The following is a 56,574-nucleotide window of genomic DNA, read 5'->3' on the forward strand; positions in this document are numbered from 1 at the left end:
ATAAAGTCTATTAACCTTCGATATTTCCTTCAGTTTCCCACACCGGAGAAAAGCTGCTAAATGCAGTGTTACTCACTCTGTTTAAGAGATGAGTCAGGCTTACCAAGACCTGAAGCCCCGACAGTCTCCCTAATCTCATTGTAGTATTTTTGTCTGTTTTTCATTGTGGCTTTTTGCTTGTTTTTGTTTTTGTAGACATGGTTTCTCTGTGTAGCCTTAGCTGTCCTGGACTCACTTTGTAGACCAGGCTGGCCTCGAACTCACAGCGCTCCGCCTGCCTCTGCCTCCCAAGTGCTGGGATTAAAGGCGTGCACCACTACGCCCGACCATTGTGGCATTTTCCCCCTTCTTTCTTTCTTTCTTTCTTTCTTTCTTTTCTCTCTTCTTTCTTTTTTTCTTTTTTCTTTTTTCTGTTTTCCAAGACAGGGTTCCTCTGTGTAACAGCTCTGGCTGTCCTGGACTCCCTTTGTAGACCAGGCTGCCCTGGAACTCACAGAGATCCGTCTGCCTCTGCCTCCCGAGTGCTGGGGTTGCAGGTGTGAGCCACCGTGCCCCACTCCTTGTGGCATTTTTATTTCACACATAACATTGAAAAAACCATTGTGTCCATTTTGTGCCGTGCACTGTGGGCAGATGAGCAACGCATGGGCCTCATGCAGTTTCCTTCAATGCAGTTGCCGGGAACGTCCAAGGTACCTGGGACAGAGAACACACAACTGTCCACTCTGCTGTTGACACACTAAGTGGATCACTTGAGTAAGGTATCCTTCAACCTGATTGTGTCTGTTGATATCTTTGCCACCCGTCCCTCCCGCCCCACCCCCACCCCAATTTAAGCCTAGTAAGCAGAAGATGGGACAGTGCAGAATTTAGGGAGAAAATGTCAAGACAACCAAAGAGTAGTGGAAGGAACAATGCAATTAGGTAGAGGGATGGCAACAAAGCACCCACTGGAGAAAAAAATAACAGCACGGGTGCTAAGAATATGGGATATGATGAACCCAAGTATTAAACCAGGGATGTGTAGCAAGGGCCTGTGGTGGCCAATGCTAAGGCTTCTTTGTTGTCTAGCCCTCAACTTCTCAAGCTGTGAGTTGCGACCTCATATGGGGTCCAGTAACTGAATTTGGGGGTCTGGATAAATTTGGTAACAGTAAAAGGTTGCCGAATTTTCAAAAGGTCAAAAGGTAATAGAATAATCAGATGATAAATCTAAGGAGTTTCCGGTAACATTCACCTGTGCTGCACGGAGTGCCTTCACTAGTCTTGTTTCTGAACACAGACGCGTGCTGCACCGCATGTGCAGGGATGCTACACAAACTGCCTCAAACACTGCTGCTCACACTCAAGGCCGTCATACGTGATGAACCGCAGTGTTTTTAGTATATATAGCTTTCTGCTCTTATAGAAACACAATGGCTTAATCACAGAAAACAAAGACTTTAAATATTTTCCTGTTATTTCTCAGCATGTAACTACTGTATCAGTGCACCACTAAAACTGGTAAATGTTTGGATTGTATCACATTAATTTTAAGAAGTCTAGTTGCTCAGTTTCATTTAAAGATGTTAGATAAATTATGATATGGGATTATGCAGAATTTCTGATACTTCTTGCTCTTTTCACTTTATATTACACATTTATGTAAAGTGGTGTCTTCTGCACTGACAACCATAAAAACAAAAATGTTGATGAGTTATACATAATGTCAAAGGTGTGCTGGGCTTTTAGGTTAACATAAAATATTCAGCCAAAACTTAATTCTTTATGTTAAAGTAAGCACACCTATCTCACTAGTATTTTTGCTTTACTCTTTAGTGACCAGCAAAGCTGTATGTGTAACAGAGGCTTTTAAATGAATTTGTTATCACCAGTAAATGTCTTCTGATTTGTATAGCTATTTTATATACCTATACACCCAAGGTCACTTTCTTGGATGAAAAGATTTAAATGACTGTTCTAGGATAATGGTATCCAATGTGTGGTGTGCTCTGGAAAGCTAAAGAAATCTTGTCTAAACATTTCTACACTTTCATGTACATTTTGTAACTGGTTACACACACACACACACACACACACACACACACACACACACACACACACTTCCATTAAATGAAATTGGGACTTTAAGAGGATGATGGGTTATGAAGAGAGACAACAGAGCACTGCAGTTAATTTAAAGAATCCAGAGTTGAACCCAGGATAAATATGAGTCCAAGTCCTACCCAAGCTACATGAGACCCTTCCCTACCAAAACCAAAGGCTGAGGATGGTAGAGTGCTGGCCTAGCATGCCCTGCAAGACCTGGGCTCAAGTCTAAGTACTCAGTGAATAAACAATACCCAGAAGAAGCTGTCTAGCAGATAGCTGCACATAAAACCAATGATGGGCCAGGCTCCTAGCACTCGGGAGACAGAGGCTGGAGGATCACTGTGAGTTCAAGGCCAACCTGGTCCTCAAAGTGAGTCCAGGGCAGCCAAGGTTACACAGAGAAACTCTGCCTCAAAACAAACAACTGATATGTGTGAAGGGCCTTTGAGAACCATCTGTTGAAAGCATTAACAAAAGTGAGAAACAGAGGTGAGAAAGGGTGGAGCCCCATCTGCGAGAAAAGGATTTCAGCTTTGGTTCAGCAGCATATTCAGCACTGGCTGCTGCTAATTTAAATTCTCAAATGTATGAAATACAGAGACCACGGCTGTTAGGCCTTACTACTAGGAAGCTTCCTGTTCTATTATTTTAGAGACATGGTCTCATATTGCTCAAACTAGTCTTGAACTTGCTATGTAGCTAAGGATGACAGCACACTGGTGCTCCTCTACCTCTGAGGGCTGGGATTATAGGTACGTACTACCATGCCCAGCTCACACGGTGCTGGGGGTCAATTCAGGGCTTTGTGAATTCTATCTAGGCAAGCACTCTACTGACTCAGCTGTGTTGCAGACTCCTACTTACGATGTTTGGTGACTCTTCAATATTTATGATGATGAGAAGGAAGTCTCTCTCTTTAGAGGGAGCCAGTTGAAATTCTGAGCACTTCTCATGGCAGAAAAGTACAGTTTTCCTTATAGAGGCTGCAAGTCAGAACTGCCAGTCTGAGGATCTTGAGGGAAACAGCCGGAACTCCTCTACAGTGTACTCTGTGGTAGTTTAGTTTTGTAAATGCATTTACTTGTGGTACTTCCAATTTATGATGGATTTATCATGACACAATTGCACTAAAAGTGGGAAAGCACCTGTTTTCTACTAGTATCTAAAAGTACGACAATAACCACGTAAGACAAAAGTGTTAATACCCGGAAGTAATTGATTATGAGGCCTTCCCCCAATACCATTTTGAAGTGCAGTTAACTAAGGATTTTAGAAGTGCCCATCATGAAACTTGGAATTTGAAGAAATGAATGATAAAAGGGCTACATCAAAAAGCAGAGCGTCAAGGATAACAGCGTTAGTCAGACATAAGGCAGAGTGTAGAGAAGGTTCTACTAGCTAAAGGGGGCATTGTTTGAACACCGAAAATAAGCATTTTTTAAAGTTTTAATAATTTTTATTATATATGTTTTGCCTTGGTACCATGTGCATTCATTGCCTGCTGAGGCAACAAAGTGTGACACTTCCTGAAACTGTAGCTATAGATAGGTGGGTGGTTATTTAGCTGGGTAACTGTCACATGGATGCCAGCAATCAAGCCCAGGTCTCCTATAAGGGCAGCCAGTGTTCTTAACCATAAGCACTCTCAAGTTTTAACACAAATACAAATACAAATAATAATGATAATAACAAAAACCCAAGTATAGTGATATTCAAAATAGGTTAGAAAAGTGGAAAGTCACTGTCTCTTCTCCCCACACATACAGACAGAGCCAGCTAATAAATGTAGAATCAAGCTGAAATTAGAAAAAGCCCATATTGCAACTGTTGATAACCGATTCAAAGTTTCGTCACCGGCTGTTAAACAGGTGAGATGAGGAAAAGGATGGTATCTCATGGAGGAGAGACTTAATAGATCCACTTTAAACACAGTTAGCATCGCCAACAATAGAACTGACACTACATGCATCCTGACACTTTGTAAATGGGTAACACTAAATCTGATCATGAAAGAGATTTATTTGTATTGTTAAGAAAGATTAGTACCAGAAGGGTGCCAGGCCTGTGGTACAGGCCTGCAATCTTAGCTACTCCAGAGGCTGAGGCAGGCAGACTGAGAATTCAAGATCAGCCAGGCAACTTAGTAAGACCCTATGTCAAAATTTAAAAAAATAAAGAGAGGGCTGAGGTGTAGCTCATAGTACTTGCCTATTATGCTAAGGTCTTGAGTTCAGGCCTTAGCACAACACACACACACACACACACACACGCACGCACGCACACAGAGCAATTTCTCTAGAGGACAGGATGAAAGGAAAAGAGACTAAACCCAATGGATGAGTCTTTTCTATATTCAAAAATATAAAACAAAGACATAAAATGTAAGGACATTTAGGGAACAAGGACCATATATTAGGTATTACTGAATCAGTGCTACACTGCAGGGTGGAATAAGGGTGTGATGACTATGTAAGAGAAAGCCCTCACTCACAGGAAACTTGGTGACTCATGACGATTCAAGTTTACTTTCAACAGACTCAAGGGGGTCAAAAGGGGAAATTTTGTTTTGTTTTGTTTTTTTAGACAGGGTTTCTCTGTGTAGCCTTGGCTGTCTTGGACGGGCTTTTGTAGTGCAAGCTGGCCGTGAACTCACAGGAATCCACCTGCCTCTGTCTCTTTGAGCACTGGCTGGGATTAAAGGTGTGTGCCACCACACATGGCTAAAAAGGGAACATATTAAAATTGTAATTAAAAGGTGATAAACACAATAAAATACAAATATGGTACATTAAAGAGAAATGGATATTTATTCTATTATCTATATTCTCAGCTTTCCTCTAGCACTGAAAAAATTTCAAAATAAAAAGTCAGACATACAAGGTAATCCTTGTATGGCTAATATACTATAGTTGTTTTTATTTAGATAAATATGTTAAATACTAGTAATCTACAACACTCATTTTAAAAACACCCCCCACACTCTTTTCTATCAAAGCTAACACGTGGACCACCATGACTCATGGCCAAGATTAGCACTAGGACTCCTATCCTTTTTCTTCCATCTCAAAATCATGTTGCAATTACCTGTGAAATTAACAACCCAGCAAAACACCTACAAAAAGTAGTCATGTTATCACAGCTTAACATCAGAAAACTATAGCTTTCTGGTTTTAAAATAATTTATTCATAGATGTTTTAATTTCATGTCTCAAAGCATACATTATTTAACCAAGAAGTGTTGGACAGAGATTGTAAAAAGGGAGAAAACATTTAGGATAAGAAACCAGCTCAGTCCCACTAGGATTTGATCCTGCCTCATTAAGTCTTGTAGGATAAATTTCTACCATACGTCTTTTGTGCTTACAAAAAAACATTAACTTCTGAATTTCCAATGCTGTAAATAAATTTTTTTTACAGTTTAGTATGCATTCAATTGACACACAAGGCAACCAAATAAATTCTGTCATCAACATCAGCATAATGTGTAATTCCTGTCACTGCACTAACATTAAACTAAACTTCAAATCACAGAAACATTGTGACTAACATTAAAAAGGCAAGCTGTAAGATACTCAAAGCTTATTAAGGACAAATTGCACATGGTTAAGATGGGACATCGTTTGACAACGGCTGTTGTTGTGCATATGGCTGCTTTTTCTTATAGGAAGGCCAACGGCAAACAGGGCAACAGTGTCGGCCTCCAGCCAACCACATAACAATGCAATTCTGGTGAAACACATGACCACAAGGCAACCCCATGAGCAAACATCCATTTTCAAAATTCTCGAGGCAAACAACACATTCAGTACAGTGCAGCGTACCAGCAGGCCACGCCAACCAGTCCGGCTCCATATCATCATTAATGCTATGTGATCCGTATGACCTCCCCTCCCTTTCACATGGGCTGGTCTGACAGGATTTATTGGCACATGAACAAGCCTCAGCATCGCACTGACTTACTCTTCCTGGAGAACTGTGAACTATGCTTTGTTTATCTTCAAATGCATCCTTACTACTAAAAGTGTCCATGTTGTCACTATCTGAGTCATTTTCAGTGTCTTGAGAACTCTCCGACATTTCTTCCTCAGACTGCACCCCAAGACATTTAAACCGCCACATTGGTAAGTTTTTAATATAATCAGTTGGTATCAGAGGGTGAAGCCAAAGGTCAGGGAACGCTAACCGTTCCAAGAATAAGTCAGGGTCTTCATCCCAATCAGAGTCTACAGGAAAGTTCTGGAAAGAAGCAATCGGGTGGAAGAGGTAGCTGGTGTACCAGTCCCACAGACTTGATAACCATTCTAAATTATTTGCATTAACTTCATCATTGTTGCTGCGCCGTCTCTTCTTCTCAAAGTAATCAATTAGCAAACCATGTCCAAGGTATGTACTGAGAAACAGGGCCGGGTGTGAAGAGTAAAACATCCAGTCTGCTCTTACCCACGACGCCAATGTGGTCGTATTAGAATAGCGCAGCAATCTTAAGCTATATTCATAAAAGCTATCTAAGTAAGGAAGCTGGAGAAAGCCCAACACGGGTAACCAGGAAATAATTAATAGGGAATTGTATGTCCCTAAGGTGCTTATAAGAACCACAAATCGCTTGATGGTTGCTCCTTGTGTAATAAATAAGTCCATCCAAGCCATTAGATTAACTAGAACCAAACTCAAAACAAACAGATCATTTACTTCAGGCTGTAATGAGCGCAGAAATGAATCCATGGCCTGAAGGGATATAAATTCACCTGTGTGGTTTCCGTATCGGTAAATTCCTTCAGGAGTTCTAAGTATGTATGATGGCATGTTGTAAACACCAATATCTGTCATATAACTCTTGTTGTCCCAATTTTCCACATTAACAAAAATAAACTCCACTCTTCCAGTAAATTTTATACTTAATGCGGAGAAGAAAGCTGGCGGTTGGTCAAGGTTTGCAAATAGGTATATTTTTACCCAGTATTGATCACTTTTATTCCATTCTTCTTTTAAATGCTCAACATTATATATAGTTTTGATCCGAGAAGCCGCATGGGCAGTTATCCATTTAAAAATGTGCTCTACTTCAATCTTGTGTCCACTATACTCTTTGAGCATGACTTTTCCTTTAGATGTACTTGTCTGAGGGACAGACATAATGAGTGTGGAACGCACCCAGCCTCTTCTCCTGCAGTACCTGTAAGAGAGTAAACTGAGTAAACAGCTAGGCTGTTGCACAACTTACATTCTAACAGTTAGGGCCTGAAAGGCACCACCGGATAACCTCCAAATAACCAAAGAGAAACCACCACTTGGCAACTGTGACAGAGCAAGCAAGCTTACTGTAGTCTGCTTTGAATTTCTGTTTCTAGGAAAAGAAACAAGTTTGTAGAATGTCTATCTAAAGGCACTCCTCTGAGCCAAGGACTCACAAGCACTTTAGCATCTCCTGTGTGCTTAGCATTAGTGCTAAGATCCAAAGATAATGGGAAACAACTTCTGCTCATATGGAATTTAAAAATCCTGTTATGGATGCAAAACCAGTATCAAAGAAAGATTAAAGAAAGGGAGTAGCATGGGAGTCTGGGGAGGTGAAGAGCTCAAGAAAGGACTGGGAATGAACTAGGTCTTGAAAGATGGTTAGAAATCAGAAGCAGAGACATGCTCCTACGTGCTGAGCTCCTGAGGTGGCACAGAGTGCCTGACAGGCGTCCTGCCTTTCCACTTCTCAGCTAAGCACGCACACAAGGCCTGACACCACAGAACAACAGGCCTACTACACAGCGACCTTTACATAAGCCAGTCAAAAAGAGAGCTACTTCAAGTTCCTGTTAGCTTTCTTTTCTCTTTAATGGAATACTGTGAAAAAATAGGATTTAACACAGGAAACAAAGACAGAAAGTATAGAGACAAAGAGTTTCAGTCCAATTCAGCTTACCAGTGGAGTGAATGAGAAAGGCTTACTTATAATTGCTGCCTGTTTGAGCTATAGAAGAGGTCAGTGATATGACATTTGTCCTCTCTGAAAAACTAGGTGATGAGAAATATTAAAAAACAAAACCAGGCGTTACATGACTATGAATAGATGATAGCTGAAGAATATTCCTTTGTTTTATTTTTTAAACTATCCCAAACCATGTGGACTTTTATGATACACAAAATTTATATTTACTGATAAAGGGTTTTAAAAAAAATCTACCCTGTGGCTATGTTTTGTGACAGACCTGAAAATGGGTACCACGTGATTTCTTATGTTGCTACTCAGAATACTGACCTAAGTCATGGATGCTGTATTTACTTACTAAGCACATTCCTATTTTATTAGGGCTGGATGAGCATGTTACACGCTCACAGGACCAGGGAGAGACGTCTAGTGTGATGTGGCATATGCTTTATAATGGCAGCGTGAATAACTTCTCTCAAGGATACTGTGGTATAATTTCAGCTCAATGCAGATGCTGTATTGTCTCTCACAGAGCAGGCTGTTGAGGACTCTGGGAGGCTACCTCAGTGACTTTGAGTCACAGCTCCTGACTCTCACTCAGAATCTTGCTGTGTTGATTCACTCCCTTAAAAACACAAATTCCATTACATGAAATGGTTTATAAAGGGATATGTCTTAAAAATTAAGTATTTCTGTCCCTTAACAATATATTTATCCAATGAAAAATGATTCAATGCTATGAATCCTGTTTTTACACTTGCCAAAACCGAAGAGTAGACAAAATACATGTAAATGACGGCCTCCTTCAGACCTTCTCTAAGGAGCTTTAATGGCACAATTGCAAGATACTTGTGATGACGCATTTCTACTCATTAAAATTTCTATTTACTTCTATGTGTATTGTGCATGTTTATGTGACTTTATATGCATCACATGTGTGCAGTGCCCTCGGAGTATGTCAGATCCCTGGAGCTGGACAGCTGTAAGCCATGCAGGTGCTGGGAACCGAACCCAGGTCCTTTGTAAAGAGCAGAAAATGTTTTCAATTGCTGAAACAACTGCCCAGCCGCATGTTGCTACTCTTGGTCAGTCTTTTATCTTCTCTCCTATAACTGCTCTGGCTTCTCACTTGTATCATATATCAAATGATAATCTTTATGACAAAAAATAATCTAACTTTGCAAAACAGGCAGTTTTAATACATTCATTTCCTCCTTTTATATTTTCTTTTCAATTCAGAATTTTTTTTTAGTTTTGTGGTTCTAAAAAGAACTTGAGACTACCCAACAAAAGAAAATTCCTTGTTATAACTTTCAAATTAAATTATGTTTTCCAAATTTGGAAAAAATCCTAATGCTTTACAAACACTGGGTTAACTAATATATTTCTTTAAATACTAATCTAAAGGTATCCTCACAAAACAACACTACATGCATACATTGTTTTTAATAATTGTATTTTATCATGCATGCATCAGCATAAAACCTTTTATCATCAATTCAAAAAGAACATTTTAAGGGTCAGAGTAAATTCGCTGATACTATCAAGAAAACATTCCTTAGGGTTTTGTTTTGTACCAGTCACTACACAGGGTGGCTTAGAACCTGAGATTCTCTGACTGGGAACACAGGCATACACGGCTTTGCTCAGCTCATCTGTCAGTTCTTTTGTCTATATAAAAATGTTGGTTTTGGGCCAGACGTGGTGGTGCACACCTTTAATCCCAGCACTCGGGATCACTGTGAGTTGGAGGCCAGCCTGGTCTACAAAGTGAGTCCAAAACATCCAAGGCTATACAGAGAAACCCTGTCTCAAAAAACCAAAAAACCAAAAACCAAAACCAACCAACCAAACAAAAGTTGGTTTTGCACAATACACAGACCTAAAGAAACTAAGTAACAAGGAGGACCTTACGGACCCTACGGACCCTACAGAGGATGCTTAGTTCTCATTCAGAAGGGCAAATAGAATAGACACTGGAAGCTGCTGAGGAGAAGGAATGGGAGGGGAGCCTACCACAGAGGTCCTCTGAAAGACTCCACCCAGCAGGGGGCACAAGCAGATGTGAGACACACAGCCAAACTTTGGGGTGGAGTGCAGGGAGTCTTAAAGAGTTGGGGGATAGAAGGGCCTGGAGGGGACAGAAGCTCCACAAGGGACCAATGGAGCCAACAAATCTGGGCCAGCAGGGTGGTGCAGGAGAGACTGATGCACCAACCACGGACCATGCATGGTGAGGACCTAGACCCTCTGCTCAGATGTAGTAGATAGGCAGCACAGCCTCCTTATGGGTGCCCTAATATGGGGTATAGGGGCTACCTCTGATATTGACTCCGATGTCCACTCATTGACCACCTCCCCCTGGTGGGGCGGCATTGCCAGGCCACAGAGGGGGATGCAGGCAGTCCAGATGAGACTTGATAGGCTGGGGTCAGATGTTAGGGGAGGAAGGCTCCCCATTTCTGAGGACTAGGGGAGGGTGGGAAAGGGGGATGAGGAAGGGAGTATGGGACCAGAGGGAGACAAGGGAGGGGCCTACAATCAGGATGTAAAGTAAATAAATTAAAATTTTAAAACAAAACAAAAAATTGTTGATTTTTTCCCTCCAACATGGTTCACGGCTGCCTATGACCCAAGGGATGATCCTACATCATCTGCCGAACTCCAAAGGCACCTTTACTCACACATGCATATATACTCCTCTATACACATATGACCTAAAATTTTTAATTAAAAAAATGAATTAACAAAGCAAGAATTAATGTGATATTAGACTGCATATTGAAGACAATAACACAACAAACCATCTCATCTAAAAAAATGTGAAGAAAAAGAACAGTGAAGGGTAGAAAAGGTAGAAAGGATATGTTTGATTAAATAAATTGATAAATATGACTTTGACATTAGGAGAAGGACATGGCTACAGACAGTTGTGAAACAAATCGAAAGTGACTAAGCAAATGCAAACTGAAGGTCAGAAAAGTATGAGAGTGGCAGTGTGCCTGTAGCCCTAGCCCCTGACTGAGGAAGGGCTATAATGAGTTCAAAGCCAGTCTGAGCTATAGATGGCAACAGTGATGTCATCTTTAGCCATCTGGAAGAGAATACTGAAAGAAAAGGATGACAGACAATTGTAAGGGATCTCTCTCAGAAAGTCAACAAACACCAGTTTACACAAAACTACACTAAACATAATTAATTTTCTGTTGGGGCAGGCTTCTGGTAGTATTGTCTTTATTAAGCAAAAAAGATTATGGTCAGGGTTCAAACTCAAGAGTTTCCTAGTCCACTTACCTGGGATCACTGGAACAGTTGAAAGTGCCTGTCCGTATTCCAAATCTTGACACTTTTTTAACCATTTTCTCCCAGTGGATTTTACCCACCAAAGGGCTTCTGTCATTTGCTATGACCTGTTTCCCCAAAAGAGAGGAGGGAGGATGAAACTTTAATTACCTAAACCCAACAACTCATATCTATAGCACAAATCATTTTTATACAAAGACATTCTGCTTCCAGCTCTGGTTTAACTGAATCACCTCATAATTACTATACTCTTTTTAAAGTTTAATTTATTAATATTAAGTGTATATGTACATGAGTGCTATCGCACCCTTGTGGAGATCAGAGGACAACTCATGGCAGCTAGTCCTCTCCTTCTCCTGGGTCCTGGGATTGAAGTCAAGTCAGCAGGCGTGTGCAGCATGTGCCTTACCTGCTAGGCCGCCATGCTAGCCCTCACTGCTATTCCTACAGAAGTCACAACTGTGCAACCAGAACAGAAACACAAAGTGCCGCATGCCAAACCCAGTGCTCTAGCAGTAGCACAGAACAGGAGTCAAAAGCCTATGAAAAAGCTAGCCACATTCTTTATGTGACCTATTCGCCATCATTACATTATACAGATAGAAAATGGCTCTAAAGTCAATTTCTCTTTGAAAACAAAAATTTAAAAACCCAAATAAAGCTTCTAAAAATTATCACATGTGGACTTAACAAGTTCAAATTTCATGTTTTCAATGTTCAGTTTCGCAGCCAAGAGACAAACATGTTTTCTATTACACCACGCTTTAACTAAATCAATGCTACACACAGGACTTTTCCCTCAGCAACTTTGAAAGGCTCTAGGAAAGGGAACAGCCATAATGAACTTGACAACCGTAAGTGTCTACTTCAAGTACGTATATACAATTAGATGTGAGAGAAACAGACTATTTTTAAAAGAAAGGAAAATATTCTAAATTGACTTTTAAAATGTTAATAACTTCTGTTTATGTCAGTCAATAGTTAAATATCTCTGAGTAAATGGAAGCAGAGTTCATTGAAGATACCAGTAAAAGTTTTAAAAATAATAAAATACAATTCAATGGAAAGCCAAAAAATGTCAAGGTTTTCATGATGTCATATAATAATTAAGTCCAGCGTACATAGGCCTAAGCTATTTTCATAAATGCCATCTTTACAAACATTATTCAACTTTGTAACACTCTGTGACCTCTAATCTTTCTAGCCGGAAGAACCATTTTTATATTCAAAGAACCTCCAGGAAGTGAAGCTCCAGGCATGTGTGCGAGCTGAGTGCCAGCTGTCAACTCCCTGGGCGAGGCAGACGGTGGTTCAGCTCCCTCATCTATGGCCTTTCTTCTGGGAAGCCTAACAAATGTCAGGGGCATCACAGGCTGGGGACACACGGTCCTGAAACAGGAAGTTTACTTTCTGTGCTACCAGATCAGTCTAGTGCCTCCTACAATATGTGACCAACACTTATGGAGCCATACATGTAACACTATATAACATACTCAATACATGCACGCACACAGAGAAGTAAATACATGGATTTCAGTGCTCTTAATGAAGATACACGGTCTCACTGAGGGAGACATGGTTCACATTTACATTCTTAGATGACTGAGGACACGGTGTTAGGGAGGGAAAGCTGATCCCATCACCTAAAATGCTATTTACCCCTTTCTCTGGTCCAAAAGTATATTGTACAGGTTTACCTGGGGAACCAAGCAGTCGTGCACGGTCGGCTCCCTGCGTCCTGGTCCTTTTTAAGTCCTAATTTTTGTGGTGGTCGTTCAGGATGGGGAACCCAGGACACGAAGGGCACATTTGGCAAGTGCTCCACCACTCAGTTACACACCCAGCCATAAGCAAGGTTTCTTTTCCTTTCTGTTACTTCCCAAAAGTCAATAGTACTTCTCTTGATTATGGAGCCAAGGAACCTGAATGTAATTTTCAGATTTCTCAGGATATTAGTCTCTGTGTAATTACATAATCTACTCTCTTGTTCTTTGTGCTCTCTCTCAGGCCCTGCTCTTTGCACTCTCTTTTTTCTGTCTCTTCTTTTCTCTTTCTTTAAAAGTAACTCAAAAGGTTGGGCATGGTGGCACATGCCTTTAATCCCAGCACTTGGGAGGCAGAGGCAGGCAGATCACTCTGAGTTCGAGGCCAGCCTGGTCTACAAAGCAAGTCTAGGACAGCCAAGGCTACACAGAGAGACCCTGTCTCGAAAAAAAACAAAAACAAAACAAAAACCCATATATATGTAACTCTTTCCCAACATTTTGACTGAAGCTATAAAATAACCCAGACACTTTAGGCCTGTGTTGGCAAATACCATTGCTTCAAGGAGCCACCCTGTGTGCCTCTGTAGATGTGCACATAGCCCTAAGTCTCAGGGCATCCCTGAGAAAAGACCTAACTGTTGATTGTGCAAGTATTCCTGTGTTAGGAATGAGAGAGGGCTGTCGTCAGGCACATCCAAGTTGGCAGGGAAAGCAGAGGTGGGTGAGGAGAGTTGTGAGCATGGTTGAGGAGCTACATGACAATTTCAACCCTGGGGCCTTATTTACTCAGCAATCTGTTGTAGCATCTGCTCTAGAAGAGTTTAAGGATCCCCAACTGAGAGAGCTGCACAAGAGTGAGAAATCATCTAAGTATTTCAGGGAATCATTTATGACTCTGTCACTATAGCTACACAACTAGAAATTGCTTTGTTAAAATCCTATGCAGTTATGTTAGTCAGCTAAAGGCTTTGTATACATCTAACTTTGAAGGAGGCTGAATTAAATGGCCATCATAAAAATGGTAGTGTTTTCACAAAGTAACTCATCTGGCTCAGTTAATAGCAAAACAAAATCTTCTAAGCCATTACTACTGTGGCATATTAGCAGGAGCCTTTCTGATTTAGTTTATGGCTCACAGAGTATGCCTGATCTGGAGTGGCATCCACACTACTGGTCTCATTACATGGGAAAGAGATATTTCTCAGAAATTCAAGAAAGAGACTGCATTCTCTATGGAGAATATTTTCAGATACAAGAAAATCTGGACCAAAGTACATCTTGAATTTCAAGCTTGAAAGAGACCTGTCATCACAGGCTAAATGTGAGGCAATCTTCCCATTCACTGTAGTGCTTAGGTGATCTGAGTGCTGCTAATTAAACATCTGAGCTGAGCTGGACTAAACTATTTCAGCTTTTTGCCCCTCTCTCTTTCTTTGTGTAGCCTTTGCTGCCCTGGGGCTCATCCCATAACCCAGCCTTTCTGGGATTAAAGGTGTCTGTCATATGCCACCAGCACCCAGCTCTACTTCTTATTATAAAGTATCTCTAAAGCTATTTCTTTTTTGTTTGTTTGTTTTGTTTCTTTATATTTTAGCGTTTGTGTAGCCTTGGCTATCCTAGACTCACTCTGTAGACCAGGCTGGCCTTGAACTCACAGAGATAGTCTGTCTCTGCCTCCCTGGGCGCGGGGATTAAAGGCCTGCACCATCATGCCTGGCTTAACGCTATTTCTTTTATAACCCAAAGTTCCTTCTCCAGCAGCCTGTCATCCTGAATGTTTCCTGACTGATAATATAAATGGTATCCTGCTATGCAACCACATACCAGTAGTATTTTAACTAACTAATTTTAAGTGTTTGCCCTGTTACTGCCTCCCTAACATCTGGCTAAATCAAGTATTCTACTCTCACTGGCTTGCTTTTATGGGTAAACTCAAAAAGGTTTTCATCAATATAAAACACAAGGGGCTTACCATATATTTTGCCCTGTAGCTGACCACTAAAGGAATAAAAAATTAGAAGTGACCTAAACAAAACTCTTGTCTTAAGAACAAAGATAAACCAGTTTAAAAGCAGCTGTTAATGCTTCCAGCCAAACAGGAAGTACATTGACATAATACTTTGGTAAATAGTGACCAAAGCTTTCTAGTACTTTAAATTATAAAGTGTTTTTTCACTCCTGTGACTTTAAAATCACAAAATGGCACAGCTACTAGGGAACTGCGCCATCTCTCTGCCGTCACACATGCACTGCGTCATCTCTCTGCCGTCACACATGTACTGCGTCATCTCTCTGCCGTCACACCTGTACTGCGCCATCTCTCTGCCGTCACACATGCACTGCGCCATCTCTCTGCCGTCACACATGCACTGCGCCATCTCTCTGCCGTCACACATGCACTGCGCCATCTCTCTGCCGTCACACATGCACTGCGCCATCTCTCTGCCGTCACACCTGTACTGCGCCATCTCTCTGCCGTCACACATGCACTGCGCCATCTCTCTGCCGTCACACATGCACTGCGCCATCTCTCTGCCGTCACACATGCACTGCGTCATCTCTCTGCCGTCACACATGCACTGCGCCATCTCTCTGCCGTCACACATGCACTGCGCCATCTCTCTGCCATCACACCTGTACTGCGCCATCTCTCTGCTTCTTGATGTGAAGCAGGATGTAACTAGCTGCCCACACCACGGCAGCCATGCTTTCCCCTCCACTATGGACTAGACCCTCAAACTGGGAAGCAGAATAAACCCTTCCTCCCTTAAGCTGCGATCATCAGGTCATAGCAATGCAACAGGAAAGGTAGCTACCACAGTTCTATTCACCACACGTTGCTCAAGTACACAGGAAACACATGGACTCAAGCTTGACAAGCTGAAGACAGAACGGCTAGAATCAACGCAGTGCCGTCTGTGAAAATATTCCTCATGGACATTTTCCATTAAAAGATAGAAAAGAGCATACAAAGTAGTCAGCTTCTTTCAAAATACAGAAAATAGAAGGCTAGCATGACGGCTGACACCTGTTACCCAGGCACTCAGAAAGATGAGGCGTGAAGAGTGATAATAATTCTAGACAAACAACAACAGGAAACAAAAACAGAAATAGAAAAGAACAGTAATTCAAACTGTAGAAAACTGTGTTCCTGAAAAGACTGGACTAATATGACCTAGCTGAGGAATGACAAGCATCCAAGAAACATCTGTTTCTAGCAGATATTTAAAATTTTTTTAGTATAATTTAAAAAACTAACAGCCCAAACTAACAGCCCAAACTAAGTATGAAACTTCAAGGAAGTGCCGGCCAATGTTTAGCTGGTTAGCTCACAGGGCCAAAGGCAGGCTCGCAGGCTTACTTTTCTCAACTCTCTTACAGACACTGTTCTTGCGGACCAGCCTAGCCGCCTGTGAGATGCCAGTCACTGGACACAAAGAATACAAGCCGACAATCAGCGCAAACCAAGTGTGTGCTACTGTGCTCCTTCCTTATGAAGAAACCCATATAAACAAATTCCATTTTCTTAGGAAGTACTTTCAACTTTAACATTTGGCTTAGTCTGTTTATTTTTTTCCCTCAGAACGTTCAACATATTGGTATTATTTTAAATATTGATTAATTTGGTGTTTGATTCTCACAAGTGGAATGTGAGCTGGCTGGACGCAGTGCTGGATATCTTTCTGTTCTATTGTGAAGTCCAAGAACAGGGCCCGTTATAGCCATTTACGCTGAATAAATGGGTTAATTTTATCATATAGTAAGTGAGACATCAAAAACCTATGACAACTGGGGCTGGAAAAATGGCTCAGTGGTTAAGAGTACTGGCTGCTCTTCTTGAGAACCAAGCTTTGATGTCTAGCACCAGCACAGGAACCAACAACCACGCATAACCCCAGCTCCAGAGGATCTGATGTCCTCTGCTGGCCTCGGTGGGCACCAGACATGCACACACATATATGCACCGACATATATGCACCGACATATATGCACAGACATATATGGGGCAAAAAGCCAATCAGACACACACGTCATTTACAGTAGGATTCTAGATGTCAAAGCAGTCCCAGGCCTCTGGCATGGCTCTTCTGCATTTCAGAGGTGTCTATTCCCTGTTTCACCATTCATCGGCAGCAAATCATGTGAGTGATAAGCATTAGGCCATGAGTACACAGCAATGGGACTGTCTACTCAATTCTATCTTGTTAATAAATCTAAAATGATCAAAACCAATAATTCTTCCTTGGCTGGACTATTAGAAACAAGTATTGGGGAAAAATAGAATTAACCATTTCTTTTTTGTTTTGTTTTTTGAGACAAGGTCTCTCTGTGTAGCCTTGCCTGTCCTGGACTCACTTTGTAGACCAGGCTGGCCTTGAACTCACAGCGATCCGCCTGCCTCTGCCTCCCGAGTGCTGGGATTAAAGGCGTGCGCCACCACCGCCCGGCAAATTAACCATTTCTGAAAGCTTTAAAGAGATGACTGATTTTTATTCCTTTCAATACTGGGCATCACATCCAGGGTTTCATGCATGCTAGGCAAATGCTCTACCACTGAACTACATTCTCAACCCTTACGGCTTATCTCAAATCAATGAACTCAGACAGAAGTAAACCAGAACTTGAAGGATAGTCTGTAGACTGAGCCCTCTCAGGCTCCACCTTTGTTATTAACTAGAGGATAGAAAGGCAAACGCAGTAGGTATGGTGCTATGAAGAGGAGGCCAGGGGTTTCTAATGCAATCTCCCAAGGATTACCAAAGCTCCACTTTCAGCACAGTGGATGACAGCATCATTCCGTCTCTTTAAATGCATATATGTTTGAGGCCAGATACAAGAGAACACCCACCTATTCCCAATCATGCTGCAAGCCAATGGCAGCATTAGGCCTCCAATTAAGGTTTCTGAATTCAAAACTTATCTTAAAACCAAATCTTGCAGTTTTTGTTCTCAGAAAGTATTATGAAGCAGCTATTTTAATTTTCAAACCCTAAATCAAAATTTGTCAACAACAAAGTGAAAAGTCAAAAGCACAGAGAAAATGGGAGGATATATGCATGAATTGTCGATGGTTAAATAAAAGTTAGTCTGAAGAAACAACACCCCAAAGGGCCTGGAGTTTGATCCTAGCTCAATAGTGCTGAGTAGTCCCAGAACCTTGAACTCACTCCTTCTCGGTGCTTCTGAAAGGGTTGGTCTGAACAGGTTGCAGCTGTTCACACCCTACATTCTTATTTTTGGCCACATTCAGGCTTCAAGTTTACTTGCTATGTTACTCCAAGTGAATATAGATTTTAAAAACTAAACTTTGTTTTCTCCTAAGCAATATTTAGGATGACATTATATGCTTAATATCACATATTTATTCTAATTATATGGTTAATGTTAATGTGTATCCACTTACCATAAACTACAACGTGAGCCAAGAAAGAAAACTTTTAATGCCCTTTCCAGCTTGAAATTTCTAATATACTAATTAAATCTCACAGTTTTGATATCATAAAAACCATTGCCATAAACAAAATAATGCACGTTCCACAGCTCCTCCAGTGCAGCTGCTAAGCTGGCTACTGTGCTCAGTTGTTGATTCTATGATGCCTGGCATAGCTGCCACCCAAAGCTGCTTCACTAATGCACGTTCTTTTACTCTTACTTTAGTGTCCTTCCCTTGCACACTAAAACTACGTGGACTAAAACTACGTGGACTAGTGAACTAAAACTACGTGGACTAGTGAACTAAAAACTAGAGTTAAAAAACAAACAACAAAAAACTGTAAGCGCAGAGTGGTGGCTCACGCCTGCAATCTGGAAGGCAGAGGCAGGCTGCTGTGAGTTTGCAGCCAGCCTGATCTACAAAGTGAGTCCCAGGACAGCCAAGGCTACACAGAGAAACCCTTTCTCAGCAAACAAACAAACAAACAAACAAAGAGCCCTAAACCCCATAAAAATAGCACACATTGATAAATAAAAAGAAACATGGGTTTCTAGACATTTCTTTTTGCCGATTCTCAAAACAATCAACTCCCCTTTGCCAATCCTTTTCCACTCTACTTTTCAAAGATAGGGTCTCATGCATCCTAGCCTGGCTTTGAACTCGCTACGTAGCTGAGGAAGACACTTTGAACGTCTTGGGGTTCATGTTTACCACACCTGGGTTGGGGCTTCATGCATGGGAGCAGTCTACACACTGAGCTGCATCTCCTGCCCTGACTCTCATTATTACTGGTAACACCAACGAGAACTGAGTTCTTACTCAGCGGCAAATACTATTGTGGCATAATAAGGTTCAAGGATTATCATCCTTTCTACCTGAACAAGCCAGATGCCATCTTTTGTGTCTTCCACAAGCTCATAGAAGTGCATTTCACCACTGAAATTGGTACTAGAAACTGACTCAGATGCCTCTTCTTCCTTGAGAGCAGAATAGAGTTCACCTTCCATCAAGTCACCTGAAGGGGGAAGAAAAAAAAAAACCTTGTAAGATTTCAAAAAGCCCATGTTCCCAACTTCAGTGATGACTAATTCAATCTTATATCATGAATAAGCACACTATTATATTTTTATCCTATGAAAAAGAAGAGCACCTGAATACAAGGGTCCTACATCAGCAAAAGTAAACAAAACAGACAACAATTCATCTCTTATAACAGAACTTATACTCTAGTAGGGTCAACATATAGCTTGTTAGTAAGTTACTGAATTATACCAGTCAAAAGAAACAAAAAATTCCATTAAACTAGTAACCATTTAACTTTACATCAAGTGTGTGCAGGCTTCACATGTTTTTTTTAAACAGCCTGCTTAACATGTTCTGACTTTAGAAGTGGGTTCACAGATATGCCATCAGCCTGCTTGCTTTCATGTGAATGGGAAAGATAGAAAGTCACCTCTCAGAACTAACCTCACATTCATACACACATTTACGATAATACAAACTTGGATCTTGTATCATCAAATATAAAAACTAAGCCATTTATTTCACATTATTTAATTTTTGCTTTCAATATTACATAGTGAGCCAATAACAGTTTCATTCCAAACAGCAAAACCATCTACAACAAACATGTAGGTTTTAGAGTTTAATTTCCAAACCAAGACTGTTGTTGTTATGTTGTACAATGTGTGACTGAATCATACTTTGGATGTATATTCTTTAGGCTATACACGGATTCCTTGGACACTCCATATGACAATTTTAGGCTCAAAAAGCAGCAAAATACATAAAGCTCGGAGGGGGAAAAGTGTGTGATCAAATAACTGTATGATATAGTAACTTTTACTTTAGCTAATCCACTTCCTTCACCCAACAACCAATGGCTGCATAAACCATGCAGCAGACAAGAGCAATACACAGCTGAAAATGCACCCTTATGCAAAGAAGTCCTTCCTTTTACCCGACGGCTGACATGAGTTCTGTAACCCTTGCGCTATAAGCACACAAGTGTTAGACTGCTCTGGTTTGTAATCTTGCCTATCACACTGTATGTCTAGATAGTGCTACGTAAGGAAAAATATTATCTTGTAAAAGGCCTAGCTGACATACTTAAACCGACAAAAAAAGATAATCATCACTTTCATATGCTTCCTGCAGCAACTCAGAATGCCTTGCTCAATTTACATTCCTCTTTCAGGAAGACAGTCTAAACAGAGACACTTAAAAAGTTTACTGCATATCCTCACCCAGTCCTACCCCAAATCAGTGGCTACTGGAAATACATTATTTAAGGCATTAAATATTCTTTCAGCACTATTTCAAGTTTCTTCTTCATCACATTAAGTGAGGCAGGGATGCCTGTGACACATGATATGAAAGGTATACGTTCAAGATTCAAAAATAGAAATTGTAATTCTGCAAGAAAATATGAACTCCAAACAAGGCCGACCATGACACAGAATGTTTACTGAATTTAAAGTATAAAAAGCAAACATTGCACAGTGCATACCTGATCCATACTTAAATACATAATTTACATGTAAATCTTAGGTCCACGAGTCTCTTTGTTATTATTTTAATGATGTTTTACCCTCCAGGTGGCTTGTTTTGACTATAGAGGCAGAGGCTGCTATTTACAGGCCACGGTTTGAAAATTTTCCTCTTCCTACATTTAATCAATTTCAACCGATGCTCCTGAATTCTGGGACAAATGGATCGATTATATATAGAAATATATATAGAAATATATATATAGAAATATATATATATATATATATATATTGTTTTAAAGCTACACTTCCAAACTGTCATTTTCAAAGAACCTTAAGAACACACCAATACATCTAACAATACACCTCACAGCCCCCTTTTCAAAACCAGGATTTACATATTCATAGAAAACGTGGACAAAGAAGACCTGGGCATCTCTCTGGAGCAATCTTCTAAACCTTTCCGGGGACCGCCTCATTCCTGTGGGGGTAAGAGGCGGGACAGTGGAGGCGACCCTCCGCGAGCCTGGCACTTGCCTGACTTCTCCACCAGCTCCCGAACATCCTTCTTCTCAGGCAGCCCGGAGTAGCCCAGCCCTCGACACTCCAGAATGGTCTTCAGCTTCTTGAAGCTCAACGCCACGGGATCCACCAGCTGAGTAGCAAAGATGCCCGTCTCATACCACACGATGGCCTCGAAAAACCTGGCCAGGACGAACAGGACCAGGAAATACAGGAGCAAGAAAAACAGCTTCAGCCACATCTTCGCCCTCTCGGCGTCGCCGGCAGCCGGGACGCCGTGGACGAGGGGAGGAGGGGTGAAGCGCGGGCCGACACCGCGCAGCCTGGCGAGGCGAGGGCAGCTCGGGCGCGCGGCGGCGGCGGTCACCGGCGGGCCATGCCTGCGGGGAGGCACGGCGGCTCCGGGGATGCGTGCGTGGGTGCGTGCGTGCGGCTGGGGGACCCGCGGGGCACCGGCTCTGGCCTTGCGGTCACCGGCTGGGGTAGGGAGGAGGAGGAAGGGGGACGCTCACAGGCACCGCACCCATGGAGCAGCGGACGGCAGGGAGCGGCCGGGAGCCAGCCGGGAGTGCCCGGGGCCGCGGGGCCCGAGCCGGCGGCGGCTGCGACAGGCTGCGGGTCGGCCGAGGGCGGCTGGGGCGGGACGGCGTGGCCGGGGTCGGGAGGGTCCGGCGCGCCCAGCGCGGGGAGGAGCGGCCGCCGCAGCGTCCAGGCTTCAGGCCCCGGCGGCCGCCCAGGCCCGGAGGCGGCTCCAGGTTCCCGCGGGCGGCGCCGCTCAGGCCCGCGGCCCGCGAGGGGGCGTCGCGGCGGCTCCTGCTGAAGAGGCGGCTCCGGAGCGCGAGGCCGGGGAGGGGTGGCGGGGGTGAGGGGGGGGGAAGGAAAAGAAAAAAAAAGCGAATAACGCTAGGCCCTGCCGCGGCTCCTCTCCCGGGCGGCTTCCTGCCAGCTGCGGCCCCGCGGACGCGCCGGGCCAGCCGCGGTCACCGTCCCCGCTGCCCCCAACAGGCCGCGGCCGTCGCCCCCGGAGCAGTGGACCCGTTGCAGCCGCGGCCTCAAGTCAAGACATAACAACTGACGTCGGCATAGGGGCGGGGCCTCCGGGGAGGCGGGGCTAGAAGCTGCCGGAGCCTCCGGGAGAGGGGCTTGCCCGCGAGGCTGGGCGGGCAGAGTTAGTAGTGTTCGCTGGCGTTCCCACCCCTCCTGTCCGCAGATGGTTTAGTCACCGATCTCAGTCCCGGGACTGGACGTTGGACCCTGCGACACTGTGCATGCTTGTGCTGTGAGTGAAAAGAAAGGATCATCGGTTTTTGTTGTTTGTTTGTTTGTTTGTGGTTTTCGTTTTGTTGTGAGACGGAGTCCCCTTGCGACTGGCCTGGAACCACTTTGTGGACCAAGCTGGCGCGGAAATTGTGCCTGCCTTGGCAATCTGGGATTGAAGCCGTGCACCACCACGCCCACCCCGAGTCATCAAGACCTGTGAAAAATCCGAGCCTGTGAACTGGGGATTTTTAAAATATTTTTTTTTTCTTTCCACAGCTGGCTTGAGGTGAAACGGATCCGAAACATCCGAAAACGGACGTTTTTCTACCTTTGCTTCAGAATGCGGTTTTCACACTCTGTTGGAGGAGGTTTGGTCAGAAAGAATGTTAGTGTAAGATCCAGTTGTGGCTAGCTGTTACAGTGTCCTCAGGGTGTTAAAAAAAAAAAAGTAGACAAAGAGGCCCTGAGTTCAGGACAAAAGTTGTTAGGTGCGGATAGGTCCGGGTGCAAAGGTTTGTGTGTTTTAGTCAGCCAGAGGAGCTTATATAAAGTGAGTTTGACAGACAAGCACCTGGCTTCCTGTTTGTTTAACCCTAGCAGGGCCATTTCTGTGTCAGTCTTGAGGGAGAGAGAGCACAGTTGGGATTCGTGAGCTGAACCAGGCTTCCATGAAACCCTCGATCAGAAAAACAAGCAGAAATTCCAGGAGATGTGTTAGCCAGTTTGCAAAAGCAAGAACGACCCTAACCAGAGGTGAAAAGGTTAGAGAGTCAGTGTGACCCTCAATCCAGGAACAAATGAACCGTGGAGAGCGAGGAATGGACCACGAGAACGGGGGCAAAGAACAGCACCCCTTTAAAACGCAGCTCACAAAGGCATCTCGGTGTCCAGCCCGTGGAGGAGTTAGGAGGGACAGGCCCGGGAGCAGGGGTACAGGAATGTGTAAAGCTTCACTTTTCTGTCTTAACTAGTTTCAGTGTGGTTTTGTTTCCAGGGTAGCAGACCATGTAGGAGACTGTATTAAACAGTTCATACTGACGGGCGTGGCTCTGTAATGTCAGCAACCGTGATTTCATGGCAGCACTGTTATATGGTGGCATTGCTATTCAAGTCTAAACACATAAATGATATCCCTTGCCTCAAAGAGAGGCTTTTTAGTAATAACACATTGACACAGAGTTAGCAATAGGAAAAGAACAGGTCAGGAACGTTGGGAGGATGAGCTGAAGATGGTGCCAGCCAGGCCGGAGTTTAAAAACGGAAAAAATAAATCATGTGGGAGGGTCTAGAAAAAAAGAGAGAGAAATAAAAAAAAAAACAATTTTGACTTCATTTGTTTGTTTCCGCTGCCTCAATTCCCAACCCTTCACCTTGTTCCCTCAATGGGCCGGCCGTGATGGCGCACGCCTTTAATTAATACCAGCATTCAGGAGGCAGAGGCAGGTGGATCTCTGTGAGTTCGAGGCCAGCCTGGTCTACAGAGAGAGTTCCAGGACAGCCAGGGCTACACAGAAAAACCCTGTTTCCAAAACAAAACCAAACCAACCAACCAACAAAACAACAGACAGAAAATGAGGAGTCATCAAATACAATAATGCAGATGAGTTAGTATTACACAGCTACGAAAAGGAAGAGGGAGTCTCTGCTTCCAAATAGTGTTTAGTGAAGAAAAAGGGGGGAGGCAGAGGAAGAGGAGAAAAAGAAAAGGCAAATAACGTAGACGTTTATACGATGTTCCTAACTTTAGCTTTGTATTAACAAGGGGCTGGGGAGGTGGTTCGCTGGGGAAAATGCTGGCTGTACAAGCTGAGAACCTGGCTTTGCAGAACCCACGTAGAGGTAGGAATGTGACTCTGGTGCTGAGGGCAGAGACAGGTGGAGCCCTGGAGCTATGACCAGCTAGTCTGTCCAGTCAGTGAGCTCCAAGTTCAGGGAGAGGCCGTACCTCAGAAACTAAAGTAGAGCCAGGCATGATGGCACACATTTTTAATTCCAGAATTTGGGGGGCAGAAGCAGATGAATCTCTGTAAGTTAAAAGCCAGCCTGGTCTGCATGGCAAGTTTCAGGTAAGTCAGGGCCGTAGTGAGACCCTGTCTAATAAATCATAAGATAAAAAGGAGCACACCCTAAGCTGGCCTGTGGCCTCCGCATGGACACTTGTGCATACACTTCCTCTCACACACATACATTAAAAAGTAAAGGCGTTCCCTAAAATGTCAATCATATTTATTGTTTAAGTGATATTGGAATTCAGATTTTCCCCCTTTGTCCTTTATCTTTTTTCTTAATTTATTAAAACTTTTTATAAAGGATTTGATTTTTTTTAAAAAAATCGCACAGAATTAACCAGACCCAAAGTTTATACACCTCTGCAGCCTCCTGTACAGATAAATTAGCCATTTTGAAGCTGTGGGGCTCTGCCTTGAATTTACTTTTTTTTTTTTTCTGATGTAAATTTTGTATCACTTCTCTAATCTTAAAAGTTGTTTTTGGAGAACACCTACCAAAATGCCCTTGTTTGAAGATTTAGCAGGAACAATTTATTCTTTGGACTTCAGTGGTTAGAGGGGCGTTTGGTTTCCCCTAAGACTAGCTGGGCATAGACATGGACTATGTAATTTATGACGAACAGAAGTTTATCTGGACCATAACACTGCATGCTGGGAAAGCCAGAGCTTGGAGAGCACCTTCCTGCATCCCTTGATGCATCGTGTGTGTGTGTGTGTGTGTGTGTGTGTGTGTGTGTGTGTGTGTGTGTGTGTGTGTGTGTTAGGTGGATATAGGGGGATGAACTCTTTTACACAACCAACCTTACTAAAAGTTTTTTACTTCAGGTGGGTGGGGTGTTGCACGCCTTTAATCTCAACAGAGGCAGGAGGATCTCTGAATTCAAGGCCAGCCTGGTCTACAAAGTGAGTCCATGACAGCAAGGGCACTGTTACATAGAGAAACGTGTCTCAAACAACAGCAACAAACACAAAAACAAAGGAAAGAAGAGGTTTTACTTTAAAGCTATAGCCATGGGTGGTGCTGACTACTTCTGCTCTCAGCAGGAGGCCAGCCTGGTGCTACATAGTGACCCCCAGGCCGGCCTGAGGTGTATGAGCAGACTCTATCACTAAAACAAAAAACAGTAAAAGCATCTTTCAATGTAGTAGTGTTTGGGTCCAACTTTTCCTTTCTTTTGTTTGTTTTTGTTTTTGTTTAATTTGTTCACTTTACATCCGGACTGTAGCCCCCTCCTTCGCCTCCTTCCATTCCACCCTTGCCCCTTCCCCCTCTCCCCAAGTCCTCAGAAAGGGGCAGCCCTCCTCCCCTAACATCTGACCTTAGTCTATCAATTGTTTTTTGTTTTGTTTTGTTGTTTTTGTTTGTTTGTTGAGAAAGTGTGTGTGTGTGTGTGTGTAGTCTTGGCTATCCCGAACTCACTTTGTAGATCAGGCTGACCTTGAACTCACAGAGATCTGCCTGCCTCTTCCTCCCACGGTGCTGGGATAACAGGCATGAAGCACCTAGCCCAGCTTGGGTTCACTTTTCAACACCTGAACTTGGCATACGCATCCAATTCAGAGCAATTCGAGGCCAGCCTGGTCTACTGGAGTGATTCCAGAACAGTCAGGGCTATACAGAGAAACCTGCTCTCGAAAAACTTTTTTAAAAAAGGAGTTAAGCAAAATTCTGAAAATTACCAGAAGTAGGTGTCTAAGGCTACCTTTGCCTAACAGAATTTTGATTCTCTTTTCTTTTTCCTTTTAGAAAACAAAGGATGTAAATTTGTATAAAGAAAAGAGCATCTATCTATATGTATATGTAGAGAGAAGCCCATTTTTAAGGAATTTCTAATTGAGAACTCACGTTCTAACCACATTTTAAGGACCAACAGAGGAATCACGGGAGGAAGAATACAATGCAACCATGCAGATTTTTATAAATGTGCAGTAAAAGCATTTTTTAAAAAAGGAGATAGAATGTGCCCTTAAATTGTTGAAAAGATTAAATGAGAGTGCCAAGCAGTGGTGGCGCACGCCTTTAATCCCAGTACCAGAGGCAGAGGCAGGAGATCTCTGAGTTCCAGGCCAGCCTGGTCTACCGAGTGACTTCCAGACAGCCAGGGCTACACAGAGAAACCCCTGTCTTGAAAAAAAAAGCCAAAAAGAAAATAAAAGATTAAGTGAGATAGTTAAAAAAAATTGTTCAGAGGAAGATATTACTCATGTTTCTGACACATTGTTTATATCAATTTAACTAAGTTTTAGGGAGAAAAGTGTCCACGGTCGCCAGGTGTGCTGACTCACATCTGTGGCCCCAGCACTGGGAAAGCTAAGGCAGGAGGACCTTCAGTGAGAGGCCACCTGGCCTGTGGAATGAGATCGTGTCTCAAAAAGAGAGGAGTGGGGAGATTGTGGGGAGAAAGAGAGGAAGAAAAAAAAAATCAGGCTGAGCTTCACAAAACAGGGCAATTCTATTTACAGTCCAAAGATTTTTGTACTTTACTTTCATAGAGGTGACACAGAGTTAACAAAGGCAGGGAGCGTGTCAACATTTCATTCAAACTGGGACAATCTGAGAGTGAAGATAAGGCTGACAGAGTTGCACAGTCAACTACCACTCCCTTCAGTCCAGCCAGCCAGCTTGCCTACCTGCCTTCTTTCTTCCTGTCTTTGCTTGCTTTTTTTTCTCTGTCCCTCCCTCCCTCCCTCCCTCTCTTCCCCCCCTGCTCTGTGTGTGTGTGTACACTTCTTTGTGTGTGGATGTGGAAGTCAGAGGTTGACATTGGTGTTTCTCAATCACTCACCATTTTATTCATTAAGACTGAGTCTCTTCGCTCTACCAGACGGGGCTAAATTGTGTAACAAGCCCCAGGGATCTTGTGGCTGGGATTAGTGGTGCTACATGAGTTTTTGACATGGGTACTGGAAGCAAACTCAAGTCCTCTTTCTTGAAAAGCAAACACTTTATTGTCTGAGTCATCTTCCACATTCCTATTTTTAGCATTTCCTTTTTATATCTATATTTTTCAAGCAATCATTTTCTATTTATTTTCTTGATTTTTCCATTTTGTAAATTATGTAGTATTTTTTTATTGTAGAATGATCTCTTTCATATCTCCATTCTTACCATTTCCCTTTCTTTATTCCCAATATTACATTATATATTCATTTTTTATAATCATATAAATCTTATTCATGGTTGAACCACAAAATTTATATTTCCTTTCTAGCATAATTACTTATTTCCCCTGGAGTTAATAATTAATTTATAAGTTGGCCTGGTGGCGCACACCTTTAATCCCAGCGCTCTCGAGGCAGAAGCAGGTGAATCTCTGTGAGGTCCAGGCCAGCCTGGTAATCCACAGGGCAAGTTCCAGGACAGCCAGGCTGCACAGAGAAATCCTGTCTCACAAAACAAAAACAAAATTATTAACCCATACTTTGGCTTGTTATATATTTTTTGTGGCCGTCCACTAACTCATCCCTAAACTTTCAACACTATAAAAGTGTTTGAATAGCTACAGGTCCCACGTTGTACTGGAAATAACTTCCTTAGTCTTCTTGTTCCGGCTGGGCCAGGCTGCGTCCCAGGCTCTCCACACCTGTTGCTGTTATCTACGGTCCCCTGTGCTCTGTTGCTTCTTTGTCTCCATCCCTGTTTTGAAGAATCCCTTTCCCCCTGTATCCTGTAGATGTATTTTGTCCTTTCACCTGCTGGTGAACAGGGACCACGTCTCGTTCCACAGAGGCTAGTTGGGAAACTAGCGCAGAGGCAAACTCTGGAGCAGCTGCAGACCTAACCCATTTCTTTTCTCAGCAGGGCAATGGTGGTACACACTTCTTTTCTAGATTATATACACATACTTTTATTTTTTTCTTGAACCATTTGAGAGTTAGCTGAAGTTCCTCTCATGTTTAAATTATATTATTGTTACTACTAAGTATAGAATCCTCAATTGACAATCATTTTCCCTCAAAAAAGGACATTGATCTGCTATTACTTCTGTTGGAAGGTGGCACCAATTTGATTGCTGCCCTTTAAAAGTAATATGGCCAAGAAGAGACTTGATACCCTATGAGCATATACAGGGGGAGGAAGTCCCCCTCCGGAGCAGTCATAGGAGAGGGAGTAAGGGGAAAATGGGAGGGAGGGAAGAATGGGAGGATACAAGGGATGGGATAACCATTGAGATGTAACAAGAATAAATTAATAAAAAAAAAGTAATATGGATCTCATGTAGCCCAGACTGGCCTCTGACTTACTATATGGATGACCTTGAACTTCCGATCCTTCTGTTTCCATCTCCCATGTGCCAGGACACCTACGATGTGCCCTTTCTCCTGTCCCTTTTCTGTGATCACTCTGAAAATGCTAATTATAGTGGTTTCCCTCTCAAATGTCTTTTACTTTTGCAGTCTCTTGGCCCCAGCTTCGTTTCCATTTGGGCTTATGTGTGTGCTTCCTTTTGTTTTTGTGAGACAGGGTCTCACTCCTGGCTGACCTGGAGCTTACTATATATCCCGGAATGTGCTATGTGACTTTGGATTTGTGGGGATTGTCCTGTCAAGAGTCCTGACTCCCAAGTGTTGGGACCACAATTTGTGCCACTTGTTACCGTTTTCTATTTGTTTATTTTGGGGATTTGTTTCTCTGTTTTAATGATGTAAAGGGTCTTGGGTCTCTGTTCATAGGTTCATAAATGTGAAATGCCAAACAACTCAGTGACAGTTAGGTTCCCTGCAGGCGCTGAGCCTCTTCATTTTTTCCAATAGGTTTGCTTTCTCCAAAGAAGAATCCTGCCTAGGGTGTTCAAATCTGGTCGCCAGCAGTCTGGGACTGAGAGGAAGAGGAGGACTCAACAAGTCTCAGCTGTTTGGCTTGTACTTTGATTTTTTTTTTTAAGCTTTTGGGTGCCCTGGACTCACTTTGTAGACCAGGCTGGCCTCAAACTCACATCGATCCACCTGCCTCTGCCTCCCGAGTAGTACTTTGAATTCTTATAAGGTGTGTGTCTTGGTTAAGATTTCTATTGTTTGGGCCTTTGCCCAAGTGATGTGGCAGATGGCCCGCTATGCCACTGTCTCTTCCTTGGAGCCTAGATAGACCATAGTTTGCGCCCTTTCTTGCTGTTAGGTTGGGTTAGTGACTGAATCGTGGTCAGTGGGAGACTGGTAGAAGTGATGTGCACTCCATTCCAGCCTGTCCTTCATTAGCAGTCTCCATCCCTCTCCAGACTGGGTGGACGGGAGGGAGTGGGCTCACGGCAGCCCCGAGCTTTGCACTGTCCAAGCACTAGTGGTGAAGAGATAAGACTCCGAGAGCCTGAGGTTTGTTCTCTGCTTCTGTGGCTATGTTTTAAAGTCATTAAAAATTGTTACATTTTAATTTAATTATTGTATGTAGGTGTGTGTGTGTGTGTGTGTGTGTGTGTGTGTTGTGTATCCCATGGTACCTGCATGGAGGCCAGAGGTCACCTTTCAAGATCAAACTCAGGTCATCAGGCTTGGAAGAACGCGCTTTTACCTGCTGACCCAACTTAACAGCCCATGCAGCCATTTTTTTTGTGTGTGTGTGTGGAATACTTGTTTTCTACTATTATAATTCACTTTGTATTTAAGACACAATCAATTCAAAAGAGTAACTGATGCAGGGATGGGGTCTGTAGCAGCCTGAGACTGGTAGACAGCAAATAGAAGAGAGAGAATCGCAGCTGTCCCTGTTAGCACAGAGGTGGAATTCCAGCACTGGAGCAGATAGGATGCTTTTGGGAATTTGTGGCCAGTTGGTTACATGGTGAGAATGTGTCTCAAAACATAAGATAAACTAAAATAATCCCCAAGTGATGGTGCCTTCTGGGGGCGATAAGCAAAGTGGCAGATGGAGATCTGAGTTCTACATGTGTTGTCTAGATGTTACAAGTTCACGCCTGGCAGCAGAGATTTGACATGGCAAGGGAACTGTTCTAGGTCTGTGTCTAGCATATAGTCCAGAAGACTAGCGTGTGTGTGTGTGTGTGTGTGTGTGTGTGTGTGTGTGTGTGTGTGAGTATACAGCCCATAGAGTCACTGTGTGTCAAGCAAGCGCGCTCTTCCACTAAGCCACATTCCCTTCTGGGTTCCTGCCCTGGTTTGTTTTTGTCAACTCAACACAAACTCAAGTTCCTTGAGAAGAGGAGACCTCAGCTGAGGAACTGCCTCCATCAGGTTGGCCTGTGAACATGTCTAGGGTAATTTTCTTGATAATAATTGATGTGGCTCACTCTGGGTGATGTCATCCTGAGCAGGTGGTCCTACATTGTGCAAGAAAGCAAACTGAGGTACCAGAATGGCCAAGTGGTTAAGGCGTTAGAGTTAAGAAAGCAAACTGAGCAAGGCAGTAAGCAGCATTGCTCCAAGGTCCCTGCCTCACTTCCTGCCTCCGGATTCTTCTTTGGTTGCCATGGTGTTACTTTTTGTCCTATCAATGGGGGTTGGGGGTTGGCAGTTGGGGTAAGAGCAACTAAAACAGTCATAAATGTTAATTTAATTAGTAGCAAATACTAAAAATAACAGATTGGGAGCCCTTCATGTAGAGAAACTCCCTCTCAACAGGTTGCCCTGAGAGAGCTTTGTCAAAGAAACCTCTGCCAGGAAATGGTCCCAGGCAAAGGCTACACATGAACCCTGGAACCCACCTACCTGGATTCTCCCACCAGCCCACTTCTGAGGGAAGCGCTCCACCAGTGAAGCCAATTACGATGTTGACAGGAAGTGTCAATGTGTAGCCGTGAACTACCTGCCTCCGATGTGACAGTCTTCTTGCCTCTACCTCCCACGTGCTGAGATTTCAGACATGTGCCACCCTAACTAGCTGATTTATATCTGAAAGCTTACCATTAGACAATGTATACCGTAATTATATGTACAGTTGATTTCAATGCAATATTTATAGTCACTGAAAAAGAGTTTAGCTTGAGCCCTTAGGCAAGCACCTACCTCTTACTGTTTATTGTTACTGTGGGAAAACAACCCAGCTGCCTCAGCATGCCTCCTCCAGGCACATGTTCTGCTGTGACCGTGAGAAGGACCTGTCCTGTGTTTGTCATGTAGCAGTGACCACGGTACAGGCTTTCCTAGTACACCGAAGCCAGTCTCTGGAGAATGAAGGACAGATAACTGAGGGAGTCCTGAGTGAGTGTGTAAAGAACAGAAGTCCTGAGTGAATTCCTCAGACCCGTGCAAGTGGCAGAGCCTTCCTTTGGGAAAGGTTCAGAGTGATGGCAAAGCTTTTCCTCTTGTCCCAGTGCAAATGCTGGCGGTGTGTGCAAGTACTAGTGATCAGTTTGTGCAAAAACTGGCCACTGCAGCTTCCTCCTCCAGGATTTTTACAACCTGAAACTGCTTCTCCCCAGAGGCCTCCTACCTAGACAGCCAACCCTCCCTTCCCCCCCCACCCCCCCAACCCCAACCCCTGACCCTACTCCCCAAACCCCCTCCCAACCCCCACACAGCTGGATGTTTGGTTGGTGCACTCCATCAAAGGCAGCAAGCCTGTGGGAATGGCCATGACTTCCCCTGGCTGAGGCTTAGCGACAGCTCTCCTTTCCTCGCCTCAAGTGTCAATCTGGCTAACAGATGTTTCAGGGCAGTGGTTCTCAACCTTCCTAATGCTTCGACACTCCTCCCGCCCCCCAACCATAAAATTATTTTCATTGCTATTTCATAACTGTAATTATGATACTGTTGTGTCTTATAATGGAAATATCTGTGTTTTCCAATGGTCTTCGGTGATCTCGGTGAAATGGTCAGTCCACCCCAAAGGGGTCGAGACCCACAGATTGAGAACCAATGTTTTAGGTGAAATGTAAGTGTTGTTGAAAGAGAAACAATGGAAGCCTTAAAAAAACAAAAACAAAAACTCTTGGGCCGGGCATCATGACACACGCCTTTAATCCCAGCACTCAGGGGGCAGAGACAGGTGGATCACTGTGAGTTCAAGGCCAGCCTGGTCTACAAAGCAAGTCCAGGACAGCTAAGGCTAAACAGAGAGACCCTGTCTCAAAAACCAAAACCAAAACAAACAAACAAACAACAAAACTCTCTTAAATATGTTAATCTGGAGAATTTAGAAAGTACCTTCATTTTAATTAAGCACATGGAAAAGATTTAGAAAGATGCAGAAAAACTGATGTGTACAATTTCAAGGAGAAAATTAAACCTTGTAGGGAAAGATCAGAGAAATTAAGAGTTGGCTAACATGAAAAGGAGAAAGAAAAGAGAGAAGTGAAACAGTTTTCGTTTGTGGATGATCTGACCATCTACATATCAGGGTTGAGGGGAAAGCTTTTCTTTCTTTCTTTCTTTTTTTTTTTTGAGATAGTCTTGCTGTGTAGCCTTGGCCTGAAACTCATTGTGTAGCCTAGACTACCCTCCTGCCTCTGCTTCCCAAGTGATGGAATTACAGACAGCTTAGAACTGATAATTTAAATTATAAAATCCCAGAACTTTGGAAGACACATATCTATAAAACCTTTAAAAGACAGCACAGGCAAAAAACAAATAAAACAAAACAAAAAACCTGGTGTTCCTTTGGCAAATATCTCTTAGATGTCACCAAAGCACAGTCTTTTAAAGAATAAGTCAATTAATTTTAATTTTACCAACATTAAAAACTAATGTTCAGTCGGTGAGGTTCTCTCTGTAAAAGATTGGAATGAGTCAAACAATGCAGACACAATTCATCTCTTGAAAGAGTGTGCCCTATGTCTTGAAACGGTCTTTATTTAGAGTAGTAGTAAAAATGGAAAAAGAAAAAGTAAGGCATGATGAAAAAACATACTCAGAAAACACTTTGGACTTTTCTGAACAGTTTAATCAGCTTGAATTGTTGGAAGTCCATGGACACCTGATTCCCACTGGTACTCAGAGTCTCTGGGTGGGCAATTCAGAGAAGGAGGAGCAAGGGGGGAAAAAAACCAATGTTATCAATTGCAAGAAAAAGAAATGGAAAAAGATACAAGCAAATTGCTTCTTTGGGCTGCTGGAAAAAAAAAGACGGCTGGCTATAGTGCAGAGGCTGCTTTCTGAGAGGGCCGCTGAGGTGAGCACGAGAGATGAGTACACCTGCCTCCACCAAGCAGCCTACAGTGGACATTCAGATGCTGTTCGCAGGCTGGTGGCTCAGGGGGCAGATGCTCATGCAGTGACTGTGGACAGCTGGACACCACTGCACAGCGCCTGTGAGTGGAACACCTCCAGGGTGGCTTCGTTCTTATTTCAGCACTACACAGACATCAACGCCCAAACCAAAGACCTCTTGACTCCTCCGTGCCTTGCTGCTGGGAACAGAGAGAGCAGAGACACCCGGGCACTCCCCCTGATGAGTCGCTACATCGGTGCAGGGCTGAAGAACAAACAAATTGCAAGAAACCGCTTCCGACATCGCCAGGAGGACAAGAGTCCACTGCCCTCTCTTTGAAATTGTGGAAGGCTGTACAAACTTCCCCTCTGTCTTAATGACTCTAGTAATTTTCTTATGCTTCAAAGTACCAGTGCCTCCCATGTGTGAGATTGTAAAATATTCCCATGTCTAGAAAACAGATGTCTCACTACAGAAATTCTGTTGTCTGCATCACAGTTTTCTTCCAAGTGACCTGCCCAACCTTGATGTCAAAATGTATTTGGAGGGATGGGATAACCATTGAGATGTAACAAGAATAAATTAATAAAAAATAAAAATAAAAATAAAAGAACTAGCAAAAATGTGTTTGGGACGTATTGGATGCATCTGTGGTGATTGCTGCAGTTTGTGAGTTTAATCAGATATAATTTTAACTGGACAAGGGTAATCCAGAAAGTAAGGATATTTTCTGTCATGGATCCAAGAGAAAAGTATTTTTAAATATCCCATATCCTGGGCCTTTGTTCAGTGTTTAGCATATTGACTTGTATTTTTATAAGCTAACCCCAAATTTTCATCTTCAGCACACTGGTGCAGTTCGGCTGGCCTCTCTGCATCACCAGTTGCTTTCATTTAAACAAGAAACACTAACAAATTAGTGACTTACATCTTTATAAGTTTAAGAAAAATCATGGTACGTTTAGATGTTTTGTGTTTTATGATGTAGACCATTCTGAAGAAAGCGGTTAGAGCGATGTTTAATCCTTGAACGTTTTACACTGCCTCCCTCACCGTGCTCATGAGCCTGTGGACAGTCCTACCTCACCTTGGTCAACCCTGTGATCCTTGTTGCTATGGCCAGCCAGTGTCTCCGCTCAGACATGTGCAAAACCGTGCCTTGGCCCAGAAGATTAAAACTGCCCTCCGAAGGGCCACCCATCTCTCCATGCTGGACTGGGCCCTACTTATCTAGACTCTTGAGCCCCAGGAAATGTACACACACACACACACACACACACACACACACACACACACACACCACATACACCACAATGACTCTCATTTTCTATAAGCCATGACAAAAGGGACAAGGAATTCTAACAGTGAGAAATGATTGTCATATGGGACGTACAAACAAAACACACAGTATGGCTAGGGACACAGAGTGTAAAAACAAACAGAGCGTAAGTTTTGGCAGTGCAAAAGACAGCCTGCATAGAACTCCACCAGACCTATGGCAGGTTTGTTCAAAGTCCACCAACTTTTATCCTCTTGGTGCCTGCTACAAAGCTTTTGATGGATTCCCCCAGGCTCTCTGTTACTAGGGGTCTTCTCAGCACGAGAATCTGAGTCCTAGGGAAAGGACCCGAAGGCTCATCCTCACTGTCAACTTAGCATCACCTAGGAGATTCACCTCTAGCATGTCAAGGGGAGTTTCTAGATGTCTAACTGAAGAGATGGTCCATATCCAGATGTGGGTGGCACCATCCCATGGGCCCACGTCCAAAATTAAATGAAAAGGAGAAAGCAAGCTAAGAACCAGCCTCTGTCTCTGCTTCCTCACTGCGCAGTGTGACCAGTTACCTGACAGTCACTGCTGTCCCATCCCCATCATGATGACTGTCTCTTAAGCTATAAGATATGTTGGTCCTTAAGGTGATTTGTTTTGTTGTTTGGTTGAGCCGGGCTTGGTGGCGCACGCCTTTAATCCCAGCACTCAGGAGGCAGATACAAGCAGATCACTGAGTTCAAGGCCAGCCTGGTCTACAAAGTGAGTCCTGGACAGCCAATGCTACACAGAGAAACCCTGTCTAAGGAAAAAAAAGTTTGGTCATAGCAAGAGAAAAAAAGAACCAAAACAGTTGTTCTTTTCAGAATTCTTAAATGTCTACCTAATTTTGTCTTTTGGACCATCCCATATAACTCAGCTACCTTAGATTAAATAATGGTTGTTTAACCAAATGTATATGGAGCTAAAGGGCAGAGCATCACCAAGTGTTCTTCCAGAGTAGCCATATTCAATTTCCAGCACACATGGAGGCTCACCAGTTCCATATTCAATTTCCAGCACACATGGAGGCTCACCACGGGATTCCAAGCTCTGTTCTGGTTTTCATAGGCATTTTATGTACCATGTGATGCACAGACATGGAGACCAAACCCACATATGTAAAATAATTATCTTGAAATGTATATGACAATTTTTATCAGAACCATATTGGTTTATCTGTTGAAAGCTATAAGTGAATTGGATTGCATGGCAGCCTCAGAAATAGGGTAACTTCAAAAAGGTCTGGGGCTTGAGCTGCCTCTCTTCCTAAGTGCAGGGGCTTGGCAGGAAGTGGTAGAAACGACCGCACACATCTCAGGAGACTGCTGAGCAAGGCTCCATAGTGACAGTCAAGGAGCCTTTGGCTCTGTTCTGTTTGGAAACGGGCTGTGTCCCTGCCCTTATGTTACCTCTCTGCACTTAAAATGTTTAGTTTTGGCTTTTTTAAGATAGAGTTCTGGGGCTGGAGAGATGGCTTGGCGGTTAAGAGCACTGACCTCTCTTCCGGTGGTCATGAGTTCGCTTCCCAGCGACCACATCGTGGCTCACAACCATCTATAATGTGATCTGATGCTCTCCTGTGGCACAGATGTACATGCAGGCAGGGCACTGTATACATAATAAATAAATAAATAAATAAATAAATAAATCTTTAAAAGAAAGAAAGAAAAAGAAACAAAGATAGAATTTCATGTAACCCAACCTGGCTGTCTAGCCAAGGGTGATGAACTGGTCCTACATCCACACTTCCTTGTTCTGAATAGGGAGCTGAGCTGACTGCTCTTCAGAGAACGACGGGGATATAGAAGTCCATTTTCCCACAAGTCCGTTTTGCCTTGTTTGCTTCCTTCAATTTTAACATTTATGAGACTCTTGTCCACAAAAGGCCCTTGCTTGGGGTTGTTAACATACCTGTACTTTCCACTTTGCTCAGGTTAAGTGGCTCAGTTTATAAGCAAAATTCTCTTTAATCTTGGGGGACTATTCCAAAGAAGTTTTAACTAAAGGCTTAGCCTTCATTTACATGCTCAAAGAAAAAGTGACTTTTGTTATTCTCAATGAAATGAATCCAAAGGCCCAGAGTAAACCTAGTTGGCGTTGCCTTTTCAAAGTCTGACGCATTTCTCCAGGGAGCCTTCTGGCCCACAGCCTGGCACAGTGATGTGATTGGTGGAGTCTTTATTCTAGAGACCTGAGAGCATCATTTCTACTTGGTGGTATCCCGTTGCCATGGCAACGATAGGACCAGAAGAAGCCGGGATCGACTATCACACACACACACACACACACACACACACACACACACACACACACACACACACGGATGATTGATAGACTTATAAGTAGGTTACTACAGGTCATCTTCACCTAGCTGAAGTGGCCCTAGGGACGATGGCGCTGGCTCTTCTGTAATATGATCCCCCAACCCACTCACGGTGCCTTTTGCTCTAAGGAGGCAATGGCATAATCCTGTGGATTCTAGATGCATGTGTGAGAGAGTGCGCTTTCCCTAAGTCAGCTTGAGATCTGTTAAGTCCAGAAAACAGAAAGGATCCAGTGTAAACAATTGATGGTTTTAATTCTGGAAACTTTGCTTTAACATCTCAAATTTTTACTTCTGAGAACCTAAGTAGAATTGGTCAGTGCTATTTGTATAGAAACATAAGACATATAAGTAGTTTTATGTTTTTTTCCATAACAGCCACAATAAACCAATGTGACATTAATTTTAAATATATACATATATATATGTATATATATAAATCAATACCCCAGGCTGTCCTCTGCCCTCTTTTACATACACATAGCAGGCACACACACAAATGAATGAATAAATATTATTTTAAATTTGAAATTAAGGAAGAAGAAAAATTAAAGACTAAGCAAAATAAGAAAATTTAAGGAATAAGCAAAAACATTAATAATGACGAAGTAAGTACACAGACTGTGCAGAAATGAGACTCTGAGAGGGGCTATACCTCTGAGGAAAGACCGGGTTGTGAAGGGGTACGGTTCATCCTGTGTACATCGTCCTGAAGCCCCAGAATTAGTTACCTCATTTCCCCCTTTCTGCAAGATGGATTCTTGTTAATACTGAGCAAATGAGGGGGAAAAACCTAATATTTATTACAAATAAAATGAATGTAAAGTTCACTAACTCTTTTAAAAACTTGTTATTAGTTTAAGTGGTTGTGCCCACAGTGTCTGTGCCACTGCACACATGAGGAAGTCAGGGGACAACTTTATGCAACTATTCCTCCCTCTCCACCGTCACACAGGTTCTAGAGATTAAACCCAGGTCATCGGCTTGCCCAGGGAATACTTTCACCCACTGAGCCTACCTCACTGGCACTAAAAGACACTCTTAAGCTCATGAGAAACAAAATATAGCAGAGGAAGAAATATTTGCCAAACATATAATCCAGAATATATGCCCTCAAAGCTCTACACTCGGCTAACAAATAAAGCAATACCAAACTAGTCAAAAGGTTTAACCGGGCTCAGTGGCTAAAACCAAGATCCAGAGGATCTGAGTTCGACTCCCAGCACCTGTTCCAGTAAGCGCACACCTACCTGTAACTAGCTCCAGAGTGATCCAACCTTTCTAATAACCTCCGTGGGCACCTGCACAGTCATGTGCACACACCTACACACAGACAGCCATACATAATTTCAAGTAATAAAAAAATTTTTTAAAGGATTTAAACTAGTTAATACAAGGTTGGCATGTAAACATCCCAAAACTGCTCCCTACCATGAGTCACACCTTCGACCCTCGATGAGAGGATACAGCGCAGCTGCTAGAACAAATGGGACTGGAAAGATTGGCCACACCAAGTGTTGGTAAAGCTGTGGAGGAAGCAGGATGCCGGATGCCTGTGAGCCTCTCTGACAAAATCTACCAACCTGGAAAACAGCTTGGCAGCTTAAATGTGCAATGACCTCATGAGACACCAATCCACTTCTAAATGTTTAATGTTTACTTACATTAATTTATAACTACGTGAAGACTTATGTACAAATGTTCTCCCAAACTTTAACTAGCTGGAAAATATAAACAATTTCATTACCCATTAACAGGTGAATGAATGAACTATAGCATATTCAGAAATGGAATACCATATTGTAATGTAGAAGATACACACACACACACACACACACACACACACACACACACACACACAATTATATTTATCAGTGAATATGTAATAAGACTTGATATTGTTTTCTGGCTAAATAATAAGTTCCTTGTGGGGAGATACCTAAAATTGTAAACAGATGTCTTGTTTCCTTCCTAACTTATTTTAGCACTCTTTGGTGTTTCTTGCCTCCAGTAGTTTTTTGGTGTTTGACAGATAACATCTTTCCTAGCTATACTTAGCAACTAGAATTCTACTTTCAAACAAGAGTTGTCTGTTTTCTCCACTTACTTATTCAGCTCCGAGGATAGCATGCACCTAAGTTTTATTCTATGTAACTCAGGCCTACTCTTACTTTTGTCAGCCAAGGAGTCTCAGATTTGACTTTGGGAACATGCTCACATTGGCTCTTACTTTTTCTTTTTCATCATGTCTTTGTCTTTTTTTTGTTTTGTTTTTGTTTTTCAAGACAGGTTTCTCTGTGTTAACCTTGGCTGTCCTGGATTTGCTTTGTACACCAGGCTGGCCTCAAACTCACAGCAATCCACCTGCCTCTGCCTCCCTAGTGCTGGGATTAAAGGCATGTACCACGGCTCCTGGCCTGTCTTTGTCATTTTTTATCAATTCTTTACTTTCTTTCCTTCTTTTTAAAGACTTATTTATTTATTATTTGTACAATATTCTACTCAAATGTGTGCCTACATGCCAGAAGAGGGCACCAGATTTCATTATAGATGGTTTTGAGCCACCATGTGGTTGCTGGAAATTGAACTCAGGACCTTTGGAAGAGCAGGCGGTGCTCTTTACCTCTGAGCCATCTGTCCAGCGCAATTACTTATTTTCTGATACCAGATGATTTTCTAGACCTTTGTACTTTCACTGCTCAAGCTCTGGGGATCATTGTTTCTTGAATTTTTGGGTTTTGTGTTTTTTGTTTTTTTTTTTACTTAAATGGAAAAGAGGCTAACAGGCTGCAGGAACTTAGTTCCGAGTGCTGGTTGCTTCTAAACTCTTTTAATAAATGGAACTAGACACATGTGTACATTTAAAAATACATATGCAGATATGTAAATTTATTTCTATATTTATTCGTTTATATACCTGTTGAAAAAATAAAAAACCAAAGGTCCATTCTGAAGCCTCCAATGCCAACCCAATACTGTTAATTCTGGGCTCCCATTCCCTCTCCTGACGGAGAAACGTGGCTGCCATTATCCATAACATGTTTAGTTTTAAACTTTATACCTAGAATACTCATAAAGTTGTTTTGGAATTAACGAATCAGACCTGCCTATGAAAGCAAAGTCATTATTTATAATGCTATACAGTTAGGCACTGCTTGAAGATGGACATATGTTCTAAGAAATGCATCAATAGGCAATTTCCTTGTGGATCTTACTTTAAAGCATGTGTTCACATGACCTAAAACAGCTATGATGTTACTGTGACATAATTTTTTATTTTTATTTTTAATTTTTGGTTTTTTGAGACAGAGTTTCTCTGTGTAGCCTTGGCTGTCCTGGACTCACTTTGTAGACCAGGCTGGCCTCGAACTCACAGCGATCTGCCTGCCTCTGCCTCCCAAGTGCTGGGATTAAAGGCGCGCACCACCACAGCCCGGTGTGATACAATCTCATGTGATTCACGTGAACTAAAACACCACAAGGAAGCACATGGCAGTGTTTGTGTACTACTCTTTGCTGTTAGCCTTACAAGAGTCAATCAACTCTCACTTCCCTGAGGTTACTTGGTTTCCTTCCCTCCTGTTTCCTTCAATGCCATGGAGGTATTAGGCTGGTTTGTTGACATTTGCATCCATTTTATATTTATTTTCAAAGTTGAGATAGATTTCCTACATCACCGGATTTACAATCTTAATGCTTTCTGACTCTGCTGGAGTCTCTTTTGCACCCAGGGTATTTTTTTTTCTTGCCAAGTTTTCACACAAGGAAGCAAATAATCAAAAGATACTTATTTTTTTCTATGTCTAGGGGTTTTAGCTTAATGCAGTTATGCCCAAAATCCACTCATTTTCCTGTAAATGATAAGACTTCATTTTTCTTTATGGCTGAACAATTCTTCATCTTGTTTGGGAAAATATGTATGCTTCTTTTCTCCCTGCCTCCATTAATACAGACCGAAGCTGACTCCATAACCTGACTATTGTGACTGATGCTGCAGATGTGTAAAGGCATGCACCGCCACCACCCAGCTCTAGGCCACTTTCTAATACATGTACCAATTTATTTTTTTCTGCAGAACTTACCAACTTTAATTAAAATGTGTTTCCTGGCTGGGCGCATGCCTGTAATCCCAGCACTCGGGAGGCAGAAGCAGGTAGATCTCTATGAGTTTGAGGCCAATCTGGTCTACAAAGGGAGTCCGGGATAACTAAGTCTACACAGAGAAACCCTGTCTTGAATCCCCCTTCCCCAATTCACTTGCTGTGTGTGAATTGTCTGAAAGCTCATAACTAGAACGGCAACTTCTAACAAGTAGGGCTGTCACCTGACCACTTCGCTCATCTACATCCAGAATAGTGCCTGGCCCGAAAGCTTATTGACAAAAGCAAAGGGAGCAATGGTTCTGAATTGTTTCCCCGGAAACATCCTGGTGCCCAGCAAAACCACTCCCTCAAACCTCAAACCAAGAATAATCTGTGCTTTGATAGGCACTGTGACAGCCAAAATGTCCTGGGGCTGTTTGTAAACTAGAGGACAAGGCCTTCCCTCACACAACGGATCTGGCAAGAACCCTGCCAGAGACCCAGAGCTGTACGTGGTAGAAATACGAGGGAGTCATGGGATGTCTGTCTGTGTTCAACACTTGCCTTGTCGGAAGCAATACAAATGCTAAAACAATGTTATTAGGCAAGAGACACCCAGCAGGGAGCTGGGGAAGGAAGAGGAAAATGGTGACCCGGTCTGTGGAAGAGGAAGGTGCTATAGGGCCTTGGGTTGCTTAGAGAGGACCAAAATGGTGGCAGGAAGCTGAGAGAGCGAGGTGGAGAGGGCCCAGTCAACAGGCTGAGAGCGCTGAAGTAGAAGGAAGAGAAGAAGGAAGCCGGCAGCCAGCTTGCCCAGGCTTCACCTTTCCGGAGCGGTTTAATCGATTACCATCTACTGCGGGGCACTAGACACTGCTGGGGCTATTGCAAAGGCTTCCCTAGAAAACACGGAGTTCTCAGTGTGCAGTCAACACTGGCTTTCCAGTCTCCTCCAAGGCCATAGCAAATGCAGCCCCGAGTTCCATGGACCCTTCCCTGGCGATGTCTCCCCCCTGACCTCCCCCTTTCGTTCATCTCTCTCTTTTCTGTAATATTTATTTTGTGTGTGCACGCGTGGCATGTGGAGGAGCCGGTGGTGCCCACCTTCCCCCATGTGGGTCCCGGGGATCAAACTGCGATCCATCATCAGGCTTGGCAGCTGTGTCTTTACCCCCAATGGCCTTCAGTCACCTTTTATTTTGTCATTCCTTAGCGCGCCCTCAAATTATCTTCTTAATCACCTTCCCTCTGCTCCCCTTCCCTCTAGTTCAGAGCCATCCTTTCATTTCAGCTCAGCCCCACCGCCCCCCTCCCCCTACCCTCTTCGTCCCCCCTCACCTCCATCCCTCCTTTGACCCCCCTCGTCCCCCGTCCCTCCATCGAGCCCCCTTGTCCCCCTCTCCCAACCCCCTTCCCACCCCCTCCCCCCTCGCCTCCCCCTCCCCCGTCCCCCCTCACTCCGTTCCTGAAACGATCTTAGTTCCTTGTTCACCTGCTTCTCCTCTCGCCTTTTGCGTGTCAGCTCAGAATACACCAGAATGACCTCTCCCGAAGCTGCTTGCGGACTTGAACGGTGCCCTCGTTCCTTCTCCAGGACTAAAACACAAGCAACTGCCTCAGCCTGGGACTCCCATTTCTGAAACTCCATCTTGTTTCAGTCCATAAGTCTTAATTAACCAGGCAGTTGTACAATCCTGGCTATATGGGCTGTTGGTATATTATTGTCCCAACTGTGTGTGTCTGGAGAGAGCTTGGATGCCGTAAGGCAGGAAAGGGGAGCCCAGACAGGACCAGGAGTCTCCTTGAATGAAAGAGATGAAGCCTAGAATCTGTGAAGCTCAAGAAACAAAGTCTAGCCGGGCGTGGTGGTGCACGCCTTTAATCTTAGCACTCGGGAGGCAGAGGCAGGCAGATCGCTGTGAGTTCAAGGCCAGCCTGGACTAAAAAGCGAGTCCAGGACAGCCAAGGCCACACAGAGAGACCCTGTCTTGAAAAACAAAACAACAAAACAAAACACCAACAAAGAAAGAAAGAAAGGAAAAGAAAAGAAAAGAAAAAGAAAAAGAAAAAAGAAAGTTTATCAGATGGAGTACCAGAGGGGGCTTTTTATTCTACCTGTTTATCTGTCTGCCTGCCTATCTATTTATCTATATATCTATCAGTCTATCTGTCTGTCTATCCATCTATTAGGCTTTTTTTTTTTGAGGCAGCATTTCTCTGTGTAGCCTTGGCTGTCCTGGACCTGCTTTGTAGACCAGGCTGGCCTCAAACTCACAGAGATCCACCTGCCTCTGCCTCCGGAGTGCTGGGATTAAAGGTGTGTGCCACCACCGCCCGGCTTATTTGGTTTTTCAAGACAGGGTTTCTCTGTGTAGCCATGGCTGTCCTGGAACTTACTCTATAGACCAGGCTGTCCTGGAACTCACAGATCTACCTGCCTCTGCCTCTTGAGTGCTGAGATTAAAGGTGTGCACCATCACTTCCCCACTGAAGAGAGGCCTTTAAAAAATCCCTCTCCCTCTCCCTCTCCCTCTCCCTCTCTCTCTCTCTCTCTCTCTCTCTCTCTCTCTCTCTCTCTGTGTGTGTGTGTGTGTGTGTGTGTGTATGAAAATGTTCATGGAAACCACAGGGCCACTGAGGTTCCAGGAGCTGGAGTTGTGAGGCTCCTGACGTGGGTGCTGAGAACTGAACAGGTCCTCTGGAGGAGCAGCAAGTGCTCTGTAACCGCTGAGCCATCTCTCCATCCCCCTACAGGAGAAAGCGTTACAGAAACGCTATTCCAGAGATGGTCAAAGGGTCTCCCTTGCGTACTTGGCCCAATATTGATCAATGTATACATGAGAAAGAATGTCCTAAGGCCAAGTGAAGAGCCACTAAAGGAAGAGAGGTGTCAGAAGCTGGAATCCACGCAGAACTGAGAATAAGGCGAGCGTGAAAAGGTGTATTATTTATAAGACCTTGGCTAACATACAAGGTGTCACCTCACTGGTGGACTAACTATCCCCGAAGTCCTCCCTCGTCTGCTCTCACCTGACAGATCATGAGAGCAAAGTCCAAAGTATCACAACACTGTTTCCAAGTAAGACTTACACATCAGAGTAGAACTTGCTAGCAAGTTTATTACCCCTTTATGGCTGTAATAGACATCTGAAATAATCTTACAAAGAGAAAAAATTGTTTGGCTCAAGGTTTTGGAGGAGTTCAGCAAGGACAAGGCAGTTTATCAACAGCAGCATGTGGCAGGAAAAAAACTCATGGCTGGGAAGAAAAGAGGAGGCCAGAGAGGTCGTGGTTGGTGTCTTCCTCTGTCCCTCTCTGCCTTATTGGTATTTGCTTGAGCCATAATGTCTTTTGAGGGCATACCCTCAATGACCTAAGTCCCCAGACCTCACATGAAGGTCAGTGCAATGGCGAGGGCCTGTCCTCCTGAGACAGCATGGGCGGCTGGAATAGGAGAATCCCCAGAATCTGTGGTCCACATAGTCTGGCATACAGCGGCGTGAACAGCAAAGACACCTGTATCAAAGGATGGAGAAGGAAAGGACCGACAACAAAGGTTACTGTGTAACCTCCACACACGCACCGTTGTGTGGACATTCTGTGGCACGCGTGCGTCCAATCACACACATGAAAATACACTTAGATGTGCACAGACATTAAGTTGGTAAATGAGTATATAAACATGAAAAAATAAACAGAAACAAATATGGAACAATGGCACACATGCCAACAGCTTTATAAATGTATTCTACTTTTTCATTTCTGTAACTCCATTCCTCTGTGTATAGCTGCACTGTAATTTATGTAACCAAATCTCTAATCTTTTAGATGGATATTTTCAGCATTTATAATTCCAATGGCATTGCCAACCATCTTTAATTCTACTACATGATCTCACAAGTTATCATTGTCTGATAATTTTCTTAGGAGAAATTGTAGCCAGACTTTTGGCTACTTTAGTAGGGTCTTTTTCCTACCTCCCTACACCCCCTCTACTCTTCCAAACTGACAACACTAGGTAGGAGAGAGAAAAGGCTAGAGGGGGGAGGGGCGTCAGACTGCTTCCTACTGATTAGGGGAACTGAGTTCTTAGGGGGCAACTTTGATCTTACCAGCAACCAGGAATTCAGCAAAGAGAAACAAACAGCAACCAGCAACAGCAGCCCGGGGAGCAGCAACAAGCCCACCTCTCAGGGCTCTGATATTTATACCCTTTAAAGAGTCCCCAGAATTCCAAACATAAACTCTCCTCAGCTGGCAAAGTCACAGTCCTGCCAGAGCATGAGACAAATCACAGTGAGCCGCTGCGGTCACTCCGAAGCAGCCCCGTACCCCACACCTGAGACTGAAACAGAAGCGTACTTACATAACCTTTCTGTGTTTTTAAAGAAACCAAAATTCTTACTATAAGAAATTCTCTAAAAAGATATTTTTAACCAAAGGGCAGGAACATTTTAAATATTTTTAATGTATCCCCCTATTATTTGTCAAAGAAGTTAGACAGCCCTCACTCACCATCAGCACACATACTTTTTTTTCCAATTTTATTTATTTATTTATTTATGTATTTTAAATTTTTATTATTAATTTATTCTTGTTATATCTCAATGGTTATCCCATCCCTTGTATCCTCCCATTCTTCCCTCCCTCCCATTTTCCCCTTATTCCCCTCCCCTATGACTGTTCCTGAGGGGGATTACCTCCCCCTGTATATGCTCATAGGGTATCAAGTCTCTTCTTGGTAACCTGCTGTCCTTCCTCTGAGTGCCACCAGGTCTCCCCCTCCAGGGGACAAGGTCAAATGTGAGGCACCAGAGTACATGAGAAAGTCATATCCTACTCTCCACTCAAGTGTGGAGACTGCTCTGACCATTGGCTAGATCTGGGTAGGGGTTTAAAGTTTACCTCCTGTATTGTCCTTGGCTGGTGCCTTAGTTTGAGCGGGACCCCTGGGCCCAAATCTGCCTATCATAATGTTCTACTTGTAGGTTTCTAGGACCCTCTGGATCCTTCTACTTTGCTATTCTCCCATGCTTCTCTCATCTAGAGTCCCAATAGGATGCCCTCCACTCTGTCCCAGTTTCCTGGTAAGTGAAGGCTTTCGTGGGACATGCCCCTTGGGCTAGTATGCAGATATAAGTGAGTATATACCATTTGAGTCTTTCTGCTTCTGGGTTAACTTACTCATTATGATCATTTCTATCTCAATCCATTTATCCACAAATTTTGGGAATTCCTTGTTTTTAATAGCTGAGTAGTATTCCATAGTGTATATGTACCACATTTTCTTTATCCATTCTTCTACTGAGGGACACTTAGGCTGTTTCCATGTTCTGGCTATTATGAATAAGGCTGCTATGAACATGGTTGAGCAAATTTTCTTGCTGTGTGCTGGAGCATCTTCTGGGTATATTCCAAGGAGTGGAATAGCTGGGTCTTGAGGAAGCTCTATTCCCATTTTTCTGAGATAGCACCAGATAGATTTCCAAAGTGGCTGTACTAGTTTGCATTCCCATCAACAATGAAGGAGTGTTCCTCTCTCCCCACATCCTCGCCAGCATGTGGTGTCGCTTGAATTTTTGATTTTAGCCATTCTGATGGATGGAAGATGGAATCTCAGAGTTGTTTTGATTTGCATTTCCCTGATGACTAAGGAGGTTGAGCATTTCTTTAAGTGTTTCTCAGCCATTTGATATTCCTCTGTTGAGAATTCTCTGTTTAGTTCCAAGCCCCATTTCTCAATTGGGTTATTTGGTTTGGTGGTGTTTAATTTCTTGAGTTCTTTATATATTTTGGATATTAGTCCTTTGTCAGATGTAGGGTTGGTGAAGATCTTTTCCCAGTCTGTAGGCTGTCACTTTGTTCTCTTGACAGCATCACCTGCCTTACAGAAGCTTCTCAGCCTCCTGAGGTCCCATTTATTAATTGTTGACATTAAGGCCTGGGCTGTTGGAGTTCTACTCAGGAAGTTGTCTCCTGTGACAATATGTTCCAGGCTCTTCCCTACAGTGCACATACTTTTTCTTCAAAGTTTACTCCGTAAGGGGAGAAGGGGAGGAGCGAGTATACTCTGTGCCCCTCTTCTAATCTGTGAGTAGCCAATGGAATGCAACTGAGGTTGCTTTGTACATCTAAATTGGAGTTAGAGTACACAGCTCAGGGTAGTCAGGGTGAAGCAGGTAGATTTCCACAGAACTGGGCATCAGAAGGCATTCACCTTTGTATAAAAATAGAAGAAACAAAAGGCCTTCTCAAGGGAATAGGAGGTAATCGATAGTATACCCATTTTTGTTAGTCCTGTAAAACTGCTTTTCTCTATACATTTTTTTTTCCAGACAGAGCAAAGGGTCATTCTAAAGCTGGAAGGTGACAGTCCCAGGAGGAGGCTTGAATAGGCAAAGTCTGTGGAAAAGAAGGCCCTGGAGGTCTGGCTGGGATGTCTAAGGATAGAATGTGAACGACTTTTCTGTGAGGTCCAAGAATGATCGTTGATAGCTGTATCTTTTTATTTCAAATGAGCGAGTTTATATTAAGCATGTAGTAAGCAAAAGGTAAGAAAATAAATAGTGAACACGGTTAGAGAGAGGCAGCAGACAGACAGTAAACGCCATCCGTCCCGGTGCTCACAACATCCAGCAGTGACCCTGGAGAAGCCCGGCTGAGAATGCAGACAAAGACCACCAGTAAATCAATCGGGGCTCACAGACACCACTACTCAGTTGCACTCACCATTTTAAAGCAGTATAATGAGTTGTCTTTTATAATCATGTATGAGCCTAATTTATACAAAGTATGGAAGTATTTTAAGATTCCTGAGAGAGTCGGGCAGTGGTGGAGCATGCCTTTAATACCAGCACTTGGGAGGCAGAGGCAGGTGAATCTCTGTGAGTTAGAGGCCAGCCTGGATTACAGAGCGAGTTCCAGGACAGCCAGAGCTGTTACTCAGAGAAACCCTGTCTCAAACCACCCCCGAAAGATTCCTGAGAGAAGGGCATTGTTGAATTTTATGGATCTAGAACGGGTCAGTCCTCTCAGGAAAAGCACAGAATTTGAACGAACAGGAACATTGACATACAAGTGATAGAGCCGTGGGCTGTGAGAATCACCCTAGGAGAATCTAAACAACAAGGAAGAGAAAAGAGCTTGGGCAAAAACCCAGGAATAGGGCTAATAGGGCTAGTAAAGAGCGAGGAGAGAGAAAGGAGGAGGGAGGGAGGGAGGGAGGGAGGGGTATTCTCTAGTGCTGGGATTACAGGTGTGTCCCACCTCTGCCCAGCTGGTTTTTAAGATTTATTTTGAGGAGCTTGGGAGGAAGCTCATTGGGTAATGTGTTTTCTCCTCAAGCATGAGGACAGTTGGGATTCTCAACCCCAGTGGTATAAAAAGGCCGTGGCTGTGGTTATGGCTGTGGCTGTGGCCGTGGTGGTAATCTAGGTGCTGAGAGGCAGACAGAAGGATCTCAGGAGCTGTCTGGTGAGCCAGACCAGTCACCTGGTGAGCTCCAGTTTCACTGAGCAGACCGTCTCTTAAAAGGGGCATTGTGTGATGTTGCGGGCATACCAGCACACACCTTTTTCCTTAGCACGCAGGAGGCAGAGGCAGGTGGATTTTTGTGAGTTAGAGTCCAACCTGGGTCTACACGGTGGGTTTTTCAGGCCAGTCAGGGCTACATTTTCTGAGACCTTGTCTCAGAAAAAAAGAGTTGAGAGTGATAGACAAAGACACCCAACATCAACTTTTAGTGTCCATAGGCATGCGTGCGTGTCTACACATACATACATACAATGCACACAAGCATTTATTCTAATTGATATAATTAAACATATTTTGTGTGATGCAATGTTATATTTGACTCATGTAATTAGTCAGTGTTCTTGACTCTCAGGATGTCTCCACAGATCCTTCCATTGATACGCTGGTTCTGGCTTAGAAGATGAGCCAAACCTGGATTTAGTTAATCATATTATTCCATTTCTTTGGCCACATATGCTGGGGTGGATGTATAATACCAGCCCAAACAATCAGGCTTCCTCCTTGAACCTTCCTCACTGGACTAGTCTTCCCTGTTGGCCATTGGGTGTTTGGACTGTGGGTCCACAAGGTTGAAGGGCCTGTTCCCTGCTGGATGGAGAGTGTCCACAACAGAGGATGGTAGCACGAGTTTTCAACATGTGAACTGGGGATGGGTGATTGATTAATTAGGGAATCTGATCTGAAGCACACCTTGACCCAGCTAATGAGCAGGAAACAGAGACAGACAAGCAGCCCCAGCTGCACTGGGTGACTTCATGGTTTGTTTGCTAAAGCACTGAGTTACGAGGCTGATAGGCATGTGTACACAGTGTACCCATGCCAAAGGTGGCACAGCCGTCCCTCATGAGGCACTTGTAATACACAGATGAAAGACAATTAAAATTCTATGAAGACTTGGGCTTAGTCTGTGTCAATATAAAATGTTGGAAAATACAAAAGTCAGCTTACTAAGCGTTATACTTCTGGTAAGAAAAAGAAACATCTTAAAGACTGTAGGTCAGGGAAGGCCTTTAATCATTCCAAGCTGTCCATGCAGGCACTCCCCCTCTCTGCTTCCTGGATACCAGGAAGTGAGCTGCTCTGCTCCCTCACTCCTTCCTGCCACTGTGGTCACATAGGCCAGAAACATGGGGCCAACCTACCTTCTGCTGGAAATTGTAAGCCAAAATAAATCCTTCTCTTAAATTTTTTTAGTCTATTATCCATATAAACCTATCATTTGTGTGTGTGTGTGTATGTGTGTGATGTATGTGTGAGTGGTACATACATCTGAGTGTGAGATGATTGTGTCCATTCCTCTGCATCAAGAGGCCAGAGAAGGATGTCAAATGTCTTTCCCACTCTCTACCTTATTGCCTTGTGATGGAGTCTCACCCTGAACTGGAAGCTTATCATTTTGGCTAGGCTGTCTGACCAGTGGGTTCTCAGAATCTACCTGTCTCCATCCTCCAATGCTGGGATTACAGGCATCTTCAGTCACGCCTTACTTTTTTTGTAGGTGCTGGGATTTGAACTTGGGTCCTCATACTTGCTTAGGAAAATACTTTGAACCACTGAGGGTCTCCCTGCCTCCAAACATGTTACTTTGTTTGTTATATTGCTTAACTGTGTTGCTGTTACCAAGTAACAGTTTTTTTGTTTGTTTGCTTTGTTTGTTTGAATTAGCATTCAATGGCTAATTACAAGGCATTCTGACTACACTAAGGACATGCTCCAGTGAGAGGTATTTGCAATGAGTGTAGAAGACTCAGAGCTACTGGTGGGAAGAATTAGTGATAAGGACAGAAAATGATCCATGTCAAGGGTGGTCAGAGGATGGAAATCCCAGAGCCGCAGCAATGAGCACAGGGCGTGGTTCCTCCCAGGAGGAAGAGGAACGGACGGCATGCCGTGCGTTTGCCAACACAAGCCTAGACATACGTGGGAGGAGGCTATCTCAACTGAGAAAATGTCTCCTTCAGCTCGGCCTGTGGGGCCAACTCTCTTGGTTAATGATTGATGGGGGAGGGCTTAGCACACTCTGGTTGGTGCCATCCCTGGCCAGGTAGCCATGGGTTGTATAAGAAAGCAGGCTGAGCAAGCCAAGAGGAGCAAGCCAGTCAGCACTGTTCCCCCCTGGCCTCTGCTTCAGTTACCGCCTCAAGGTTCCTGGCTTTAGCGCCTGCCCTGACTTCTCTCCACAGTGAACTAAAACTACAAGCTGAAACGAGCCCTTTCCTCCCTAAGATGGTTTTGGTCATGGTGTCTGTCTCAGCAATAGAGAGCAAACTAAGACACACGTACACTTCAGAAAGTTCTGGATGCTCGGAGTAAATTAATATCCACACTTACCCATTTGGGGTGGTATGGGATTGTCCCAGTTTGCTTTCTACTGCTGTGAAAAAACATCATAACCAGAAGCCATCTGAAGAGGAGAGGGTTTACCTCAGCTTCATCACTGAGGGCAGTCAGGCCAGGAGCTCAAGGATTCGGTGGTCGGCAGGACTGCGATGGCATGGGGACAGGGGAGCCTTGCGTTGTGTGCTCTCAGTAGCAGAAAGCCACTGTGGAATGTAAACATCAGACTGATGTGAAACCTTCAGGGAAGGCAGAAGAATTTTCTCCACAACACTGAAGTGAAAAAAAAAAATCACATTTGCTTGAATTCCAAAATAGGCCACATTCACCCTGGCCTCCATTTACCAGAACTGCCAAGACACTTAGCTTCACTGGATGAAGTGCTGGCCGGGAGACAAAGGAAAGAGAAAGCAGGGCGGCAAGGGAGGGAAAGCGGACTGCGATGTGTAACTGTGTAAGAGCCATGACCAGTGTTGACAGCTGCTGCAAGCCACTCTTGCTAGTGTGTAAGGTGACACATAAGACAGAAGCGCATAGGGCACGAGCAATATCCTTTCCAGGCCACATGAGGAATGACACGAGGACGTTGCTATGTGTGAACCCTGACTCTGGAGCTCTAGGCCACACTCTGCACACCAGACCCCCGGCTGCAGCGGACCTGAACCTAAGCTCCTCCTGCCTTCCAAAATGGTACCAACTTTGCAGCTCTTGGAGCCCTGGATGTTGTCAAGGAAGGAAGATGAGAGAGAGGCCCCTCTGTCTACAACCAAGAGGAGAAATGGAGCTGTTTTCCCATCAGGTAATCTGAAAGATTTGTTCCACAAAGGACACGTAGCGTGAGGCATGAAAAAAGACTAGAATGACAAGAATGTCCATCACCAGACACGTTATCTGGGGCCTGCTGAGGTTAGAAGGTGCGTGGAAGAGACTTTTAGGAGGCAACTCAGCTGGCTGAGGAAGCCAGCATGATGCTGTCAGGAGAGAGGGAGGGAACAGGGCCTCACTGTATAGCTCAGGCTAGCCCTAAACTTAAAATCCTTTTGCCTCTGCTTTTTTCTTTCTTTGTTTTTGTTTCGTTTTTTCAAGACAGGGTTTCTCTGCGTAGCCTTGGTTGTCTTGGACTCGCTTTGTAGACCAGGCTGGCCTCGAACTCACAGAGATCCGCCTCCCTCTGCCTCCCGAGTGCTGGGATGAAAGGCGTGCGCCACCACACCTGGCGGTGCCTCTGCTTCTTGAATGATAGAGTTACAGGTATGTGACATCATACCTAGATGACTTCCAAGTTTTAGCACTGGTATACCTAGAATGAGGTGGGGGTTGGTAAGCCAGGGAGTCAGAGCAGGGCAGTTTGTGAGGGTCAGTGAATTCCATTTAAGTCAGGGCAGGTTTCAAGAGTAGCCTTAGTTCTAGGAGGAGTCAAAAACAAACAAACAAACCTCAAAACGAAACGCCAAAAGGAGTATGCTTGATGGGAATCCAGCGAGTACCGGGGCGGTGAGGTTATTAGAAAGAATGTAAGGATGGATGTCTGCAGAGTGGGCGTGGAGAGACCTGAAGTTCTAGATGAAATAAAAATTGTTTGCTCATAAGTAGATACACGCATTTGCTTCTGTAACAAAACTCAGAACACCTTCGGGTTGCAGGTCTAGAAAGTCAGGCTGGGTCTTGAGAACGGTCTCCGTGTTCTGCCTCAGCTCCGGGGACCTGAGATGCTTGCTGAATCCTCTGCATTGTGACCAGCTCACTCAAGCCTCTCTGCCATGACAGACTGTACCCTGTGAGATAAGCAAAGCTTTCTTCCTTAAAAAAAAAAAGCCACCTACTACACACACACACACACACACACACACACACACACACGCATGCATATTTGGTTTTTTTTTTTTTTCTGTGTAGCCCTCAGAACTCACTCTGTAGAGCAGATCTCTGGCCTCGAACCCAGAGATCTGCCTCCTAAATGCTGGGATTAAAGGTGCTACCATTACTCAGCTCACCTATCGGAGTTTATTTTTTAAAAAATTTAAAGCCCATCTTATTCTTGTTGTCACTGCGATGTAGTTAAGTATAGGATCTAGTGCAAGAGTCATTCATGTGGGAAAGATTAAGCTTTGTCACAGGTGGAAGCAGTCTTGGCGGGCTTTACCCTTGGGGCACCCCATGAATACCTTGTGACAGACTGAGTGGAGCCTTCCTGGGCTTGGAATTCAGGAAACAGACCTGGGAACCCCACCTGGGCTATTGTGTTTCTAATTGACCCTCAACGGGAGAAGGAGACCGCCCTTTCCATGTGACTGAGGGAGGTGGGGAGGAGAGAACAACAAGTTCAGCCCTGGCGAGAGTGCATGGGGAGCAGCGACCAGGCCGGACCAGCACGCAGGCCAGAGAGACACCTAAGGACCCGTCCCGTGGAATGGATACTGGAAGGCTCACTCTTTTGTCCCTTTAACCTTTTTTCCTTCTTGTGTAAGCTAGTTGGGTTGTATAATGAAGTTTAATTGTTAAGAAACAGAGCCAACACATTCATCTGGTGTGTTTTCTGACCTGGGCCAGATCATCCCTTGGGCAATCAGATGGTTCTTTGCTCCTAGTTGGTTACCACATTGATGCTGACCTTCATTTGGATGCTTGATGAGGATAGCACGCTACAGCCCATAACTCCTGGGCTCAAGCAATCCTCCTGCCTCACAAGCATCTGAGACTATAGGTATGCACCGCTGTGCTGGGGACAGCTGGTATGTTTATGAGCAATACTTGCCGATGAAACCGTTTTCTGTGTTTCCCTGTAATGTGGTCAAATAATGTATTTGTCTTCTGTTTTGAACATCTAACTGATAATTTTATGGGAAATTTTATATACAAAACGACTTGCTACCGAGAATTTGTAAAATTAAAAATTATAAAATGTAAGACGCTTGCTTGCCCTGCCCAGAGGCTTCTCCCAGTTCTCGTTACTACTAGCCTCAGAGTTCCACCCTAGTTCCCAGAATAGCTACATGCGAGCTCCCTATATCAGAGGTCCCATATGGTTTCTAGTAACCGCCCTAGGGACCCACACCCAAGTCCCCACAAGAGGTCTCCCACTGCCAATGTCCATATGGTCTAAGCTTGATAAGCAACCCCACCTGCTTTGCGGTTTTAGCCTTTAAAAATAATCTGTAACAGTCACTGGGAGTCCTTCACCTCCCGAGGGCTGAGGGACCCTGGCGCATCAGCCATAAACCTTTGCTTTTGCATCAGTGCGTTGTGCCTCGTGTGATCTCTCACAGCGACCCCCTTCCGAGTTGGGCGTGAGGGTCCAACACTACAGTTGTGTGGCTGTTTTGCCAATTTTTATCAGTGTACAGATTCGCCTTGCATGTTAATTTTGAGGCCATGTGATCATGGCCACGTATTCCTCCCATTCCTGTTGGTTCTCCTCTTTGCAGTGTGGCTTAGATGTGCCTTCCATCCAAAAATGGAACCCACTGCCTCTCCTCTTGCCTCTGTTGGCCTGCGACTGGCTTTGGGCAGCAGCAGTTTCTGTGTTTACGCTGCTTCGATGCCACCAAGTCATGTCAAGAAGCTTGGGCTTTGGCTGGCTTGGCTGGCAGAGTGCTTTCCTAGTGTCCATGAAGCTCTGATTCCATCCCGGTGTTACACAGATGGGGTGCAGCGGGGCATGTTTAATCATCTCTGCACTCCCACCCGACCAGCTAGAGAACTTGAGGTCAGCTTGGGAAGAAAGAGACACTTTTGCAAAAAAGGAGGAAGCCAACAGCAGTTGTATCAGCAGCTTGGACTACCTTTTTCTCTGTGATGGACTTGTTTAGAAGGAAACAGGCTGGTCCTCCAATCTCCAGCACAGATGTTCATGTACAGCTTTCTCATACTGTTCTGGGGCCATCTTCCATGCACTGCTCAACACTAGACAAGCAAGCAGAGATTATTATACCATCCAATCTGAATCTGTCATTGGCCACGAAATAGATGAATATAGTCCAGTGAGCAGCCTTGGGCCAGATGAGTTAAAAACCACCATTGAGCACCAGAACAGACTGATGACGCACAGAACTGTGATTAAATAAAGCGGTGGTCATTTCAGGTCACTAGGTTTTAAGCAGTTCCTACGTAATATAGATTAACTGACAGAATTTTGTACCTGACACTTGCATTCTGTTTTTGAGATTAACTTCTTTTTGACAACACATTTCAGCACTTGGCAAGCTGAAGGATAATTTTAAAGGACTATGCTACTTTACTATAGTTTACTTAAACTTGGCAAGCTGAAGGATAATTTTAAAGGACTATGCTACTTTACTATAGTTTACTTAAACTTTTTCCAATAATGGTACATTAGGCTTGCATATAGTTTTTATCTTTATGAACAATATTGTTTTAAACTTCTTTCTATAACTGCTTTACAAACCTTTGCTTGTTGTTGTTGTTGTTGTTGTTGTTGTTGTTTTTAATATGTACGGAGGCTGGAGAGGTGACTCAGCAGTTAAGAGTACTGACTGCTCTTCCAGAGGACCCAGATTCAGTTCCCAGCACCCACATAGCTGCTTACAACCATCTGTGGTTCCAGTTCCAGGGGATCTGACATCCTCACACAAACATACATGTAGGAAAACCACCAATGCACATAAAATAAAAATAGATCATTATAAAAATAAAAAAAATTAAAAAGAAAGTTATGTATATACATTTATTGCTGTGCTGGGCACTGAACTTGGAGACTCGCACATATAAGCCCTGATCTATCTCCACAGCCCCTTCTTTGGAATGTTTTCCTGTGAGTGGAATCACTATTGGAAGGCTTTCCAAAGCTTGTTATCAATCCAGTCAATTTACACCAACCCCACACCCACCCAGCAACCTGTTTATGTTTAGTGGCTGCTGTATCGGGTGTTCTGTGATCAGGACGTTTGTGCCTTCCGATCTGTATGCTGAAAATCTTGACCCTTACGGTAATGGTGTCAGGGCAGTGGTTTCCAGTCTGTGGGTTTAACCCCTTTGGGAGTCGAACACCTGTTCACATATCAGGTGTTTACATTATGGCTTATAACTATCAAAATGACAGTTATGAAGTAGCAACAAACATGATTTTATGGTTG

The 56,574-nt window shown here is 43.7% G+C and overlaps 1 protein-coding gene and 1 pseudogene across 2 annotated transcripts; one reads left to right on the plus strand and one right to left on the minus strand.

The window, feature by feature from the left end:
* Positions 1 to 5,252: 5,252 nt before the first annotated feature.
* Positions 5,253 to 22,349, minus strand: RNF103 (ring finger protein 103). Its single transcript, XM_084766886.1, has 4 exons — positions 21,541 to 22,349; positions 19,390 to 19,529; positions 11,306 to 11,421; positions 5,253 to 7,264 (listed from the first exon to the last, which is right to left on the minus strand). Exons 1-4 carry the CDS (start codon positions 21,764 to 21,766, stop codon positions 5,695 to 5,697), a joined length of 2,052 nt encoding a protein of 683 aa, XP_084623012.1. The 5' UTR covers positions 21,767 to 22,349; the 3' UTR covers positions 5,253 to 5,694.
* A 10,761-nt stretch (positions 22,350 to 33,110) lies between these two features.
* Positions 33,111 to 34,465, plus strand: LOC311588278 (ankyrin repeat domain-containing protein 49-like; annotated as a pseudogene). The gene has a single exon. The product of its transcript is annotated as an ankyrin repeat domain-containing protein 49-like (transcript).
* Positions 34,466 to 56,574: the final 22,109 nt, after the last annotated feature.

Source organism: Acomys minous (genome assembly GCF_964271855.1).
Source record: "Acomys minous genome assembly, chromosome: 17".
NCBI classification, from domain to species: Eukaryota; Metazoa; Chordata; class Mammalia; order Rodentia; family Muridae; genus Acomys; species Acomys minous.

Bases quoted from the DNA above. Each gene is read 5' to 3' on its own strand.
- RNF103 (XM_084766886.1), bottom strand. From the start codon at position 21,766: ATGTGGCTGAAGCTGTTTTTCTTGCTCCTGTATTTCCTGGTCCTGTTC. The intron at 19,530-21,540 runs GCAAGTGCCAGG...TTCCCCCTTCAG, and splicing joins GGAGCTGGTGGAGAAGTCAG to GTGACTTGATGGAAGGTGAA. The intron at 11,422-19,389 runs GTAGAAAGGATG...TTGGGGAAACAG, and splicing joins ATGGCATCTGGCTTGTTCAG to GTCATAGCAAATGACAGAAG.